General features: G+C 44.9%; 1 protein-coding gene across 1 annotated transcript; it reads left to right on the top strand.

The window, feature by feature from the left end:
• Positions 1 to 1070: 1070 nt before the first annotated feature.
• LOC104466957 (neuronal growth regulator 1-like) lies at positions 1071 to 54768 on the top strand (the record flags this gene model as incomplete). The annotated part of the gene is made up of 4 exons (XM_010080543.1): positions 1071 to 1135; positions 2043 to 2275; positions 40186 to 40311; positions 54637 to 54768. Coding segments are annotated over exons 1-4 (556 nt in total), but the record flags the coding sequence as incomplete, so codon positions are not given.
• Positions 54769 to 61412: the final 6644 nt, after the last annotated feature.

The raw sequence follows: 61412 nt of genomic DNA, 5'->3' as shown, positions 1-61412 counted from the left end.
GATGGGGCATTGGAACAGGCTGCCAGGGCAGTGGTGGAGTCACCATCCCTGGAGGGGGTCAGGAAACGTGTCGATGTGGGGCTTTGGGACATGGGTTAGTGGGTTGGGTGGGGTTGGGTTGACAGTTGGACTTGATGATCCTTGAGATCTCTTCCAACCTTCATGATTCTATGATTCTATGGAATATTTCCTTGTCTATGCCAAGGTGGCACTCAAAGTATCTCCAGGGTTTGTATTCTCCATGTATTCTCCTATCTCACAGAGTCCTGGGCTCTGCTGGTGTTTCTGGTGCTCCTCCCATCATTATGGTCTCTTTCCTCTCTTTCCTGTGTTCTTCTGGCTGCTCACAAAAATCAACAGTTCTGGCTGAAGCTGAAGAGAGCGTCCCTGGGCTGCCTCGGGATCGCTGTCATGGTCAAACACTGCGAAGCAGGACATGGACCGCATTGTCCGAGCATCAGTTGACCACACAGTGCCCGTGGGGCTGAGGAGAGGTCCTTGCTGTCCCTTCTCTCCCTGCTCTCCCACCTGCCCCCAGCATCACTCCCCTCTGTCCCCAGAAAGGTTTGATGGCCACTCCAAAGCCATTGGTTGTCTTAAAAATTGGAGCATCTCCAGGGACCACTTCTATCCTGCCAGGCTGGGTCCCATCCCAACCAACACCTGCCTTTCCTTCTTATTTACTTCATGGTGCTAGGAAATGTTGTCAACATTATTCACCAGCTTCTTACTGGTTTTTCCACAAAGTTTTAGGAATTGTGCTGGATGCTGTGCTATCCTTAGGACCCACCAGTGACGTGTACCGGCATCCTTCCCGGGGCAGTTCTCCTCACCTCAGCATGCCAGCGAGCAACTGAGAATGGAAAGCTACTTTAGGGAGAAATTACCAATATTTCCTAACCCGCACACAAAGCGTTGACCGCAGCAGCGCACGGCCGTGCCTCATTACCTGCGGAGAAGGTTCTGCGGCTGGTACGCTTGGGTGACCTTTTTTTTGGTTGCGTCTCTACAGAAAAGATTTTCAATTAATATTGACCTTTCATATGGGTTTTGAATCTGCAGATGGCAAAATGGGCTACAAATTAGATTTTGCAGTACACCTTGTTCGTTACATTTCCCAGCTGATGAGTCCCAGGTGGTGTGCGGTACCTCCAGTACTGGGTGCAGCTCGGATTTCTGGTTGTGTTCAAACCCCCGAGATATTGTGTAGAAATGCTATCGTTTTTCTTCCGATAGATGTGTTTTCATTCTCCAGCTGTACTTTTTACTCTTTTTTAAAAAAAACAAAGTATTTACTTTATGGAGGAATATTCTTTAACTAATATTTAGAAGGAAGGGAGCTGCGTGGGGTATATCTAGTGCTGGTTGTAGGGTGGTGTTACTCACCAAGCTCTGAATACGGTGACGATTATAACTCGAAGAAAGCTATTTTGGTTATTATTCTAATAATAGCTGTTAAAAAAGCTAAAATATGGCATAATAAACAAATCGCATTTGTCTGAGTCACTACCAAACTAAAGATGTTTGGTAGAACTATGCTTTGTATTTCATTGTTGTTGTCAGCAGGGAAATCTGTGCAAATTGAACGTATGTTTGCTGTAAACGAGATGTCTTGAATAGGATTAGCAATGACAAATCTACTCACCTTTTGAAAAGAAAAAAATATTGGTTTGGATTCTAAGGTGTTGCTGTAGGTTTTGGTGGAAGAAGTCTCTTGGTTCCTTAGCTAAGCAAGCAGAGGTTGATTGTTGTCATTGAGTCCAGGTCAGAAATAAGTGGGATTGTCTACCTCCTGCTCCCCTGAACACGCACAGCAGGAGAATCAGAAAGGAAGGAAACAGCAGAAAAATGTATTTATATTTATTGTGTGTTTGCAAGATAGGCTTTTGCTTCTGTGATGATTTGTGAATTAACAAATGACTCGTGTTTTGAGGTTTGACTCCGATATGTTAGAGCTGTATTCAGTCTAGAAATCAATAGCGACCTAATGGTATTTAAAAGCTCCTACGTTTTCATACTTATGGTTTCATCTTTTCTCCCAGGTGTTTCTTGGAAGATGGAGCCTCAAAAGGTGCCTGGCTGAATCGGTCGAGTATTATTTTTGCGGGAGGTGACAAGTGGTCAGTAGATCCCCGCGTTTCAATCGCCACAGCGAACAGAAGAGAGTACAGCCTGCAGATCCAGGACGTGGACGTGACGGATGACGGTCCGTACACTTGTTCAGTGCAGACTCAGCACACTCCCAGAACGATGCAGGTGCACCTAACTGTACACGGTACGTGTTCAAACCAATTGCAAATTGTTACCGGAGATGTACTAGAAAAAAATAGTTTATAGATGGGAAACGTCAGCTAAGCACATCTTAAAGCTTTTTTTTCTTTCCTTCTTTCTTTGTCTTGGATGTATGTTGCCATAGACTGTATGTGCCATTGGCTCTGGGTCCCTGCAAACAGATAATTAGCCCAGAAGGGTCTCCAGCTTGCCCAAATTAGGTTTAAATCCTCTTTCCTGCTCTGATGACAATTTAACAAGGTATAAAAATACAAGAGGAAAATACCAGGACACAGGTTGGTGTATAGGTCCCTGAAGCAGTGTCTGTCGGTTGGGTTGAGGTCTCTTTGCCTGTCTCAGAACTTGTTTTTTCCCCCATGGTGTTCAGCCTGGTGGCGGTGTAAAGGTGCGTAGTCAGGTGCTGAGTTCACAGCAGGGTTATAGCTGCTGCATTTTAGCATTGATGTCAAATATTGCCGGAAACAACCTCGTTTCCTTTCCGATGTCACTCTGTGTTCAGAAGTAGCCAGTGTCGCTACTGCAGCAGGCGGCGGAAGGGTTGTTTCCTACAGACCAGCCTTCTCCCAGAAATACTGACATCCCAATATCGTTAGTGAGAACAGTCCATTTATTTCCCTGAGTCTCTTTTCTGTTATAAGCGCTGCAGAGCAACAGCCTCGGTTTTCCACGCGTGGAGGTCGTGTTTGTTGTGTTGTTCCAGGGTGAACAGCTCTTTTTGAGTTTTGATTGGCTTTATAATAGTTAACGCCCTTGTGCAAGGGGCCAAAAAAAAAAAAAGTTGAAAATTAATTGCGTATATGAAACGTATAAACGGGAGCTTAAAATTAATTAGGCTGACTAGAAGTATATAGAGAAATAATAACTCAATAGTTAAAAATACGCATAATTATTAAGCGATTGCATTTATATCTTCAGAAATGCAAAGTATAGCCTAAGGCTTTAACTTGTTAGTCTTTGGTGTAATCATCATTAACATTTTCTTTTGCATTTTTATGAGTAATAAGGCAATGAATATAAACCAGAAGAATTTAAATGGCAGTCTCTATTAATCCATATGGCACACCAAAATCCCTCACAAATAGTGTGTATGAGATGCTTCCCAAGCTAATTACCCTTAACCACCGGACCTTTAGTCCCCGAAGGTGTCTAAGAACGTTCGGCTGCAGCACTGCAAGAGCGAAGTGTGTTTGTTGCATAAAGAACATTATTTTACTAGCACAGCCCAAAAGCCATCACTTACTCGTTTTTGTAACCTTTGGGGGAGGCTATTGTTGCGTAAAGACCCGTAAACGTGCTGCTTATCCGAGGGTTTGTTCAGGGACTGCAGAAGTGCTTGTGTGTAATCAATTGGGAAGCTGGGATGAAGCAGCTGTGACAGCATCAATTATTATTTCAATTGTATATAGATATTCAATTCCTCCACTATTATTTCAGTTTATTTTATGTAGGAAGCAGGGACCAGCTCCATGCAGCATAGCTGGAATCAGTGAGCCATTTTCAAGACAAAAAAAAATCCCATCCCTGTATTTTTCCCTGGGTAGTTCTCTTAGCAAGAGGGGAAAGGTGCTGAGCTCCCGGCTTGCAGAGAGAGGTCCTGCCCCCATGGGCGATCCGCAGCTCCAGACATTGTCCTGTCCCATCGCGGTGATGGTTGTGGCCGTTTCCTTCCATTCCAGCTCATACCTTTACGTACATATTCCGGTAGATATCAATAACTATTGGTGATGCTTAGCAGGTGGGATGTGAGTTACACCAATTGCCCATCCTGCAGGGGTGGGATCTCACCTTGAATTGATGTTGGGTTTTTCGGGGCAGTTTGGAGCCCTGTATCCTGCGTACCGCTGCCGTTATCCTTCCAGGGGACCCGGGTGGTACTCGTCCCTGTAAGCACTTCTAATCAGGTCGCTTCGTACTTGCACTGCTAATAAAGCCACCGCGTCACCTTCCGTGTGCTGGGACCCAGGAGGTGAGGATGGGAGGTCTAGGCGTCCTTTGAGATGGAGATGGACCTATCTGAGAGCAATGAGACTGTAAGGGAAACATCAAACAGCTAATTGGTGCTATAAGCTCATAGATCCCGTCCTGCCAAGTAGGGTTTGTAGGGATGATATAATCACATTTTATGGAAGAGTTTTTATGTTTCCTTTTTATATTGTTCATGGCTCTGCATTTTCAAGATTCGAAACAACGTCTGCTGTTGGGGAGAAATAAAGGAAGGGAAAAGCAGGTCTTTCGTCAAAGTAAAATCATTCAGAGGGCTCGGGATCCTTTTACATTGTGAATAAATGATCAGCAGCAGACCTGGAGCAGCACAGCAAATAACAGGGGGAAAAGAACATTTAAAAGGAAAGTCTTAGCCCTTTAAAATCCCTCTGCCCTGCAGGCTGCATTGTGTCCTGTAAGGCTAAAAGAAGACAGCCTCCTGCTGCAAACGGCAGAGCTGGCAGAGCCAGGGGTGTATTGTGGCACAAATTAAACGAGTAAAGACTTAACGGCTGATCGTAAACTCCCAAATAGGCTCAAACTCCAGGCTGCAAAATGATTTGCTGTGAAACTCCACTTTAAAAGCCATGTAAATCCAACTCTTTTTTTCTTTTTTTGGGGGGGATTGTGTGTGTGAAGCCTTTCCATCCGCACAGACCCAGCCGCTCTCGTTTTGAACATCCTCTTCTCCCCTGGTTGGGCTGACAGTTTCTGAACGTATTCATGCAGGTGTTTCACAGCAGAAATACATTTTTAATGGGTTAAGGCTGCCCTAATTTCCCTGAGTAAAACATGGAAAGGTAACATGACCAGGCTGAATAATGATAATTAAGGTTATTATAATTATAATAATAACCAAAGCTGAAGGGAAGCTGTAGCCTCTCCATCACCATCCCGCGCGGATACAGGGAGCGGTGAGACCTGGTGGGGTTTGGCCACAGACCGTCAGGAATCTGTGGCAGAACTTGAAGTTGAGTTTCAGGCTCCCAAGTCCCTGCTCAATGCTGTAACGAGACTACCGAGTCAAGTCTAGATCACTGTTACTGTAGCTACACCTTTTTGTACCAAGAAAGTTAATCAAGATGGTTAACAAAAAAGAAAAAGGCTCCCGTGTCTTTAGCCCACTTTTACATCTGTGAAAGGGAAAATCCCAGGAAAAAGAGGGAGATAATCCAGTTCACTTCATTTCAGCCTGAGAATTATGAAGTAATTAATTAGAAGTTTAGAAGGCAGGAGTTTGTAATCAACTCAACCTACTTCAGTGCCAGATGCCAGGTCTGCAAAGTCATGAACTGCAGATGATTGAAACATCAGATGTTTGCCACGGTAAGGTAAAAAAATGAAATACTGTTTATGACACTCACCATTTCCCAGCAAAAGGTTGCAATTTCTGCTGCTTCTAATCTGACATTTATTCTATCAAAGCTCAAATTGCATCCTCCAAGCTGTGCTTCCCTTGCCATTTGCAAAGACATTAAGATGTGTTTACCAGCGTCCTTGGGAAGGAATTTTGCTGCAGGGCAGAGTGACAGGTCCCAGCCCTGCGTCACTGGACCCTGTGACAATGCCACCGCCCCACGCAGGGACATGCATGACTCCCGAGAGATGGGGGCCAGAACGGGGTGTCCAAAGGGACCCCAGCTGCGAGGGAGGGCTGCAGGACGACGAGGGGAATAGAGAACAGGTCTGGAGGAGATTGCTTTGGTTAACCCTGCAAAATGGGGGCACGGGGAGGATTTTGTCATGCTTTATTAATGCCCTTGGTGCGGAGCCCAGGAAGGGAGAACGAGCGTTCTGGCTAACAGAGCACTTGGACAAGCCTGGGCACATAGAACTGCTGGGAGGGAATTTTAGTGAGAGGTGAGGGGAAGGTGGATCAAGGGGTGGGTTTTCAAGGCTGTGTTTTAGTCTGTCGTGGATGCACAGCTTGCATAGGTCCATGGTTTAGGCTTTGAGGTGTTGCTAACAGGTCTCATCCCCTTTGCCACCCTGTCTCCAGCTCCTCACGGGCTCCATATTATTGTAGTTTAGTTATTGGATTGTTCTTATCCCAACCCATGAGTCTCTTTTCCCTTCACCCCTTTAATTGTCTCCCCATCCCTGGGAGGGTGAGTGAGCGGCTGTTGGGGGTTTTGCTCCCAGCCAGGGTCAAACTGTAACAATCCCGCAGGACCCCAGTTCCTAGGTACATCAGTGCTTCCATCAGTACCAAAGTGCAAACACCAGGGACCTGGTGACATAAAAACTTTCTGACATTAGCTACATGGCATCTTTATTTTGATTTTAAGCTCACGTGTGCTGGGCACATTCGGGACTCCTCGCAGGCAGCCCCTGTGCCTATGGGACACGGCACAGGCTCCTCTCCTGCCCTCTCTGCATCCTCTCATTTCTGTACGTCATCTGCACTTAATGCAGTGTGCACATAAATAATTCAGTTACCTATGTAAATGTGATTTATAGATTCAGTTAGAAGCCTTAACCTATATTTTTTATTTAAACATGGGTAATATTTCCAAAGTAATACTCAAGGCCCTTTTTCTGTTTAATAAACCTCCTTGATGTCCCCTAAATATTAATGTATTGATTCAGTCTTTGCAATGTTTGCAAAGTCTAATTTGTTTCCTCAATCAGGCCAAAAGGGACTTGCATTTGGAGCTAACGAGATAAATCTCACCCAAATTTATTTAAAGTGGGACAAAACAAATATGCAAAAGACTTCAAAAATCATATAACAACCCCTTTCCAGCTGAAATTGACAATCCACTGCTCTTTTAAATTGCCAGCACTCAAGCAGGATATCAGTTTTTGTTATAAAATTAACTTGCTCGTGCCAGCCACTGTTATCATCTTGTCCCTGCTCAGCACAAGAGGAAAAAAACTTGGAAAAATTATTCCGGAGGTGGCGGCAGCTGTGTGAGATTCGTCCAGTGACAGAGACCCCCCAGGGGAGCAAACCACCCGCTCCAGCAACCAGCACGCCTGGACTGGCCATTGCCAGGGCTGCATCCGCAGTCGTTAATGCATCATTAATGACCCATCAGGATGTTTTCCAGGATTTGTATTTTTTATCCATTCATTAAATTCCTCCCACATTTGTACTTCTCGTGGCATTCAAACGAGCTGCAGGGGATCTCTTTCTCTAAAATATCTCTGAATGGCTTTCCCCTTCTTTAACAGACTGAAATCACAGCAAATGTTTGCGTTGGCAGGTGATCTCATTTACAAAGATGTAAATCAGGGATATTTTATTGGAAGGAGAACAGGGCGGTACGAGTCTGAAACTCATAATTCTGCAATGTTGGAGATGCTTTACAGTCACGACTGCAACTGAATTTCCATTATGAGCCTGAAATTTCCATCTTCTGAAGTCTGCAGGCAAAGGATAATCTGCACAAAATAATCATTTGCTCTCTGGTCCGAGGTATATTAGTTCTGTTACATTTGAATTAAGTTGAATGAGTTGTTCTGTGGCCCATGAGAGTCTTGCAAAAGATGTGTTCAGCAGAGTCCAAAGTGTCTTTCAGCAACTTTATGGCAACACTAAAGCAGAAGTAAGGAGGAAAAAAATACGGGCTAAAGCAGGGAAAACATCCCTCAAACAAAACAGAGCAACCAGGTGGAGGTGTTGCGTGAAACCCACGTTGTAAAGAGAATTATGAACCTTTTTGAAAGACAGATTTTTTAAAAAAATTTTTGGGAAAGAAAGCAAGCTCAGAATAAGAATTTATCGAGGAGTGAGCTGGTGGCTGTGTCTGCTGTGCACAGTGGGTCTCTTCTGGTTCCTCCTGGCATTGAGGGCAATTCAGGTCAAATCTGTCACTTTGCGTTAGAATGATCTGAGGTGGATGGTGTGGACAGAAACGGTGGGGCCAGCTTTTATTTTTTATTTTTAATCCCTTCTAATTAAAGTGCAGATAAGCATAGCTTCCCCCATCTCAATGAAAAGTTTTTCATTAAGGAGTTGACCATCAGAAGTGTTTGACTTGGAAAACCTGATGATAATTTCCTGGTTGGTGCCCCTTCCTCAGGACTGTGGGCACCTCATGGAGTGTTTCCAGAGCTCCCACAGCATCTCCCCCTGCCCGAAACTTTAGCATTGCACTGACACCAGCAGGGGGAAGATGCTGACTGCACAAATCCACGTGTCTGGGCACAGTTAGGGAGCTCTGGGAGTCACAGAATCCCAGAAGGGTTTGGGTTGGAAGGGACCTTAAAGCCCATCCAGTGCCACCCCCTGCCACGGGCAGGGACACCTCCCACCAGCCCAGGCTGCCCAAAGCCCAGCAGCAGAAGTCACCCCCAGCAGATCGGGGTGTGCGATTCTGTCATACAGTGCGGGAATTACCAAGGCTGCCAAGCCCACTGCGTTTTTCATAGTTCCTATTTATTGACCAGACCTTTTTGTAAGATTTCCTATCTGTTGAATGTGCTGCTCCACCTGAACTCAGTGGCAAAAATCTGATAGTTTCACTCAAGAAAGAGCCAGCCCCCATTACAAGGCTTGTTTGGAAGACTAAAATTCAAATGCTGTTTTTTTTTCCATTGCACCACCTCAGAAACTCAATTGTCATCTGAATACAGAGTGTAGCAATGCAGAGACTTTAATTGCAATGACTTGATCCAAACACAATTTCATTTGAACAGATCCTCCAAAACTTTAGTTCGTAACTGTACAGAACCACAGGAGCATTATTGTAAAGCCATGAAATTTGGCTGATAACCCACTAAAGGGTTTGGTTATGTCTCAGTACACGTTCTCCCGACTGCCTGTGCTCCGGGCGCTATTATTCCCGCTCTGAATGCCTCATCGCTGTCGTGTTGATTCAATTAAAGGCAATTGGGCCGGCATGGAAAAACTGAGACAGTAATTATTTTGTAATTTGTTGCCATCATTGCCACGTTGCAAATGTTTTTGGAACTCCGTACCCTGCACCAGCAGTGTAATATTTTATTGAGCGTCCTGCTGCCTGTCACGGCGAACACTGTGATTACTGTGATTTATCTGACTTTTTTCTTTTTTCATTGGATTTCTTGTTATTTCAGTTTCTGTGATATTAGACTGTCAGGAGAAAAAAAGGTGTCCCATGTTTAAATGTTTCATTTTTGCTTGGAGTGTTGTTAACAAAGGAAGTTAAATTGCTTTGGAGTGCATTGGAGAGCAGTCCCTCCAACTCTGACTCAGAGCATCGTCTTTTTCGTCACCTAGGTTTGGAAGAGGATGTAGAAATTATCCCACCTGATGGTCTAGAACGTGCTGGTTTTATCTTGCAGAAAGGGTTTAAATCTGAATATTTAGTGAAGTCTTGCTAAGGCAGTGCCAAGCCACTGATTTCCCCCGAATGAATTTCCAAAAATTTTTGAAAATCCTTGTCTTCTGTTTCTATAGCATTGAGGAGAAAACACTGTAAAAGTATTGTTAGAGTCCAGACTTTGTCACGGTAAGACTGTTAGTTAATTCTTCCTCACAAGATTCTACCTAAGGCAATTAAAACACACTGTGTCGGGAATTCTCTTTGTTGTGATCAATAAAAAAATAGATTCCTATATGGAAACTATTTCTATAAAAACAGAGTGAAAAGAAACGGGGGAATAAAACAAAAGGACACATCAAATGTTCTTAAGTGGCACGGCTGTGTCCCACCACCGCATGACCGAGAGCAGCCCATCTGCCATGTCCCCGCGCGAAAGCCCGAGGTCAGCGCCTTGCCTTTATCCTGATTAAAACTAACACCACCTGACGTGCTAAATGTCCTGGCTGAAATGCTCTAATCTGATAAAAACCTTTTGTCGAGCCCAGTTAATGTTTGAAAAGTGAGACAAATGGGATCTGCGCTGGATGTACAGGTTTCCCCAAGAGCAGAACTGCCCCCGCAGCATCCCTCGGCTGCTGATGCTGCTGAGAACCACAGGGATGCGCTTATAGCATCAACCATGTCTTTAATGTCATAAATACCTTATTGCAGGCCCCAGGGTGCCAACGATGAATATTTGTGCTGTCTGTGCAATGAAATGGCACCTCAGTAGCGTTACAAGTTCTCCTGTGGGAATTCTGCTTGTCCTCCCCTTCCCGTATCGTCAGCGAAAAGCCCGCAGCCGTCCCCTCCCCGCCATGGGACCGTTGCGCTCACCCTCCTGCTGGTGGTTTTCCCTTTGATTTGGTGTCGGATGTTGGTACCAAGCACGGGAACATCCCTGCGTGCCTGCAGGGGTGATGGGGATCCCTGGGCATCCCTGGGGCCGCGGGTCAGGGGAAAGGTGACTTTGCAGAGGGGGACGGAAGGAGCTGGGGATGTGTTAGAGATATTCATTGGTGCTGAGGTTCTTTTTTAAAGAGCTAATGGAATGACGAGGTGAGGAGGGAAGGATGAGCAAGTCCCGTGCGAGCTCCTTGGCAAAGCTGAGGATGGAACTTGTCCGGAGCCAGGCACCGCCGCTGCAGGCACTTGCTCAGCTGCCGGTGTTGGTTTCTGCCGTTAGTTACAGGAGTGAAGCTTTGAACATAACTCATCTGGTGGTTACAAAATTAACTTTTTAGGGCAACTCTTATAGACATTAGAATAATTTCTCAGGGGAAAAAAAAAAAAGGGGAGATACACCTTTAACAAACTTCTTAGAACGAGAGAGAAGAGCATCACGGGAACTTCAGGACGGAGCCAGATCTTGGTTTTGTTGCGTGACAATGACCTTGGTTGGGTAACAGCAGAGACTTGGAGAATTACACATTCCTTTGCCACAATAATGAAATTCAAAATTACTTCTAAACCGCTTCCCTGGCTATATTGCAGGTTAAGTAACTAATTATAAACCCTGGAAATATTGCTCCAAGTGTCAGCACAGGCAATTATAAGTATATGAATACAATAAAGATAACGCTAAAAGCAATAAATATAATACTTGACATTTTTAAATTTTTAAAAAGTAAGAGCAAATTTTCACAAACACATTATTTTATTGAGAGGGGAGGTGGAATTAGACTGATGTCCTGCAAACTGGGAGGAAGCTGCCCTGGCCCTTTTTCTGGGTCTGTTTCTGCATCTTTGTCTGGTTCCTGCGAGCTGGGTTCTCGGAGGGGTGGGGATTGTATTCAACCGCCTTGAAAGGATAATGCAGCCAGCCGAGATTGACCGATGTCTACAAAATGCTTACAAAAAAATGCTTCAGCTGGGAATGTTTTGGTTTTTTTGGTTTTTTTGTTTTGTTTTTTTTTTTCTTTTTACTACAACATGATGTGTTCTGAGAACGAATAGAAAAAGGAGACAGGGTTGATTATAAATCACGGCGACATTATGCTTTCTAAGAAAATCTGCAAGAACCATCATGCAATTTGTAGACATTTTGTTGTTAAAAGTTTTAACGATTTGGGAAACAGCTTCTGCCCGTTGACAATGGCTGTTGCTGTGCACCAGCTGCCTGTGCTGGAGCAGGAGGATGGGGCTGCGCTCATCCCTTCCTCCCCTGCATCTCCCAGCCCCGTTTCCCTTCCACCCCCAGCTTTGCTGCCCATTTTTGTGGAAATGGGGTAAAAATCAAGAAGCTGGCGGTAGTTTCTCCTATGGAAATTATTCAGCAATAATACTGGGTTTTTTGCTATTTCATCATCACAGAGAGGCCGGTTTGCTACCAGCTGTAGGTTCCTGCACTCCCAGCTCCTGGTGCTCCTTCTGGCCATTGGGACCTTTCTGCGTTTCCTTGCAATTCTTTCTAAACCTGGTCTCTTGCACTGTAGGGATCAGAGATGTTGGAAGCTTATTCGTACAAAAAGTAGTTCATTTATATTAGCTACAGACTAAATTCAGTGCAGTGACAATAAGTAACTAATGATTGTCCCTTTATAACTGTATTATTTTTAAACGTAATTTTGCAGAACTATTGCTAAGTAGACATAAGTATTAGCTTCCGTTTTATAAGTGGGGACGCTGACAGACTGGAGAGGTTAAAATCAGCCTTATTTCAGGGTCTGAAATGGCCATTCTGCTGTTCAGCAATAGGAAAATCCAGTAAGGTTTTAGTGGGGAGCAATAAAACCGGTGGATGGTTTCACTCCTATCTATTTTTAAGTGAAATGTCCATGATCACGTAGAAGATAACTGGCAGGGATAAAAGAGACCTCGGGGTTCCCGTCTGTTTGTCCTAGCTGTCAGTGGTGTATGTACAAGGGTGCACAAGCACGCACACGTGGATGTGCATATGCAAGGTCCTTGTGTGTATTCGTATTACGGGTCAAACTGCGGCACAGTTCGGTATGAATGTGCTGAGTGTGGAGGAGGTTTTGTAGGTCTGCCCAGCGTTCTGTAGTTGCAGAGCAGCACAGTGTCAGCAGGACAGAACAACCATTTGTAACCGACAAGAAAAAAGATTTGGATCTGATCACCACCGCCTGTGTTTTCTGGAGGTAATCCTGCACATATCTTGAACTTTATCTCACAGGTAACAACTCTGGGCCATAAATCCCACCAGTCGTAAATGTCAAGATGACATACTTAAAAACCCTAAAAAGCTTGAAATTAGCGTCTAGAATTTTGAAACCCCGTTAAGAGTTAGTCTTATTGGAATAATTAGAGAGGAGCATCTGGAAAAGTCTCAAATGTCATTTGGGCTCTTCAGAAACCTGTTGACAAACCTGTTGGAGTCTTTCCATTAAATTTAAACAATCGAGCCGTCTTCTTTGAGTAGCGGTGCTGTAATCACTCTCCAACATTTTGTTCTTCCACATACAGTCTTGAATACCTGTGTTATTAGTTTTGATTACACAAAAATTGTCCGATTTTCAGGTCACTTTGAGCGTTCTCTGGCTGGGGTAAGGACTGAATGGACCAATAAATGAAAACAAGACCAGCAGGATGGAAAGAGTAGGATTATTTGGCTTCTTTATGGTTCGTCTCTGGGAAATGATGTTTGTTTTCATAGATGGGAGAAACCAGGGGGGAAAGGTCAGTTCTCATCAGCGGAGGCTAAATCAAGTCCATAGTTTACTGAATGTCATTATGTGAAACAGGGTGGGTAAATCTAAGCTTAAAGTACAAAAAAAAAAAAAAAAAAAAAAAGAAGACGGAAATCTCTATCCAACAAAGTAAAATAGTATTGGGCAATATTTTGTGTTGCTTTTTAACCACTAAGGGAAAGGTTTGTACCCAAGTGGTGGATCTCCACTGCTGGCCCGCTGGTTCTGTATTTTTGGGACAATCATTCAGCATGAACATCCCCAAAATGAATGTCCCCAAAAATGAGTGTCCCATTCAAGCACCCCATCTGCCAGCAGTTTTTTATCCCGCAGAATAGAAGGAAGGGGAAAGAAGTCCTCTCCAGACTGAAGTGGCGACTTTATTGGTCTTGGGTTCTTGTGCTGGTGCTTGTGTTTAAAAGGAGAGAAATGCTGAGCCCGGGGACAGGGAGGGAGCGGCACAGAGTCTGGGGGGCAGGCTGGGGTGTGTGAAAACGGGTCTCAAAGAGGAGCTGAGAGTTACCAGAGAAACGAAGCAGTTCTGTTCCATGTCAGGTTTCGTTACAAATGTTTGGTGACAGCTCATGAAAAGGTTTTTCATACTTTTAGCAGGCGGTTGATGGACATCTTTTAATGAAACAAAAAGCATTTTAAGTGCCCAAGTGAGACAGAGGGGACGTGTTCCTGGGTACTGGCTGAGGGTGCATTGGCATTTCCAGTGTGACCCTTGTCCCTGCGCATGTTCCAGGATGAAGCATGATGAACCGGTGATGGACAAGCTAAGCACAAAAGGAAATGAAGGAAAATTAAATGAGAAGGAAAATGTAGGGAACATTCCCCATATGTCTTTTTACCAGTAGGAAACGGCTAAGTACAGTAATGAAATCTAAAGCAGCGTCAGTGCCAAGCGTGTCTTTTCTTCGGTTTTGTCTTAGATGCTTTGCTCTTCATTTCTCTGTGTCAGTCTCTTCCCACACTTTTGGTTTTTTTTTCCTTTGAAGAAGCATCAGCTGTAGGAGTGAAACTGGGGCGAGCACACGTAGGAATGAAATTGGAGCTGTAAGCAGAAAGAGTAGTAAACTTTGGAGGACTTTGTCAGAACAGTTGCAGTGAAAGCAGCTGCAGGCTTCGCGCTGCATTTCCACATTTAACGCTGCAGAAGCTGACAGCCCAGGGAACTTGTTTTGTCTTTTATTTCCTTATGTGATGCAGAATCTTCAGTCTGCAGTGCATGCTGCTGCTCCTGGCCATAGTCTGCTCAGGAGAGACTGTGGAGTGAGCGTGTGTACCAGCTTTTAAATGAATGGCATCCCTGGGAGATGGCATTACTACCCGGAGCAGCGCCACGGGCTGGGATTTATCTCCTTTGCAGCTCCAGCACAGGCTGGCGCGTGACCTCTGCGCGCGCTGGGCTCTCTCATAAAGAGGAGTGAATTGTACCTAGGCAGAAATAGGCTGCCTCAGTGACCAGCCCATTAATAAAAATCCATAAACAGGAAGGGGTAGGGAGATCTCGTTAGGAAAAGCAGATGAAAGAGGGAAATGCATGAACTTGAAGTATTTCAGCAAGTGGAGACGGTTCAGCTTCTCTGAAATTCAGTCTGAAAAGAGGAGTTGCCTTTGCCTCGGAAGCGGCCGTAGGTTGCACTGGAAAACACGCAGCAATTTTCTGGAAATAAACAGGATTGCCAGCCTCTTTGATAGTTTATCGACTAAGTGAATATACACACACAAAACACGAAATGAAGGTGGGGCCTTTTTTTTCCATTCATACCAGGGCGGTATCTGTAGATATTTATGGAAGAATGTATTTGCAAGAGAATCAGTCTTGAAATAAATACGTGTGCTCACTGTGTTCTTCCTTGTGAGGTGTTTATATTGAGACTGTCCCTTCTGTCACTGATGCACAGGGGTAATTCCCGTTGTGAAGCCCATTAGGATAAAAAAATATTGTCCATGCAACTGAACAACAGTCCCTTGACAAGGATTTTGCTGTATCTGGGCACTGTTTCACTTTGGTGTGCCTTCTGCTGAGCTATGGGAAACTTCCTCTGCATTGCGTGGGTGTTTAACGAAGTGAGAAACAAGAACTGGGTATTAGCTCTTTGCATCCCACCTCCAGTGGATGAAGATAGGATTCTTCCCTTTGGATTTATTAAATGGTGTATCTTGTCTTGTTTTTATGAGCTGTAACTTGCAGTGGAGAAGTGTTTTGTGCCATGACTTGCGTTGGATTCATGGTTATGGGAGAGTTACCAAGAATGAAAAAGCACGGGGATGGATTTATTAAAGAAATCCTTCTCCTATACTGTCTTCTTTTTGGAATCCTCTACAGCTTAATTTTGCATTTGTAGCTTAAGAGAGGGTAAAAGAGGATGATGACAATATCTGGTATTCGCAAGCGGCAAACTCCACCAGTTGGAAAGAGCAAAATCAAACGCGTATCTTTAAAAAGAGCTCACGGTGCTAATTTAGGAAACTTTCTGGAAAGGGCTGAAAGCAACTGAAGAGTGAAGTCGCAGATTCATACTGCAATATTGAATCGTAAGCCATTTGAAAGAAAGCTTTAAATGATATGGATGAGATGTTTCCTGCCTTGGAAATCTGCATTGGAAGACGTTCATCTTTGTACAGCTTTCATAAGGATGGAAAGAAAACTTTTTAAGTTGTTACATTTCAAAAGATTCTAGGACAGCAAATGCAGAGATTACCTAACCTGAGACACCTGGCAAGGATGCGGGGGTGCATTCTCTATAGGCAATATATCTATCTCTCTCTCTCTCTCTACATATATATATATATTTTTTTTTTTTTTCCTGCTCCCCCAGCCCCTTCTCTGCCTCTGCGTTGGGCACTCGGGTCTCTTCATCACCTTCACGCCCCTGAACGTGGGGCATTCTGTAGCAGCTTATATGAAAATATCTGAGCAGCAGCTATATGAAGAATTAATTGTTTCAGGGAAAGGTCTCGTGGTGTGGGCATGTCTCGGTGTTTAGGTGACACTGGAGCTGTTCGATGTAGAGCAGTGGCCGGTATGTCCCATTGCTGGCGGCTGAGTGGGTGCAATCAAACAGCCGCAAGTTTGAGCTGGAAATTGCCCACATGTGTCTGAAGCAATAATTACAGTATCGTTAACAACTTGTAAAGAACACTTCAGTGGTGACTGAAAGTGTGATTTAATTTGATATCTCTTAGCAGAAAGAAAAAAGGAAAGAAATCAATGTGTAACTCCATACTAACATCCGTTCATCCTTCGATTTCATTGTATCCCACCCAGTAGGCACGAGCAACCAAAACCAACCAAGGGGGTGTCGTGAGTCAGAAGTCGTTGGTCTTCAATAAACAGAATCACGATTTATTATCTAGTGGTTTTTTAATGTCGCTAAACTAGATTCAATTAGCCCTTGTTTTGTAAGTAAAACTGAAAAAAATAAATCGCCCAAGTATTTTTCATTGGGATGGCATGGCTTTGAGCAGCTCTTGGAGCCACCCTAGCACTGTGCTGCTCTCCTCAGTTTTAGAAAACTGAAGGGAGGGTAATCCAAATTATTCTTCTCTCTTCTATTTGACGTTTACAGCGATGATTCAGATTTTTAGGATACATTAGCTAAGAAAATAGTTGGGGCTTTCCTGCCTGGAGGTGTGCTGATGTCAAAGGCCAGTATGTCTAAATTTTCATCTCATGCAAGGGATTGAGTCCAATCTGCAAAGCCACAAACCGTCTCGCACAAGGAACGGAGGGAATGAATTCCAGAACAGCTCAGTGAGCCCCAGAGCTCACCACGCTCCAGCACAGCTGCAGACTCACGGGACAAACTGCACTAGAATACCATTTGTACCAAGCAGTAAGAGGAAGCCCTCGTTGGGGCAGCTGGCAAACTCAGAGAATCCTTTAAAGCAAGCGGGCGTGAAAATGCCGTTCTTGCGCTGATTTTTCAAATGCTCAATTTTAGAGCTTTCTCCAGTGCCCCACAGTGTGTTCAAAGGCAGGAGAACTGAGCGCCTCACCCAATGAGGAGTTTCACGAGTCAGTGGTGGGCTGGGTTTGTCCATGAACTACCCATCCAGCTGGACAGGTCTGTTTTCAGTAACAGCAGGGATGAGTGAGAAGTTTTTTTAATTTTGACAGGGTTCATCTTCACATCAAGCAATGCTCAGGATCTGAATATACCCGAGGACTTTATCTTCCTGTATCCCATGTGACTAGGAGATATGCTGTTTCCTTTAGAGAACAAGTCATAGAACACTAACTGTTCATTTATAAGAACAAATCTTTCAGAGGAATGTTCTGAAGAGTTTCCTTAAAGGAACCTTATAATGAGAACTGCATGACTTAAATTACTGGGGCTGGATTTTTTGCATATTATAATTTATGAGCCAGTAACAAGGATAATAAATGGTACAAGATCTTTTGCACCATGCAAGAAAGCTCTATAGCAAAATGAAAACCATATAGCATTGATTTTTAATGCAATCCTATAATATGCCTCCAACTTCTATTATGCCTACTTATCCCAGATCTTTTATCCTCGCTATTCAGATAAAAGCTTAGGAACTTGAGCAAACAGAGTAGCCTGGCCCCGTGGGTACATTTTGAAAGCTGTGCCCAAGGAGATGCACATACGAAATCTGTTCATTTACTGCATTTTTTGGCATTCTTCTTTTCCATGTGATGTTTTGAACATTCATCCCTCCGGGTTAATATGTTCATTTAAAAGGAAAAAATTAAACAAAAATCTCACAAGAGAGATGTGAGCTTGAATTTGAATGCCCAGATTTGAATGGATAAAAAGGCACTTCAGGAGCTGGATAAAAACAGGCTCATTCCTTGGGCTGTGATTTTTCAAACCTGCCTCAAGGCCAGCAGTGCTGAAGAGGTTAGAGTGAGACAAAGTAAATTGTTTATTTTTTGCTTGCTTGTAAGGCTTTAGAATACTAAGGGCTAAAGCACAGAATTGTAAGGTAGCTGTTATATTGTCTCCAGCAGATTACTCATTTTGTAGTCTTTAGGATTTAGAAATGTTCTTATTTTATTTAGACTGAAATTTTAATCATCCCTACTTTGCATTCAAAATATGATATTATTTCCCCTTCTATCATCTGTAAGAGAAAACTGGGAAATTGCCTTAATAGTTGGCAGATTTGCTTTGTTATGTAAAATAAATCCCTGGCAAAAAAAAAATTATAATTAACAACAGCTCCATTACTCAATAAAAGGGTTGTTTTATAAAAAAATCTTTCTGTTTGAAATACTTCAAAGCAAAGACACGGCTTTGTGCTTGATACAGACTGAATGTAGTTGGCACACTAAAGCATTTTGCCCATAAATATTCCCAGCTCTCTGGAGATGCTGGCAGCAGTCACCAGGTGTGGCGTGCCTCTCTGCAAATTCACAGGTAATGGCCCAGGTTTTTGCAGTCTAAAAGTTATCTGTCGTAAGTCTCTTTTCAGATGATAACCTCTCTTGAAGTTCAGCCTTATATTTTAGATATGACCCCTGTAGTATTGTCCTCAACAGCTCATTGTCTCTATTGTGAAAAAGACAGAATAGAATTGAGAAATAGGATCAGTATGTAAATATGACAATTAATATTTAATATAGTAAAATCGGTATTATTGTACTAAATATAATTAATACAGAAATTCAGTGCAAGTCAGGTGAAGAATGCCTGCAATTACAGCTTTCCAATAATTGCTTGTGGTCATACAGAGAATCTTTAAGTGCTGCTGTCGCTTACCTCCTGACATGGTGTTTAACCCAAGCTTTGGAAGGTGCTGGTTTTCTCCTAATTCACTGCAGGCAGTGCAGTTTCCTTGATTTACCATGATTCAAAACCCAGGACTATTGGAGACTGCAAATTCCCGTTATTTCTACTAGCAGACTTCCTCAGCTTATAGAATCTGGGTTTAAAATGAAGAGGAATATATGTGGGATGTATTTAACAAGCTTTCCTACCAAAATAAAGTTTGTAGATTAGATGATTTTAAAAGATTAAGTGTCTGTTCATGGTACACTGCTGGGAATATTTTAATAATGTTGGTGAAAAGATACAGGTGTGTGTTTTAGCCCAAATGAGGGAGATGGAAAGAGAAGAACAAAGTTTGGGGTTGCCACAAGTATGACAAAGCCAGGAAGGTTTCACCCATAGACATTCGGTCCTTTTTGGCAAGAATAATGCAGTTCTAAAGCAGTTTCTGAAATCCTGATCCCACTCAAGTCAGTGTCAAGATATAAAAGCCGTCACATGAAGAGGATCTTACTCATCATCTGCTTATCACACGCCAGAGCCCGGGGGGTGGATCAGGGATAACAGACTCCTGAATGATACACATGAGCTGATAATTAGGATAACTCTGTGTCTCCTGCCTTGGGCTTTTCCACTGACCTTTTCTGATCAGCCTTTGTTTGAGCAAGACAAGGTTCTGTATCCTGGAAAACAAACGCAGGGGTCGGGGTTAGATGGGAAAAAATATTCATATTTCCCCAAGGAAATTCTATCGGTTTTCATTTCAGTCCTCAAAACCAGAAGTTTCCTATCTCAGTTCTATGTGATTTTTTTTTTTTTTTTTGAAACTAAGAAGTTCAATTACTGATAAAAAAAATAAATCCATTATTCATCCGGATGTACCGTACGAGTTTGCAGATCTGTAATGCAATGTTCAGGTAGGGTTCAAGTGAGATGAAATGCCACCAAGGTGTAAATTCTCAGCCTTTGTATTCTGACATTGCGCATTTTAAATAAGTATGTGCAGAAGAGTTAAATTAAAGGAGTAAAATGCATCTGGTATAACAGTGTGGTTACGTTTTCAGCAGGGCTCCTTGACTACATCTGGAGTATTCGAATGCACGTTGAGCTTGTGAGCCCAAAATGAACACGCACACCCATAAACACCGGGTTTGCGCCTCCACGTTCACCCATGCGTGCATCCGTTTCATGAGTATAATTAAAAGCAACAGGGATGGTTATACCTATAGGTCTGATTCTAGGAAGCAGACACAAACCCATTTAACTTTGTAATGGAATTTCCGTGATCATTTTTTCCAAGGTGTTTCCACGTGTGCAGACTCTGCTTTACGCTTGGCGGTTGTGGTTTGTCGGGGGAGTTGCCCTGTTACTGATCATCCCTCCAAAACAACATCCGTTTGGTTCCTCTCGCCTGACTCTCCCTTCTCAATTTCCGTTTCCAATAGCGGCTGCGGCGCTCCGAGAGGTGTGTGCCCGGCAGATTGCTGCACCTCCCGGGTGCGTGACAGCTCTCCAAGCCACCTCCAGAAACACGCTGCCTGGCATGTTTTACTGCTTAATTTCCCAGATTTCTGTAAATCCCATCCCAGGCAGCACACGAGCTATGGTGAATTATTCCCTTCATAACTCTACTTAGAGTAGGTACACAGGGTCTGTTATGAACAAGAATTTCTTGTTCAAAGTTCCATTAATTTATGCAAACAAGCCATTAACTGCCAGCTCTCTGTATGGAGATACTCTTCCCCATCACAAAGACGCCTTTTTTTTTTTTTTTTTTTTTTTTTCTCTCCACTCACTGGGGCTCACGGAAGGAGCTCTTTACACCCTGGTGGCAGCTCAGCAAGCAGAATTTGCATTTTACACTAAAAACGCATAATGTGAGAGGAAACTAACCCCCTCCATGAGGTGGTGTATGGCAAAGCCACATGAACCGATGGGGGGAACAACTGAACCACTGGGAAAATGATGAAGTTTCCTTCTTCAGACAGGCCAGGTGCTGTTTGGTTTGAAGTGGAAGGGTTGCCCGCTTCTCTTGTGGTCTGGTATGGTGGGAAACAATATCCAGTGTGTATCCTTGGCATCCATGAGATCTTGTGGAAATAATTATTTATGTGCTGGATGTTTTTAACTTCTCCATAAATGAGTTTTGCTTGTCTTTATTATTTGGGGGGATTTTTTTTTGATGAGATCTTGTGGAAATAATTATTTATGTACTGGATGTTTTTAACTTCTCCATAAATGTGTTTTGCTTGGCTTTATTATTTGGGGGGATTTTTTTTTTTATAATGTCATAATATTATGAGAAAAGAGAAAGAGTAAAATTATCTGCCTTTCTCTACATTATGGATTAGTTCAAATATTTCCTTTAAAATTTTTTTCTGCAATCCCAGAATGGTTTGGGTTGGGAGGGACCTTAAAGCCCACCCAGTGCCACCCCCTGCCATGGGCAGGGACACCTCCCACTAGCCCAGGTTGCCCAAAGCCTCATCCAGCCTGGCCTTGAACCCCTCCAGGGATGGGGCACCCACAGCTTCTCTGGGCAACCTGGGCCACTGCCACACATCTGTGGAGCTCAACCGCTTCTGCTGCTGCTTCTGCCATTCTGCCGCTCTGCCTTCTCCCAAAGGGAACCCGGCATCACCTTCATCATCAGCACCACCAACAGAATATGCTGAGTCTTTTCTAACTTTGAAGTACTAGAAATTAATCTAGATGCTTGTTCACACTGAGAAATGATTATTTATTTATGACTCTGGTATGTCACATAGCTACCCAGCACGGACAAGCTGCTGCTGTAATTTTAACCTGGGCTGGAAAGCGGTGCTCTGTATTATCAAAGCAGAGTCATTAGCAGGATGGTGAAATCCTAATTAAACAGGATTTTGAGTACTCAGCTCTGGAAGCCCGTGTTAACTGGGGTAAGCTGCCTGCTTTGAATGGTTCTGATCCTTGTGGAACTTTTGCATAGTGGGATGGATTTGATTTATTCATTGGTATTGGAGTCTTTAATAATCAGCGTAATTTACAGGGACAAGTGCATAGAACCCTTTTCCATTTTTCACTTTTATTGATTTCTGTAGGCTGAGATGTTCAGGGTGGTAATCATGTATATGTCCCTGTAACAGTGGAAACAGAAATTGAACCTATTGCTGTGATTCCACAGCTAAAATGATGGTAAAATTCTCACTTGGGCCTTTCTTAGTCAAATCAAACACCCTAACGAGGACCTGGCATTCATTTGGCACTCAAATGCTGGCCCAGGGAGTCTGCTCGAGGCAATAACGTAGGACTTTAAAACGTTATCAAATCCACTGTTAGGACAATGCTCTGCTGAACGTGCTGCTTCTGTTAATGAGGAGGCACGGGGTGATCCTGTTGTCATCTCAAGGCTGTGCCGGGCTGAGCACGTGGGTTAAAGCAGAAAAACTCACTGCGGGTTTCTCAGAAAAGATCTTCTCGTTTGTAGGTAATACAGCAAAGCGGGAGAGGCTCAGTACAGGAATTCTTGAGAACCACAGAGGTTGTAGAGCAGTTCTGTAGCTGTTTCAGACATAAAACCTCGCCTACCTCTGTTTAGGTTGGACAAATGCTGGGTTTGTTGGCTGAAGCTTTTAAGTTCCTTTGGCGTTGGAAGAGTTCTAGCTAGAGGGTCAGAACTTTTATTTGTTGTCGATAATGTTTTCAAAATAATGTTGAAGTGGCAAAGTTGGGAACCTGGAGCAAACTTATTTTTCCCTTTTTGTGCATAAATGAAATTCTGTCAGAAGACGCTGCACGTACGGCCTCTGGTGGGGTATCCAGAACTGTTGGGTAGGCGGCAGTTGGATTTTAATTCGGTGTTAACCGTCTGTAAAACGTGAATATTAATAATCCCATTAATCCCCATTAATAGTAATGCGTCCTGTGTCATTAGAACTTGGTGAAGATTAAATCATTCCGCTCGCAATGCGTTCACGTGCGATGAGGGCAGCTCTGCAGAAACTCGAGAGAATAAATTAATAATGTGGAAAGCAATTCCGAGTTTAAATGTTAGATAATCATCACTAATTTCTAGGCTACGTAGTGAGAACAAAAATAAATACTGAGTAAATACCTACCAACCGACTTAATTTGGGGAACAAGACTTTTATTTGAATTGAGACAATTCATACAAAACTTCCCGGTATGTATTTGCATTCAGTGTCACTAGAAAACCATTCTGCTGAGTAAAAATATTATGTGATCGAATAATGAGAGGCATCCCTCGGTATGTAGGGACATGCAAATGGGTCAGGATGGGACTCGTGTCCCACCACTGCAGGAGGAAAGGGCTGTGAGTTTAGCATGATGCTTGGACAGGGCACGGGGCACTTGGGGATTATCTCCCTGGTGGGTCCCTGTCCTTCCTCTGCTCCTCCTGTGGTGATGCACCTTCCTCCTCCTCCTCCATCCATGGAGCCGGGAGCCTAAGGAGAGGAGGTCTTTCCCCCGCTGGTCCGTGTGTGCAGAGACCTCCCTCTGCCCCAGTCCATCGGGGAACGGGAGAGCATCGCTCAGCAGGAGGGGCAGCCGAAGAGGAGAAGATCAAATGAAATGCTGAGATGCATCCCACCAGCCGGTATAATTGCAAACGGGTGGGATTCATCCTTGAACTTCTGAAATTAGTCTCTGAACCCTGACAATATCCCAGAAAATATAAAAAAGTGAGCTTAACTTTTGACCTGAAAGAAAGTCTGGAATTAGCTGGTTAAGAAAAGGGAGCCTCATAAACAGTCCCATGGTACTAGATGATAGACGAGCAACGTTAATTTTTAAAGCAGGCATTATGAAAGCCCCGTGTAATTTCCTTCTCCGAGAAGGTACCTCGCCTCCCGGGAAAGGTCAGGCAGCAGATGGGAATCGCATCTTGATGTTAGTGATGTTCACACAGTCAATCCTGGCTTCCTCTTCCAAAAATTAAGGAAAGACAGGAGAGATCTGATTGCTGTGAGGTGGGTACAGGGCTGGTTAAAAATAACACTGAAGGAATGACTGTCAATAATTCACTGTCTAGCTGGAGGGACATGTTGAATGGGGCTGTCATGGTTCCAGAAGGATTAATATGGATTTCAATAGATGAATTAGGTGATATGCCAGAGAATACATCTCTATAATTTGCAGGTGACATCAAAGTGCAAGTACTTGGGACAACAGGCTTGAAATTCAAACTGATGGATTTCAGAAATGGTCTGCAATCAATAAGATGAAACTCAATAAGGACAGTGCAAGACAGCAGTCTTGGGGAGAAATCAAATACACAAATGAGTGAAACCCACCTAGGTGGCAGTGCTTTGCAAGAGTTACAGAGGGCCGTGTGTTCAGCCTGAGCCAACATCATAAATACTGAGGGAAAGGGCAGGTGTCATCTGGAGGTACCTGCCTCGGAAACGGTTTGTACCTGTCCTGCTTTATCTGTCCCTCGTGAAGTCTCAGCTGGAATGGGATGCCCAGTTTGGGGAAGAAAAAAATAATTTAAAAAAAAAAGTTTTAGACAAGGTAAAGAAAGTTCAAAGGAGAATAAAAATGAAATGTATAAAAAAAGAGAATAGTAGGAAATATCCAACAGGACTTGGAGAATTTCATCCCTGTAGGCAGGGAATTCCCGCAGGTTAAAACAAATTTTCAAACACTTGCACAGTTGTTACAGAGAACACAGAGGGCAGGACAAGGGTTCAACAAAACCTCCCAGCAAGGAGGTTCAGAGAAGCAGGAAATTTCCCATTCAGGGGGCAGAGAGGAGCCAGAGCAGGTCTCCTGGGGAGATCTCGGCCACAGCCACCGAGCCCGGGTGAGGCTGACACATGGCAGTCTCTGATGCTCTCCATCTTCTCTTGGAGCAAAAGGTTGGAGTTGTTGATTGATCCCGCTCCTTTCTGCCCCATTTTTAAGCTGTCGTTTGACAAGGTACAGAAGTTTTCCGCAAGCACTGCTGGCCCGGTGGCTTTTCAAGTCCCCCGGCCTTTGAAAGCGTTTGAGTTCCAGCTTCCCCAGCGCTAGCACTGGCAGCGGCTTTGGAGGGGTGCGGCTGCGGCTGCTGGCGGTTGTTATCCCCGTTCAGCAGCTCTGCGAGCGGCGGGATCCCACTGCTCTGATGTGGGATCACACCAGCGGCGCGTCCCCAGGGGTCCTGGGGTGGCACTGGGGATGCCATTGTCCCATGGACGGATTTCTCTGGTGGGGAGGGAGGTGCAGGTGAAGGGAAGATGATGCTGTCCTAGCGGGTGGCCATGGGTGCAGTCAAACTGCACGTTCATGTCGTAACAGGCGAGAGCGGACCCGTCGTGAGGAGTGAAGGACAATGAGGCGCTTTTTGGGTGAGAACAAGATAGTTAAAATGCGAAGTTAGCGGAGACATATGGCTAGGATTCAGAGCAGGGGGAGTGATGCAGTCAGAGAACTGTCAAGGGAAATTATTTTAATAACTATAGTGGGAATACGATGTAAATCTGTCATCCAGCCTTACTGGAGGAAAATCGAACCCGTAAAATTCTCCAGAAAGGAAAAAATGCAGAGTTACAAGAAAGCACCTTGACTCATTATGGATCTGTTGTAGAGTTCATGTGATAGCAAGAGTTGCAGCGAGGATGTCATTGTTTATCTGCCAAAAACTTCACCTATTCTCATTTGGCCACTTAGGGTTACTGATGGTGTTTACCTCTGTTTTTCTATTCTAGAATTTTTTTTCCTTAATATGTTGCATAAAACATTTCAGTGAAAGCTCCATCCCCAGTCATGTTTTAATTCATCTTTAAAATCTATGCCCACCAAATTTCAGCATTTTACCTATTTCTCGCTTCTCTGTGTCCCCAGTTTCCATTTGTACGTAGATAGATAAACATGCACAGCAACACTGGCAGTGGGCAGCCCCCGCGCCCCCCATCCGCAGCCTCCCCGTTTCCCCAAGGCTGAACACAGCTGATGCTTTGTCCGCACTGGTACGGACTGGGAAATAGAAGTTTGCTCAGAATTGTGACATCACTCTGCTTTTCTGACTTGGCCAAACTATGATTTTCTCACTGTTGGTTTTAAATTGAACCTTGTCGTATTTAGTGTATTGTCTGAAAAGCGGGGTTGGAAGGGAACGGTGTGTGCGTGTTCTCCCGCAATAACCAGCAACTTATTGACACCTTCTGGAGAAACGAGGACAGTGTCGCTTGCATCTAATGGCGTAGGAAGAAATAAAGAGTTTAGAATATTTTTGCAGATTCTGCCTAGTAAAGCAGTCACACGTTAGTGCCGAGACCTGACTGCGCCGGCTGTGGGTTGGGAGGGGACCGGCTCCTTTGGGAAGCCTGGGACAGTGTCTAACGGCACTTCACAGAGGGATGGGATCAATGTGCAGATCTCTCTAAACATTTTTCCTTGTATATTATTTTCCTCTTCCAGCCTAAGTCTGCTTTATCACAGAGAGATCCTCAGAAATTTCCTACGGACGCGAGATTTTTGAAGTGTTCTGTTTTATGCAGATTTATTCCGTCTGACAAATGTTTATCCTGTTCCACCCTGTTGATCCTTTCTTGCCCTGTTTAAACAATTTTCTTCTTGTCTTTTCTTACCGATCATTCCCCTAAAATGCTGGCATATAAAATTAATACAGGCAAGCCAATTTTTTTGATAGACAGAACATTGTATTATTTTTACTTTTGACCATTTTCAAATTTTTAATCATTCTTCTTTGTTGGGGTCACTTATTTCCTGCAACAATATACCATTCAAATCACATTATATTCCAGTTGTGGATATACTAGATGTGTGAATTCATGAAATTGGAACAGATTTTCAAGAATAACCTTTGTGTATAATTTTTATTTACATTTTTAATGTATTGGAATAACCTCATTAATCAAACACCGTCACTGCTCTGCATACAAGACTTTTGCATTGATTACTGGAGATGATGCTCCCCAGAATCCCTCCTAGGATTACGTTTATCTCTCACACAGCCACAGTCGCGCAGGCATGACTGACACGAGCCACTAGTGCTGGACGGAGGGTTAGGGGCGTTGGGATGTGGAGGAGAATCCGAAGCAGAGAAGAATCCCTCTTAGAATCAAAAAGAAAAGTAAATTTCCCATAATTTGCCTAGGAGATAACTACAATCACAAATTGAGTGGTCTGAAGACACACAGAAAGAATCCCTGATTTTTTGAAGTACTTTCATCTCCCTGTGTGCTAAATTAGTTTAAACAATGCGACTGAAATAGGATCTCATCTGCAGCTCAGACCTTTTGCTTAGACAGCAATCAGGCACCAACTGGGGAAACTTCAGTTTCAGCCAGTAGGTTATTGCTTTTCACTGGGCTTTTTTTTTTTTTTTTTTGCTTTCTTTTATTTTTTTTTTTTTCCATTTACATGATTAAATCCTTAGCAGTGGTTTGATCGAAGAGCGTTGCTTATGGGAAGGAGCTTGTGATACATCTGAGAGCTTTTCCAGGCAGTGGGATGGAAGGTGGGAGCCCTGCTCTCCATCCTCGGGATGCCCCATGGACATTCCACCGTCACAGCTCGCCTTCTTTTCCAGAAGAAGAGACCATCAAGGCATAAGCCCACAGACACAAATCTCATCCCTATTTTCACGGAAAAAAATTCCAATTAAAAATAAAAATAAAATAATTATTTTTCTATGCATACTCTGACAGTCTCTATTTTGGATGAGGGATTCTCTCAGAAGCTGGGAAGCACCCCGTTTGCACCGGCGCGAGGCACACGTGGATGCTGGTTGATAGGACATGATTGCTTTGAGGACTTTATGGCTTGCAGCAACATGTTTTTCTCATTTCCTTTTATCCCAGTTTTTATACCAGAAAGATGTAACACCGCATCATCCCATTACGGTGCTATTAGTAGCAGGAATCAGTAAGGGGTTTTTTTTGTAAATCAAGTAATTTGCTCTTCATTTTAACCAATTTCAGTTGTGCTTTAAAAAAGTTAAAAAGAATAATTAGACAGTCAACAAAAAAAAAAAAAGTACCTAATTAGCCCCAGCTTGCTAAGTGCTGCTGAAATGGTGGTTAAAAAGGCAAATGTGCTGGTGTTCCAGGAAAATATATTCACCCACAATCAGCATCCCTTGCACAGGCTGTGCCACCGAGTGAGCATTTGAAAAATCTGTGGAAGAGTATGGGTGAGGCAGGGAGCTGCACGTCTGGGATCGTTCCTCAGGGTTTATTTAGCCAGCAAGATGAGGGTGGGATTGCTCCTCCGAGTTGTTCCTTTCGCTGGAAACCAAAGACCTGTCGAAGGGGGAACATGCCGTGTGGGGACCCAGCGATCTGGTGGTAGCAATGCTCCTGGGAATGGCTTTCCACCTCAGAGATGGAAGGCTTTGAAAGAAAAATAAGATACTGCTAGATTTTTGGTTCAGTAAGGTTTTTTGGATTTAAAACTAGATTTTTGCAAATCAATTAACAGAAATGGCGATTTTATTTTCTACATTTCTTGTGCTTTACAGAGCATCAAACTCCTGATAACAAATCCATCTCGAGGCAAAGAATATAGCTTTTCTATTTCTGTATTTTCTCAGTGATAAATTGAGTACAGTAATGAAAAAATGTAGGAGAATGATGAAAAGGCTGCAGAGAGTACAAGTGCTCGTCCTTTCCCTTCTCTCTGCATTTACCAAGCGAACAATATGAGTCACAGAAAATAGGGAAAATCTATGGCATCAGAAATTGAAGAATGATTATCTGCAGAGAGCCTGCTTCTTCATTGATGGAGAAATGGTTGCATGACAAAATAACTGTGGGTAAGAGATGAAGATCCTTCGATTTGCTCAGAAAAAAGAAGAAAGCTGTCATGTTCGTCTTTCAAAGGACTTTCAGCATCGTAACAAATGTCGCCCATCAGGTTCCATTCAGAGCGCGTCCCCCCCGCCTCGCAGGGCAGGCTCTGGCTGCGGGACCAGACCTGGGGGCTGCCGTCTGTGCCCCCTCCCACAGGAACTCTGGGGTTGAGGCCAGGGGGCTTGTTCCAGAGGCACCCTGCGTGGGGACATGTCTCCATCCCTCCTCGGAGAAGCGGTGGTTTGTGTCCAGGTCGGGGCCAAGCTCTCTCATACATGATCATCATTGTGCTGAGCTCGTTTACTTTCAGTCTTTGGAGAACACGGGGGGACCGTGAGCATCAGAGGTGTTAGCGTAACAGTGTAAAAACAGTCCCTGAAAATCACTGTTAGTATTTCAAAATCCCCCTGATATTTTAGCCTAATTTTTGTTAAACTTTTGAAATTTTACTAAAGTATTTATGAAAAAAGTTTTCAGCGTAGGAGATTCTTAGTTAAATATTTGGCTCTTCTAAGTGAAAATCAATCACAATGATTGATACACAGTTGGTAAGAGTTTCTGAATCCTTTATGCTCATTAATGTTAGTAATAAATTTAGCCCTTCTGTCGTGGCACCCATCCCTTGAAGTTCCGTGCAGTGGTACTCTCTGGGTGCCTTCCCAAACTTTTCCTGGGGTTAAAACTGATCATTACCTTTGGGAAGTGATGCTGCAGGTAAAGGCCAGTATTTCTGTGCTGAAAGGAATGATTTAGGAAAAATCTTGTGGATGGGAATCCAGCCGTGTCAGTCCCCAGGAACCCTTCCTGCCCCGCCGACTCCAGGATGCTGCTGGCAGCAGCGCGATAGATACAACGGATAGAATCCTTGCCTACGCATCTTTATTTGATTTTCCTTCCCATTCTGTGGCAATGTGGGTCTTTGGTCTATAATTTAAGACTGATATTCAAGTTGGTCTAAAATAAATTGTTCACTGGTAACAGATAATACGTGATAATAAATTTCTAGTTAATACATAAAGGATATTACATTTGTTTATACAAATTATGGTAATACTGCTAATGATAGGTAAGAGGAAAAGAGATTAATCAAAAACTTGCAGAAGTGCTATTATGGGGTTCTCCTCACACTTCAGCGTTGACATGAATTGGAAATAAATGATGAATCAAGATATAGCCATTTTTCTTCCCAGCCCACCCATAATCTATTTTATCAGGACCAGTGTGCCAATGCTGCTCCTGCGTACAAGACAGAGTGTGGTTAATAAGCAAGAGGTGGGGACCTTTAGACAATGCTCGTCAATCAAACCGCCGTTAAGGAACTAATCATGTAAATGCAAAAAAAAAAAAAAAAATCTGAGTTTTCCCAGTTGGTGACTGATTGCCACACAAACGAAGATTTGTGCCACGGTAGCACAGGCTGTTGGCTGCTTCTTCATATTATTTACTGATTTAAAAACTGTAATAGCTCAACTCTAAAAATCATATACGTTCTGGGGGTATATTGCAACTCACTAAATACTGAGCTCATCTTATTATTTTATTTTGCCAAACATGAAAAAAAATCTGTGTGTTGTCTTTGTGCAATATTTGATTACAATGGGGGGGCTTCAGCTGGACAGAAAGTGATGCTGCCCGGGGAGTCATCTCACGGTTACCTGCATTTTATGCATTCAGAAGCAGTTAAATTGGCCATGGTGGGTGCAGGGAGGGAGGGAAGGAGGTGCTCCCAAGAAGGCAAACCCTGCCTCTTCCTTCCATTAGCTCTTTTCAGCAGATACCGTAGGTGAAGAGGGGCACAGCGATGCAGTTCTCAGGCATCCATCCAGATTTAGGAGCGGTAACGCGTTGCTGGGCACATGAGCAATGAACTGGTTCCATAGATGATATGGCTTGAAAAATTTTGATTTTTTTTGGTAACTTGTAATTTCCACTTGTACTGGCTTTCAAGGAATTTCCTTCCCAAAGAAAAAACCTTACTTGCCCTTGCATCAGACGGGGAATTTGGGATGGGATGTCATCCCTGAGGGGTTTCCTCTCTGAAACCCAGACCCTTTAAAACACAGCAGCTGAAATTTTGGTGTAAACTCCCCAAACCTCATACAAATACAACTGTTTGCTGTTGCTTTACTCTTGCTCGTCTCCTCCTGCTTGATGAGCGTATCAGCTGAACCTTGGGAAGACTCCCAGGACAACCTGAACCTTCAGACCCCCCAGGTCTCTCCATCCCCTGCTCTCCCAGTCTCTCCGGGGAGGAGAGATGCTCCCGACCTCCAATTGCCTCCCCAGCCCCTGCTCGGACTCACTCCCCTCTCTCTGTGCTTTTTTTTAAAAGTGTTGACAAATGATTTTACAACTCCAAAAAGCACAATTATCTTTTTTTATGATAGGTACTACGGTGCAATATGTTCAACTATAAAAACCATTTTTTGTTGCGGGGAAAAAAATAATGTTGTGTGTGCTGTTTACGGTTGGTTTCTGTTTTGAAAGAAGGTATTTTAGATGTGGCGTTTGGACCTGTGTAGGGGATCAGAAGAATTTCACAGGTGTGAGGATGACAATGGTGGCCGTGTTTGCCAGAGAGGCAGAGGATTTATGTAGATATAAATAGTTTTAAAATCTTGGCAAAACTAAGGGCGTTTAAACCTGTGAAATAATTTCTTGCTTCTTGGAGCATTCGAAGCACACTGATTTGTGTTCACTGATGACATTGGCATTGTAACCCTGTGATTTTTGTTCACCGACCACTTGACTGATGCTAACCTGGGCAAAGTCCAGCCTTTGATGGGATTCTTCACCATCCTCCCATTTGCAGTTTGCGGTCACCAGCATTTGGCATCTCCTACTTCTGAAGTGAAGCCACGGCTTCGAGGGTGTCCCTTCTCCCAGTGGAAGTGGGTTTGGATTTAGACTGGGCTGGGGGTCAAGAGCGAGTGCTGAAGCTTGGCCAGCGCAGACGGCCGCCTCGTTGGCTAATTAGCCCCCGCGCTGGATTAGCAGCGTTAGCCGCTGTGCGGGACCGCAGCCAGCGTAATCTCCTGGAAATAAACTACATCTGTTTCTGCTGGTTAGTGCACCTCTCCGTAGTCACCGCGGGCTGCGTTTGGCAACATTACTCCTTTTTTGTTGCTTGGTGCTGGCTGTTGATGAGCTCTGCAGATGGTTGGGGGGCTGCTGAAGCCCCTGCTAGCTGCTCGAGCAGCCTCCCCTCTTCATTCACATATGCTTCAAATGTATTACTTATTCCTAATAACCATATTCCAGTTTGGGATTATTTTTTTTTCATAAAAACTTTCCTTCAATTAACTGTCTTTTTTTTTTATTTTCTTCCCCCACCCCCCCATATTGGAGTGTTATAGTCAGGTCTGGTTATTCAGCCCCATGTTGCTTCGTCCTTCTGACTACAGTGGGAAGAGTAAGACAAGGAAAGAAGAGGAAATTAGGGTTTTTTTACAAGAAATCTTCATGCAAGTGCATGCGCTAAAATTCATGAAAACTTTTGGAAAACAGAATCATTTGTGAAGTGGAAGGTTTTACAGATGCTGGGGGATCTGATGATTGCCAACTGCGAAGTCGTATAGATTTTCAATTAGTGGCAAATGGAGTTCATCACTGGTTTTAATAACCCTCATAAGCACATTTTAATTTTTCTATGTATTTGTCATAAAAACTAATTATTATGTCCAAGCCATAAAAAGAAGAACAATAATCTATTTCTTGCATCATGTTAGTGATTTCTAGATATTATACAAGTTAATGAAATCAATATGCATATTAGGAAAGCAAAGCAATAAATTATTCTCTCTGTAGAGAGGAATCAATGTTTCACCTTATTTTTTTTCAGTGTCTGCAGCAGACAGCTCAGGTCTCGCAGGTCCCTAACCTGTCAGTCCTGCAATGTGGGGTTCAGAGATGCAGCTGGTGGGAACCCCCTGGTGAAATCACAGAGTCACAGGATGGTTTGGGTGGGAAGGGACCTTAAAGCCCATCCAGTGCCACCCCCTGCCATGGGCAGGGACACCTCCCACTTGCCCAGGTTGCCCAAAGCCTCATCCAGCCTGGCCTTGAACCCCTCCAGGGATGGGGCATCCACAGCGTCCATGCAGCATCCTTGTCCTCCGTGGGCAAGCTGTCCCATTGCCAGAGGGGTGAGAAGCGCTGGGCGGGTGTACCGCTGGCCCTGCCTGCGTCGGACACCTCAGAGGAAACATTTCATATCACTGCCAGGTCTGTCCCAACTCCCGTCACTGCCATGCCTGGGAGGGAGCTGAGAACCCAGCTGGGAACCCACTGCTGTGTGTTTGTAAAATTAATTGCTAGAGATTATGAGCCCAAGTCAAGACCTGATGAGTTTTTATCTCTGATAAACTTCTAAAAAAAATGCAAAACACCACATATTTTGCATTTTCACAGATAAATTTAGATTTTTTTTTAATTTTAAAAGGCAGATGAACAGAAAATATTACAAAATCTGGGAATACGTGGAAAAAAATCATCTATTCAAAGACGGGCTCTAGGGAGCTGGTAGTGCCCTTCCCCAAGGGGCGGTGAGTGGTGGTGGGAGGAGGAGGGGGTGTCTCCACCACCTCCTGCTGAGGATGCATTGCCAACGCTGCCGCCATGCTCAGAGCCCACCGTGCCCCACGCTGGGTGGGTCCCACGTAGCTGGAGCGATGGGAAGGGGCTCACGGGGTCCAGCAGCCTGGGGGGACCAGAGGGGCACCTGCTCCCAAACGCCAGTGAGAAACACCTGAGCAGGAAACAGCACCTGGGCAGGGCTCTGCAGCTCACGGCAGCTTGGCGAAGGTGGTTGGGGGAGTCCTTCGTCACAGCAAATGCCGAGAGCCTCCATTTGACTTGTCCTCAAGGTCTCGAGATCTGGACGGCAGGTCGTTATCCCTTATGAGCTGGTTTGGGGCTGATGGACTGCTTCCAATGAGTTGTGCTTGAGTGGCACCAGGGTGGAATAAAATTGCGGTTGTTGTTATTAACGTTATCGTTGTTATTGCACCTTTGGTGTTATAGTTCCTCGCTATTGAGGCTTGTCTGAACTTCGTTCTCCTGCCGTTTGTTTTAATTGCTTTTGGAAACAGAAACAAATTTATTTCTCCCTGTTAGAAACAGCCCAAGGGAAAACAATCACATCGCTGTGTCGCTCACGCCACACTGTTGGTGTGCACCTAATAAAGGTGATTAATTCACTTAACGCTGTAGTGGATATAAGCTTTGGTAAATATTTCAACAAAACTTTGTGCAAACCAACTAGGTAAACAACTTTTTTGAGGTTTTTTGCCTTTTTTTTTTTTTTTCTCTCCTATAATGTTGACAAATTACTTATTAAAGCCGAGTACGATAACTGTTCTCAGCAAGGAGCTGGAGAAAGGAAATAATGGGAAATGCTGAAATTTTCCTATTATTGGTCATTTACAGAAACCTTTTAGAGAATGTGTTCATCCAGACACGTGAAGGAAGGGGCTGGTGGAGGTTTAAAACTGCCTGAGGATGGGTTTGCACATGAGGACCATGCTGTAGCTCTGGAAATGTCGCATTGCCCGCACGGCTACCTGTGAGCCTGAATTAGCATTTGCTCCTCCGTGTTCCTCTTCTGCTCCGTGTTTTTCTCAGTTAATTAAATTTAAGCAGAGCAATGTAATAGACTGCTTTCTGAACCGGAAACGAAGCTTCACTGAAATGTCAATATTTTTCCAGAATGTTTAGCATCACTTTAAATTTCATCAGCAAAACAAAAAATAAGCATTTAACTATTCTCATTTCTTTCAGAAAACAAAACTCTTTGGCATTGATTTTGATTTATTTTGGCTCCCAGTACATGATCAAAGGCCGAAGTGCATTTAATATTTCATGTTGCACGGGCAACTCTTTAATTTGAAGTTTGCAAATGGGGAATTGGTCCCAAATCGCTTTCTGTCTGAGTCTATATACCTTGCCCTAAATGGGAAGGTAGGGATTTAAAAGCATTTTAAGAAAAAATGTCAGATCTCCATAAAGGGCTTTTCATTTTGGAGCCCTGAAGAAAATTTAGATGGGAGTCTCATTCGCCTTTCATCCTTGCTTGTTATCTTGTTTCTTATGCGTTTCTTTAATCCATACACTGCATAAATGTTTAGTCACTGCTCTATTTAATTTTTTTCCTGACCTTCACGGTTGCCATGTGGGATGGGTGAAAGACTGTAGCTGTTGAAAGGGAGAGTAGCTCTGCAGCGGATTTAATGTGCGCTGGAAGCTCAGCACGGCAGATATTATTAAAAGCTAAATCTGCTCGTAGATCAGAGTCTTTAGAGGTATTGTAAGAAGTATGTGCACAAAATAATTATTTAAAAATTTTTATTGAATATTAACTTTTAGTTGTGATTGTGCATATATATTCTAGTCATAATTAATAAATCCCACAGATTTTAGTGATCTGGATGTAGTGACTCCTAACAGTCAGTAAATAGCAGAAAAATCAGCAGCATACCACTTCGCCAGAAATCACTATGTGTCTCAAACTGTGAGGTTCCAGAAATACTTACTCTAGAAGACAATTTCTATCATGGGAAAGAAGATCTTCCTAGGAGATTATTGATGAAAATATAATCTGCAGTTTTTCCTGAGTACCAGACCATATCGTATCATTTCTGTAATTTTACAGGACTGCATTATAGAACAGGACTGCGCCGCTGTGTTTACTGGTGTGTTACTTGAGCTAACGTATTGCTTGCATTCATTTATTTTTTTAATTCTATTTTGTAAGTGCATAAATGATGCAGTTGGCTCAGTTTCATTGTAATAAGACTTAGAGATATCTTCTACTAGATTTTATTTAATTTCCCCCCTATAAAATCTAGATTAAAGCAGAACTCGGTCAATTAGAAAATGAACAAAGCACGTACTTAAGAGAAAATCACTTCATCTGCACTGTGTACATCTGGAAAATTCTCCATCTTCTACCATGTCCCAGTTCAAATCTTCTCTTAGAAAGACTGCAAAATTCCTGAGGATAAAGAGGATTAGGAATTAGATATTAGGAAGAAATGTTTTCCTGTGCGGGGGGTGAAGCAGTGGCCCAGGTTGCCCAGGGAAGCTGTGGGTGCCCCATCCCTGGAGGGGTTCAAGGCCAGGCTGGATGAGGCTTTGGGCAACCTGGGCTGGTGGGAGGTGTCCCTGCCCATGGCAGGGGGTGGCACTGGATGGGCTTTAAGGTCCCTTACAGCCATTCTGGGATTCTATGGTAAGCCTCAAAAAGAAACAACGATGTGCACGCTGAGTCTGGATGACACCTTCCAGTCTTCAGCAAGATCTGGAGAGGGTTTGTGCGCTGGGATCTTGTGTCCCTCAAGGCAAGGACGATGGGGTCTGTGTGCGGTACAACGTTGAGTACAGAAAATCATGGGGTATAAAAACAGGGCTCCAGCACCATGTTGCAGTCAGAGAGCTTCCCACCTGCAATTTCTTCTTTTTTTCTTTTTTTTTTTTATTTAAAGCTCAGTTGTAGGTCTGTGATAGACCATCTAACAGGACACGAGGAAAAAGAGTTCTCTGAGATACAGGCACAGCTACTGAAGGCAGAGAGGCAGGTGCTGTAGCAGGCAGTTGGTGCAGTGGTCTCTGTGGTGTTACAGGGAAAGGCAATGCCCTTCCGAGCCCTGGGTGCACCCGCCGGCCACCAGAAAGACCATCGTGGAGCGTGACATTGGGGAGGAATCCGTGCACCAGAGAGCTCCCCTGTCCCTGATAAAAATGCAAGAGACCTTACATATTTATAACTGTAGCCTCATAGGTAGTATAAGCACTATTATAAATTACTGCATGTTTAAAAATTGTATGCAGCCGTTGCATATTTTGGAAATAATGGAAGGGAGCGTGGAGTACCACCAACCAGGGCTGTGTGTGCTCATACCCCATAGGCTCCAAACAGCTGCAGAAGGAGGATTGATGGTGTTGATTTGCCCTTCGGGTGAAAATGTCCAACTCTGGGATCCATGGGAAGGAGGAGGGAATGTTATCTGAAGGAGCAAATTCCTTCTGTGCGCACGGGAATGCCAAAAGCTGCTGCATCCCATCTGCACCCATCGCTGCAGGCAGCGGTATCAGAAAATCTGTAAAAGAGAGAAAACCTGCCAGGGCTGTGCCATGAGGACGTTGCATTGCCCCCCGCCCCTGCGGATCCCCGGGGTGGGGAGGGCTCTGGAAGGTGGGGAATAGCGGTTTGCAAACCCCTGTGCACGGTGCTGTTTGCCCATTCACGGTTAGAAACGCATAAGCATTTGCACAGATGGATTGGTCAGGAAATTGATTCCAGTCCAAAAAGAAATGGTCAGTTAACATGCTGAGAGCAACTTCTCTTCCCCTCTCTGTGTTTATTGCTTCATTATGAAATTGTAGTTAGGAAAAAAATCAAATTATTTTTGCAGACAGAGAGGTGGGGAGTGCAGCCCAGCATTTGGATGAAGAATTTATGGGTACTGGGGATTCTCAAAAAGAGGCTATATCATACTTTCACAAAAATGGTCACCCTTTATTGAAAAGCAAGCGAAGGAAGATGCAGCTAAGGAACATGAGCACAAAAGCCATGCTTGCAATACCTGGGAGGGCTGAAGCAGGTGATTCCGGAGGTTGGGGTGGTAAAACTTCTCCTGCCAAACTCCCAGACACAGAGTCACAGAATGGTTTGGGTTGGGAGGGACCTTAGGGATCATCTAGCTCCAACCCCCTGCCTTGGGGTACTCATAATCTGTCCTCATAGTACAGTTCCTCCCATAGTTTTCAGATGTTCCGTCGGGAGTGGCTGTATCCTCTATATAAAATGGGATTGGTTACATTATCATCTGAAAAAGGACTTGGCTACCAGATGGTTTAGTAAATGTTACTGTACACAGTGTAGTTCATAATTCATCATCACCTTCATCTGGGGAAACCTGCTGAAGAAACAAAGCTGTATGTCCAGCCACAGACGTTGTAATCTCGACACCACATAGACTTTGGTTGGACATTTCGACAGGGGGAGTATACTTTAAGAAACAAGAGGGGAGCACTTATGCTGAGGCCCCAGGTTATTCACCTGATAATTTTAAATTGTGCTGGAAACAAGATGTTCTTTCCCATGTTCAAAAAGCAGCGGCAGCTAAAAAAAGCAGCTCTACCCTACGGCCATTTCCACAACACTAGTGAGCTTTATTGTGCAGCATCACTTCTGTCCACACGAACGTCACCGAGAACACAATTCCAGCCCTTGAGAATGAGAAATGAGACCCTGCGATGAACTATAGACTCAGTGTCAATCCCCTGCAAAATAATGGCACTTGTAATTCTGGGCTCCAGGAAGAAGTAGGAGCTGAAAAATGTTGTCAGCCAGAGACTCAATTCTTATTAGCATCCATCAGTCAGGTTTCAGGGGCAGCAGATCTGGTCGGAAAAAGCAGCTCCTCCAAAGAAGGGGTGGAAAAGCAGCTCTGTGTCAGCCACGGTGGGGAGGTTTGGGTTGGGAAAGTCTTGACAGAGCTGCTGTAACATCAGCCAGGGGATGCCATTAGACTGAGCGGTCAGGGTTATAATAACTGCCCAGGGAGAGAGGAAATAAAGTGGAGGTGGAGTCGTGGGTTTGCCTCTGTACCCAGCACTGGCAAGGCTCTTGCTGGGCAAGTACACCTTGTTCCACTGCTCACATTTTGGATAATTCTGAGAGTCCTCGAAGGAGAGAAACAAATATTATCCAGAAAGCCTTACAAAAATGAAGCTGGTGGTGCTCAAATCTTTTGCAGAGAAAGATGAAGAGTTGATTTATCGAGTTGCACAGGTCCTTAGCCACAGAAAAGATACTTCATAGCAAGGGGGATTTTCAGTCTTGCGGACAAAAACATAATAAGATCTGATTTCAGAAAGCTGGATCTAGCTGAATGCAATTTTGAACTAAGATGCTATTTCCTGGCAGCGAGGGGGTATTTAATCGCTGGAAGTGCTTACCAGGCATGGCAGTGTGAGCATCACCTGGAGTGGTGGGGATAAGACTGGACAGCTTTGTAAAACATATACTTTTGTCAGGCTTCTGGGAAAATCTCTAGAGCCTGTGATTATCTGAGTTCAGACTAAATGATCCTGGTGGCCCCTCTGGCCATATGTTCCATAGACCTGTTAATACAGTTGAATTTTGTCCGTATCAAATTCTGGGCTCCATAACTGTGGCTTACATGTAGAATCGTTTTCAAATTGTTTTCCAAGTGTTGCCAAGAGGGGGGTCACCCCTCTCTTGGGGTTGTCTCACTCTCTCGGTCAGCTCTTGGTCTGTTCTGGGATTGTGGTTTTGGGACTCTCTGCTCTGGGATCGTTAGCCAGGAAAGGGCTGAGCCTTGGCCATGGGGTGGTGAGCAGTGTCACTGTGTGTCACTCATTTGTATATTTGTATATATTACTGTTATTATTATTATTATTATTCTCAGTTTTATTGTAGTTTAGTTCTTAAATTGTTCTTATCTCAACCCACAAGTCTCTTTTCCCTTCACCCTTTAATTCTGCCCCCCATCACCGGAGGAGGGTGAGCGAGCAGCTGCGTGGGGTTTGCTGCCAGCCGAGTGGGTTAAACCACAGCAATGCCGCTCTGCTCACAGACCTGCCGTGGTCGTGCTGAAGGTCCAGCAGCAGAGCATGCCAAAACCTCCTCATTCCCACTGAAGTGTTTAGTGACATGTTTAAGGCAAATAAAAATCACCCGGATAAACAGCATTAGGTGGCAGGCGTGAAAAATCCCTCTGTGGTGCTGCTTCAGTAGCACCAGCACATGAGCAAATCTCTCTCTTTTTCTACCTTCAAAGGTGCAGAACCTCGAATAAGAAGTTTAATGCTGTTGGAACTCATACACTGTAACATTTAGTTAATCTGGCAGATATTTCCACAGTTCCAAACAGATATTGCATCAGTCAATTGTATCTATTTGCTTGTGAGAAGAACTGCTTTGCGTTATTTGATTGCTTCACTTGACTTTCTGGAAGTATGTTCATTCCTGAAGGATAAAGAAATAAGCAGCTCAGATTTAGGAAGATATTTTTTAAATATTGTAGACTGACTAAAGCCCCTGTCTTTGCCACGTTACCCATTGCCACATACTTCAAACTGTCATGAGCAAGCCCAGCCTTCTCTTGAACAGGAGCATCCATCAGTAGCGGTTGGCTGGGGACTGGGTAGCAACACCTGCTTTGCACAGGATAGGGGAAATTGCCGCTCTCCTGTTGGTGGCATTTCAAATCCATGGCTGAGCTTCTGTGGCCTCACCTAGACAAGGTTTTTGCATAATTATATTTCAACAACAGCTTCATGTTTTTATCTGTAGTGGCAGTACGGGTGTCCCAGCTCTCCCCAGCCATCCGTGCTCCAGCAGGATTGTGCCCATTCCCCAGCTTTCCCTTACGACTTTCTCCTTCTTTCATTCCAGTTTCTCCGAAGATATTTCGTATCTCGAGTGACCTCGTTGTGAACGAAGGAAGCAACGTCACGCTGGTGTGCCTGGCCACGGGGAAGCCAGAGCCTTCCATTTCCTGGAGACACATCTCTCCGTCCGGTAAGCACAGCTACCCTTCACCTGCAGCTTTCTGCAGCTGCTCTCCAGCACCGGGCTTCGCATTTGCAGTTTGGGAAGGGTGACACCACCACTTTTGGGTGCCTTAAAAAGGGTGTGCCTGACTTGAATTTCAGAAAATAAAAATTTCAGATTTCAGCTAAAATCAGTGAAAACTATGATACTATCGTAACAATGTAGAAATAAAGGCACTCTAACTATATTTATCTGAATTTACATGAACACATTTTTAAGCCTGGTTTTACAGGCTGCAGACATTTATCCAACAATTCCAATTAAAACCAAAACAAGGAAATAATCAAGAACACACAGGTCTCTCTAGAAGTAGGCGTGAAAGTTAAAAACTTTGGCACATCATACAAGAGATTTAATTTCATGTAACCGCCGTTGCACCATTATTCCATGATACAGCATAGTTTATTAGAACGGCTTCATTGAATAAATTAAATTATAGATATGAAAAACTGCCAACGAAATGGCAGCTAAAAGCTTAGTTTCTATTTACTATTTCCGTTTATACTTTTAAGAACTAGTAACATGCCTAAAGGGAAACTCTTAGCTGACATCCCAGGCATCTCTGGCTGACTCGGTGCAGAGCCCTGGAGCTGCATCCCTGTGAGCGGAGCAGGATCCGTCTCTCTCCGAGGTGGGGAGATCCCTGCTCCAGAATCCTGGTGGGTTTTGTGTGTCTGAGAGGAGCCACTCCCCACTTCCAGCTGGTTCTTGCATGCAGGACTGGTGCTGCTCTGGGTCTTTCATAGGGACTCTACGGCGATAATTGATTTTGCAGTGAAACTCTTTCTGTTTGCTCACACAACTCTCTGAAACCCATGTAATTGCTGGGAAGAATGGCCTCGTGGACCGTCACAGCTTGCTGCACTCTCTCATAATCCTCAGTAAGAGTTTGCTTTACAAAGCAAGATCTGAAAATAAAACCAGACTTTTGACCTTTAAGACAATGACAATGAATTCTGCTCGAAGTGTCCATCAAGGGACTAAGGAAAAAAAATCAGTTGTAGCAGAAAATGGATTTTAACTAAATGTCAAATAAAATTTTATTGGAAACTGTGGTGCTACTTTAGAGTAATGGCTTAAAGCATCAGATTGCCTACAGAAAGGAGCTGCTACAATTTTCCTGGAGAGGAAAAAAGCAGCAAAGGAGAATTAGTGCTCTCAGGCTGGAGAAGGGGTCGGAGGAGGAATCGGATCCTCCTCATCTTGAATTCAAACAAAATGAGTGCACGCAATCACAAGGGCTTTCCACCAACCCACTGATTTTGTGTCTTGACCAAAGGGCTGAGAATGAGGACTGAGAGGAAAAATGTGAGCTTTCAGCTGCAGACCCATTACATTCACCGCAACGAGAACAGAAAATGAAATTTGGCCGCAGTCCTGCAGAGCCCAGACACCTTCTCCTTTTGGGATCTGCCTTGGGGACAGTGGCTGGTTGGGTTGGTCTTGCGCCGTCCTCCCTCCCCAGGAAGCAGGAGGTTAGATGGAACACAAACGTGGGCTTAACAAATCTGATACTAAAAAAAAAAAAAAAAAAGGAAAATGGCAGAATTGAACAGCAGAGTGGTGGAGTTGGGCAGAGAGCTCTGGAGACCAGCTGATCCCGCTCCTGCCCATGTCCATCCTGCCTCCCTGCTCCATGTCCCGTGTCCCACACCCACCCGAGTTCCTCTGCATTGCATCATTGTGCAATGGACACAAAAACCTGGTTACGCATAGGATAACTGCTTGCTCCTGCTGGCTGGGTAAAACCACGGTCAGACCATGGGAAAGCCAAGGTAAAACGGGGGAACCAGGGATCCCAGGGACAAGGACAAGTCCAGGCAGAGATGCTCTGACAAGCCTCAGTGCCGAGGCCTTGCAAACTCATTGCAAAAGCAGTGTTACACGGCTGCATCGTTACAAAACCCGTTTCTAACGAGAGGTGGGCACGGATGCGGCTGCTGCAGAGCGCTGGGACGTGCCTCGGGTGTCCCCTCGCTGATGAATGGACACAACTCTGTCTGCACTGGGAGAACAAGGGATCTAAATAACTTTTTGCTCAAAAAATCCTGTAAAATGTGATGGAAGCAAAGATATAATTTACAGAATATGTTCTGTCTGCCAGGCTGCCAAACAAAGAAGAATTTTTCTATTTGGGGAACAGGGCAGCACTTTGGTGCTCAGGTGTATGTTCGGGTGCACAGACAGTTATAAATGGGGCTCCCACCGAATCGCACACCAGCCTGGCAAACAAGAAGCCTGGATTTATTAGAAAACAAAATGCGAGAGAGTGGAAACCACCAGATTTCTGTAACAGTTTCTATTCTGTCTGCAGCAAATTACCTTTATCTAAACATAAGCTTCAGCTGCACTTTGTAATTTCTACCAGTTTTCTCCTGTAACTCCCAGCAGCTCTAATGAGGCTTACAGGCAAGCATCACAGCTGGAATACAACACTAAATGCTATTAACAAATCATATTTAGGATATTCTGAAATTGTTTGTCAAAGCTGCAACTAAAAGATAAGAAACTGAAATCTCTGAATACAAATCATCCAATGTAGACTAATTCCAAAATATTATCATAATTTGCATCAATGCAGCCTTTACCTGGGGAAGGTTGGATTCAATTTTTTTGAACAAGGGATAAAATGAACCTTCCGTAGGAATAAAAATAAAATGTATTTAGAGGTGATTTTTACCTTGGTACATAAATTATTGGCCTGGAATCTTTATTGTGCATGTTGAACTTGCAGTCATTATGTAAATGCATTCATTATATAAATATTCATTATACAAAGCCATTATGTAAATCCACAAAATCTACACACTCAGTGTAACACTGTAAGGAACACAGGGCTGTAGTCTGTAATCTGAAAATCTCGCATTGTTGAAATGTCATCTGAATAAATTGCAGGTATTACTTATTTTGTTCTGACATTTAAGAGCAAAGTGCAGCATCAATAGTTTAAGAATGAAACCAGAATGTTAAAGAATCAAGGTCTGCCTGAAACAGAGCTCCAGCTTTCGCCCCTTGCACGCTCAGTGTGTGTGTGTTGCGTTGCTGCCTTTGAAAAGCGAGCTCTGCCAGCGGTGGCAGGAGCAGGAACAACAAAAGCCCTTCAGAAATCCCTGATGAAGTGTGACTGCTTCGCGAAGTTTGGGTGCTGCGTGTTGAAACTCTTTTCCACTTTGGTTTTGACAAACTTTCCAAAGGAGAGTTTTCCCCATTGCCGGCCAGAGGGACCGATGGCTGGGATGCTCGGGTGATGCTCAGGCAATGTTCAGATGATACTTGGGTGATGCATGGGAGATGCTCAGGCGATGCTCGAACGATGCTCAGGTGATGCTCAGGAGATGCTCAGGAGATGCACGGGAGATGCTCAGGCAATTCTCAGGCAATGCTCGAATGATGCTCAGGTGATGGTCAGGCAATGCTCAGGCGATGCGCGGGAGATGCTCAGGCAATGCTCAGGTGATGCTCAGGCAATGCTCAGACGATGCTCGAACGATGCTCAGGTGATGCTCAGGCGATGCTTGAGCGATGCCCAGCAGAGCAGCCATGGCTGGACTGCAGAGGCAAGCCTGGGCCAGCAGCAAAGCATACGGCACCTGAGCCCTTCCCTGCTTAGAACAGGCTTCTTAGGAAAGGCTGAAATTTCCTGGGTTTAGCTAAATACAAAATAAGTTCCATCCACAGTCTCAAAAAGTCTGATGGAAAAAGCAGAACTTTTGCTACCTTAAAACAAAATGACACTTTTTGAATGTTCTCCCCATAGCCTGATGTTCAGGGTACGGAGGTTTTTCATTTTTTAATATTTGAATTAACCTTAAATTATTTGATGGAGAGATGTGGGGAATCCTCGAAGTGGCCGCCTCTCATGGGATGGAGGCGGTGGGTGCGGGCAGAGCTGATGGGGTGACTGGGTGTGTACAGTTGTGTTTTGCCAAACTAGATAAATAGCTGGGAGAAACAAGGTGCTTCAAATGAATCCCAGCTGCATTTAGATGTTTCAGTCGCCACACCCACTACCCACTGGCGGAGAGACTGAACATCCCTGGCTGGGCAGGGAGACAGATGTGCTGATGCACCTTCTGCCAGCGGGTTACACAGCCACTGCCTGCGGACAGAAAAAAATAAGAAGGGGAAAAAAAAATAGGCTGAAGCATAGGAATCTCCTGCTTTATTTGTAGCTCTGTGTGGTGTGCAGGAGCGTCACTGTCCTGACTTTGTGACAGCTCAGCGTGGACCCTCACCATCACCCCTGGTGACTTCAAGTTTCACGCTTTCCTGTTCTGCCCTGTGCTCTTGCCCTTTTCGCACAGTTTTATCCCATCACTTCCAGTCTGGTTTCCAGTTATTTTCCTAAAACTTGCGGATAAACAGGAAGTATGTATACGCATGGGTTTGGGAGAGCAGGCTTCCAGAAACGATGAATTGAGCTGAATGAAGGCAGAATTTCCCCTGTTGGGTGAAAGGCAAATCCCCAGCACCAGGACACTCTTGTTGTTCATTCCATTCTGGTTCCAGTGATGCTGAAGCATTTGAGGGGGGGGGGGCGGAATCCAAACCCCTGTGAAAATGGTTCAGCACATGCAAATTAACAGATTTTTCACTAACACTGGGGAAAGCTACACTTTTCCAGAAATTAGCCTGAATTTAGACGTGAACATATTCCCATGGTGACTCCTCTCCTCCAGCACATTCCCTGTGCCGTCAGGGCGTGTGTGTGTGCGATACGACCGAAGCGAACGCCCGTCCTGTTGTTTCTGGACAGCCCTGCGGCTGTGAAGATATATTATTGCACTAACGGATCCTCACAGCAATGCTGTCCTGCCCATATATTGGTGTCATACGTCTTCGGAGCGCTCCGGTGACGGGGCTGGGGGGGAAGGAGGGGGCTGAGAGCCGCTTCCATTCCATCAGAGGACACAAGGCGATGCTGGTGGCAAACCTTTCCTGGAGCCGGCTGCTACAGAGGGCTGACACTGGGGGAAGAGAAGCAAAGAGGCTTTTAAAAAACTTCTAGTTGAATCCTAAGAAACAAACAAAGCTTGATACGAGCGCAGCTAATGTGAAATATTTTGTTCCACTTGCATTTCTACTGGAGAACCACCGTTTGTCAGGTGTCACCCACACGGGACAGAAATAAGAAGTATTTTGTTGAGGTGCAAGTACTCTGAGCCTGGATTTTCAAGCTGAAGATACTTAACTGACGTTAATTATTGTCAGATTTCCAGGGCTTTGTGTGTGTACAAAGTGTGAGCTTGCCATTTAAAATGCTCCATCTCTTGCTTCAAAATAGTTTTAAAACTAAAAGTTTTACAAACAAAAGATTCTGACTTTCATCTTTTGGACTTCTAAGTTCTGAAAATCTAACAGATGTCGTTGCTGGGGAGGGTTATTCACACCACTTTTTTTTGCATAGTTGCAATTGGTCACGATATGATTTTTGACCCTGAGCAGCTGCCCTCCCCCACGCTCCGCTCAGCTGCTGCCTTGGCACGGGGAAGATGCTCCCAGCACTGATTGAGTCATGATGGATTTTGCCTTCAAACCACATTTCCCCAACTTGGGAATTCAAAGTCCAATTAGCCGCTACTTTAAAGAGCCTGGCAAGGCTGCTGTCCGAAAAGACCTCTTTCACTCCAGCTGCTTTGTCCTGGATAGTTGAAAACTGGTGTTGACTGTTTCCTGGTCCGTGGGTTTGGGTTTGCAGCACCTGGAGCCGCTGTTCATTGTCCCTGTCTCCAAGAAATCCCATCTCACTTCCCCAGTCAGAGCCCCCTGGGTGGGGAAGGGGTTTCTCATATGGAGCTATCACTTCACCAAGATGACATCCCACAGGAGGTGGACCTTTGAGGTTCCTCATGGGCTGCCCGCTCCAGACAAGGCATTCCTAGGGGCAAGGGCATGCAGCCGCCCTTCCCAACTGGAGGTGGATTTATTGCCACGTCACACCAAACGTGAAGCTCGTTCCCTTTGGGTGTCTACAAAGCAGAATGTAAAGTAATTCCATGGTTTAACCTGATCAGCAATGACCGCACTACGCCTCCCTGATGCCATCATTACTCATCTCACCAGCAACAGCTTCATTACGGCTCCTCGTGCAGGTGGAGCATTACCGGCCTGAGCCGAAACATCTGTTCTTGCAACCGAGCTGGAAGCGTTTGGAGACGAGCCAGGAAACCTTCAGAGATAGACCCAGGCAGGGACGAGCAGCAGTGACGGGCTAAGATTGACGGTGATTGGGGAGGTTTTACCTGCGCGCTGGAGGGGAGGAGATCAGCAGGGGAGTTCTGCACATTGCTGGCAGCTCCTTTTCCACTCCGCTTAGCCTCTGGCATCTGCCGATGATGTCCATCCCAGCTTGGGGAGGAGGGAAGGGCAGGGATGTGTTCTCGCCTGTCCTGAGCCACCGGAGAAACCTGCAGATTGCCTCTTGGGCTGGGTTGTGCTTGTTGGCACCAGCTGGTTTCAGAAGCGATGCCTTGGGAGCCAGCACATCACACGGACAAAGATAACGTTCATTTAAGGCTCAGATGCCTTTGGGTTTTGCAAAGATTTCATGTCCTGCTCCTAGAGGGGGTTTCTGGGGAACACCCCTTCTCGTTCTGCCCCAACATCAGCTCCTCGTTCCATGCCATTTGAGGAAGCCACCCAGCTCAGAGTGAACAGCTCTACAACACAGTACTTTACACAAGCCTGGTGCTTTGCCTTTTTTATTGAACCGCAATACCTGCTTCTTCGAATTGACCGCTCTGGCTGGAACCTCCAGGAGTCAGGAAATCTTCTGGGGTAGTGGCCTGAGACATGTCCCTGTCCCCACCCAAGGCACAGCACCGGGGTGTTGGGCTGCTGCTTGCACCGGCTGGGGCCGGGCACCCGAGCAATTAGTTGGGTTGCAGAAGTTCCTGCTCTTCATCTTGTACAGGCTGAGCTCCTGCAACGCACCTCCCTTGACGTGTGAAGCCAGTTGGGTGGTTGGACATCCTCAACACAACCGCTTGCTGTGCTGCCTCCTACCTGAGCGCTTCCTCGGCTGCAAACGTGCTGCAAGGAGCTGCTCCTGTGCATGGACCTCCCCAGAACACACACAAAGTGCATCCCCTGGGACATGGGACAGCCGGGTGGGGGGCTTGGTGGCTTTCATCTGCCCTTACATGAGAAAAACAACGTGCATGGGACAGATGACTAAAATACCGCACCCATGGGCGCGTGGTGATCACGTGGTGATTGCGTGGATGGGTTGGTCTGTCTCACAACCATTTGTGGACTTAAAGTTTTGTGATTAATATTTTATATGAATTTAATGGGTTGGCTCGTGGTCCCGAAGGGAAGTTTTTCAGTTGGTAAGGGCATCGCACACCATGAAATCGATGGTTCCCTGCTATCAAACACACAGCTGGCAGCATCCCAGGAGCTCAAGGGGAAGTGGTGTGGAGCTCGAGGTGGAGTAAATGAGGGGATTAATTAACAGCTTAAAGGCAGCAGTGCAAACACTGGCACTCAATAGAAACTGCTTGTTGAGATTCTTTCCTTTGCCTTTGGATAAACAAAAAAAAATAAGGAGCTTCCAAAACCACACCCCTCCCATTCAAAAGGCAGTGCCATTTGGTTTCAGCTTATGGGACTTTTGGCCCTTTTTTTTTAACGATACTTGTAAGTACCATTCTTGGGAGATACAGGGAGCATTAGGATCCAATTAAGTGACATTCAGTATCACAACCCATTGCTCTGGGGCCAAGTGACATTATACCGTCTGTGATCAGGGGGTTTCTGGGGAAGACTTCTCAGAAAAATGTCATTTTTATCAGGACCATTCCAGAAGTCTGAGCATCCCTTCAGGAACCATTAAAGGTATTCCTAGAAATCCTCGTGTCTTCTTAAAATATTTAAACAGGCTGAAAAAAAATACTCTTATTAAAATACAGTTGTCAAGAGAAGAATATTCAAACGAAGATGGTCAAATAATTGGGTCTTTGTGAAGGAACTGAGAAATGAGACTACGATTACAGTCTTAGGGAAATGCGGAGGTTGAGGTTCAAACTGAAACCATACAAAAGCATCGCACAGAAATAAGTATGAATTTTTCGACATTTTTGTAACAAATGGAAAGCATTTCTCACTTTTCAATGGAAGTAGATGAACTCATTAATAACTCATAAAATGCAATGAAAAGTAGAATTTTCATACGCGCTTAGTTTATTCCCTCAGATACTAGTTCCTTTTTATTTGAGAAATACCGCACTTCTGAATGAGCAACTTATGAATCATAGAAGATATTTCAGTGAAACAAAACCTTTAATGATGAAAACCAAACCAAGCACCTGCAGATCCCACCCTCTCCCCCCTTCCTTTGGCACAGTGTCCCTCCTGGCTACCTGGGGAGATTTTAAACAGAGCATGGCAACTTTGGGGCTTGCACAAATATTTTAGAGAAAAGTAACAGATAATCTCTAAAATGCAAATAAATGCTCCTATTTTCTACTTGTACTCCGGGGACACCCCCTCTGGGAGGGCAGCAGGCGGGCAGAAGCCCCAGGCTGGGCGTGATGGGGAACACAGATGCTCCAGGGAGGTGACAGCGCGGGGACAGCAGATGCCACATTCATCCCGACCATACCTGCAGCACCCTCTCTTATTTCCTAGAATCATTTCCTCTGGGCATTTTTATGAATAAATCATATGTTAAACATATTAAGAACTCTTTTTAAAATGCATATTTAAAAAAAAAAACGGTGTAGCTTTTGAGGGGTATGAAGAAATATGAAAAAAATCATCATTAGTGATTCATTTAGCTCTAGCACTGCCTCCAGTTCCAACAAACTGCAGGCAGCAGAGTCATGCAAAACGGGAGGGATCAACAAATGCACTGGAGCCAAAGAGATAATCGGTGGATGAATAACAGGCCATCATTTACAGTGCACCATTTTGATACAGCAACAGGAGGAAGGAATGCTATAAAGCCCTTGGACATCAGGAAAGCTGTGACCACAGCCCTTCACCCCAGGGCGAACACCGGGGGAGCACCGTCCAGCACCCACTTTGTGTGTCGTGGAGCAGAGAGATGATCTCCCTGCTATGGGCTGTGGCTGTATTCAGAGCAACGATGCCAGCAAAAAAAAAAAAACCTGGCATTTGTAGCAGAGTGCACGTATACCTCTGCCTTCTGCAGGTGACACGGAGCTTTGAGCAGATCCACCAAAATCAGAGTGTGGTCTGATACACGGGAAATGAAATATCCAGAAGACATAACATGCAGACATCTAAAAAACCTACTATTCCAGGTGGGGTTTTTTCTTCCCAGGTAACGTCTGGTTGACCATTATCTTTTCCACAAGTATTAAAATGGAGCTGGCTCTCCTTTATATTAGTACTCAGCGGCTCATGCAGACAAGTCAGTCCATATACTGGAGTATGCACTGACCATGTGTTCCCTGGCATGAAGTTTGCAAACAGAAAATTCGTAATTACTCCAAAACATCATAATTCCATAAATTTCAGACACATAGGGCAGCCTGGCAGCTGTTCTGTGCAGAGACAGAAACTGATGGAACTTTGGAGAATGAGGAAAACTAACTGTGAGAACTCCTCTTGTAGGACCAACCTCCACCCTCTACTCACAGCATCTCTTGATAACTGAGATTTACATCACCCGCACTATGAGCGTGCCCACAGCCAGCTCCCCAAACGCCTCTCTCCATAAATTTCACAGGCAGATGTACCCCCGTTTGTCTCCACCTCTGAAACGTTCAACTTTGCCGATCTATGTTCACATCTCTTTTATCAGCATGCCTTTCTGACAAAATTGCTCCACTTGCTGTTCTTGTTGCGTCTCGTCAGCTGGGCGATCTCCTCCAGCCTTTGATTTATCTGTCAGTTTTGGATGTTTTTTTCTTTACATTTTATCTGATTTTTCTCTTCAAACGTGGAGCGCGGCTCCTCTAAAGCTAAATTGCCTTCAGCGATCAATGGTTAAATGGTCCCTAACGTCACAGGGCCATTCTCCTAAGAGGTGGTGAGCTGTTCGGATTGCCCACAGTTCCTTGGAGAGGACTATCCAATTACAGCATCTGGTGGAACTTTAAGCCCAGAACCCATCATGAGTAGCAGAAATGGCTTCAGATCATTTTTTCTGGGTGAATCCAATTATTTAAACTTGAGATTGTTCTCAGCATCCCATGGCAGGCAACTCATCTCCAGGACAGAAAGGTGCCTCCTTGCGCCCTTGATCCTCTATCTCCACCCAGCCTCTGGGATCCAGAAGGACCTCGCGGATTGCTGAAAGCATCTGGTGATCGTTGGATGGCACCATGATGGCATCGTCACTGGAGACCACCTCCTGTTCTTTCGTGCTGAGCCCAGTTCTCATCACCGAGGCAGTGTGCATCAGGACGAGCTGGGATCTCCGTGTTTCCTGTCTTTTGGGAGACGATTCACTCAACTCTGCAGTCTCGTGTGTGCCATCAACATGCCCCAAGTCCATGATAAATGAGGACTGGCGTCCTCTCAGCCTTGTGCTCCCCACACTCCCAGCCCCATGAGGGTCTTCAGTCTCTGCTGGAGGAGGAGGTGCCTCAAAGGTTGGGTCATAAAGCCAGGCCTGAGCACGGAGGAGGTTTTGCAGTTCTTAAACTGGGGCTATATACTAGTTATGTAATATCCTAGCAAATAAGGGAAAAAAACCAAACTCTTGGCTCAGACGAAGTCCTCAGAGTTCTTCGGAGCTAGCCTGGACTGGCACCAGATTTTTCTTCTTCCTGACTTATGTTTAACACCAGGGGAGGAAAATGCTGCCCTTGCAGAACTCCTCCGTCCGAGCCTTTGAGAGCCAGTCCATATGGCGATGTGTCCGTGCGCTACACCTGGTGCCAGATACCATCTGCATGGTAAGAAAACACAGTTCTAGTTGTGTACCCTCCTGAGGAATACAAGTGTGATGGTTTATCAGGCATCAGAGCACACGCAGTAGCAGGAAATGGGCGTTCAGGCTGAGATTGCACAAGCATTTCCCTTCCTGGCTAGAGAACCTGCTCTTATAACCTAAAATACCCAGAGCAGGTTATTTATGCGTCATTATATGTATCAGTAAGTCTCCTTAAGAGATGCCCTGAAAACCCATCAGGAGTGGCCTTGGACACAAGGCACTCTCATGTTTGTGTTTCTTTCACTGCAACAGTTTTTTCCCGTCTTTGATCAAAGATCTTGGCTGACATGACCTCAGGCTGATGGACTTGTGTTAATGAACCTCACGGACTTTTTTTCCTCACGTACCAAGTCTGATAAGCCTTTTGGCTCTATGGCCAGAAGAGGCAGACAGAGGTGGTCCTCACATCTGGAGAGGTCCCCAAAGCGCACGTGTTTGCAGAAGGGCAGAGCACGGTGTGGTCACCCCGGGCTTAAGACATCATGGAGAAAAAAAACAGAGAGAAAATGGAGTTGGCTCCTGAAATTCATCTACATTCACCAATATCTTCATATGCAGTTTTGTTTTCTCCCTACTGCTTTTGAATATCCTTTTCTGAGCTGGATGTGCGTGCCATGTAACATAAATACGCTTACACATACTCATGCATCTATCTTTCACATAACAGGATTTCAGCTCTCCCACACCGCCATGGGAAATCTCGAGAACTAAAAACAAGCTGAAGGAGATGAAACACTGTGCAGACGAGTGGGGAAGATGAAATGTGGTATCTATGTATTCCCTGAGAAAAATATTTATCTCTAATATTTACTAAAAGCTTTCTTAAGTGATCTGGATGCAAAGTTTCTGGGGATGCGAGGGTTTAAAAATGTCTTGATTTTAATATTTTCAAAGTCTGTGTGCGTTGCAGGGGGTTTATACAAATGCACTCAGTGTTTGCAGCATGAATTAGGCTGACAGCTCAGCCTCAGATCCCGATAAATACCAGCGCTATGAACAGCGCTGATGGGCGTTGTTGCAAATCGTTGTAACGGGAATTACTGTGGGAACTCCCACCGCGTTCCCGGCCGGCGGATCTCGCTGCTGTGGAGATTTTTCAGACGGATGGAAGGCTGCTGCCAGACCTGAGGACCGATGGTGCTTGTGCCGTGGCAGAATTGTGCTGAACACAGAAAGCCATCGGTGCGGAGCGGGGCTGTACCGACCCCGGCCGAGGCCAGGCATTGTCCCGTTCCCGTGGCAAAGCGAGTGCCAGAGGCTCAGCTACAACCCAGGAATTGTTGAGAGAGCAAAAGCCAGGAGGCAAGAAACTAGTGTTATGTTGACATTAAAAAAAAAGTTTAAAGCAGAGAATGTTTGGTTTTATCTTAACTCCAAACCACAAATAACTATTTTTATGAAATTCCAGGTACTTTGAGATATATTTTTTTTCTTTTTTCCAAATTGATGTTGGGAATTGGGATAGGATACCTCATAATTTATGGATTCAGTGGATGGTATTTTGGTGCATACCATATATCCAGGGAAGTACTGACATTGGAGAGCATCACAATCTCACAATTTAATAGTAATTTTTAACCTGCCAGGCAGGAGAATTTTGCGTTTCATATAATTTTCTTGGTATTGGGAACAAAGCAGAAGTCTTGCTGGAAGGTCTCTCCTCTGTCTGGACAGACACTCCCGTGCAGGCAGGGGCTTTGCATCCTTCACTGCCATTCAAAGCCATAGCAAATAAAATTTTCCTAGAAATCGATTCAACCTGGTCAAAGCGGAGCAGAATGATGGCCATGATGGGAACAGTTTGTAATTTATTCCTGCGAACAACCTGGAAGAGAAAAAAATTCATTCTCATGCAATTCCTCATACTCCATAAATAATTTAATTGCGTTTTATGAACGTTCACTTCAATTCACAATAATTTTCCAATTTCAGTCTTATCTCTCTCCCTACACACCCAGTGCCTCCTCGGCTCCTTCCCGTGCCAGGCACGGTACATTGTGCTTGTTAATGAGTGTCGTCATGCTCAGCGACGCACTGGGATAATTGATGGTTTGAACCTTGCACACTTTAAACATTAATCAGGGAATAGATGAGGAAACAAAATTCACTGGTGTGATGGACATGGGCGTCATACTTCTACCTAGATCTCAGCGCCCCGTTCAGATTTTTGTCATTGCTCCCCAAGTTGCAAAGTCCATTAAAAGCTCATCTCTCTGGGAAAACACTTCCAGCAAATTTCTTTAACCTTTGGATCTATAATTTCCTGTGTCTGTAGTCGTAACTGCTACAATATATGGGTTTATGATAAAAATGATGTGTAATGGTTTTTGTTTTCTTGCGTGGTGAATGCCCTGTGAGCAATCTAAACCAGTTCATTTGCTGCCCACCTACAATGCTGCTCGGAAGACAGGGAGACGAGCTTTGAGCCAGGTGTGGGGATTTGGAGAACCACGAAAATGTCTCTGTGTGCTATGGCTCTGTCAGGTGGACATAAACTAGCTTTGAATCATGTAGCTGTTCTTGCTCTCTGAAACAATTAATGATCGTGGATATGACATGCCAAGGAGTTATGTATTTCAGCTTGGTTGATTCACACCAGACAGACCTCAGCCTATGGCTCACGCCGACCGTCCTTATTCCTCGTATCGAGGCAAACACTGAGGATCCTATTTATTGGGTTTGGGTCCTCTGGGAGAGGAGATCTATTATTTATTTTTTAATTAACACGATGAAAAGTTTATTAGGGCAGGGAGCGCCCGTTAGGGATGGTTTCCTCCAGGACACGCTTTGGCAGCCCTCAGGGTGTCAGGGGGCCGAGCCCCCCAGCTGATGAGGTTTATCACCATTATGTACATCCAGCTGGTTGATGTACAAACGGCCATGAGAAGGTCCCCGGGATAGAAGGGGATGCCAGGGCCACCGGCAGCAGGGCTGGATCCGCTCCTTCAGGGCTCCTTGTCCCTTTAACTCACCCAATTTCTGGCTTTACTACTCCTTGCTGGGGGGGGGCAGGTCTCTGCCCAGGTGCAAACCATGAGCCCTGATGGATGCTGGAACTCTTAAAGCCAGGCTTTGGCCGAGGATCATGCCCTATGGTTTATGGAGCCCAGCAGGTGTGGGGCTGTGTTAGTGAATTGCTCTCGTGGCTCTGGGGCTGCTGAGCTTGGTGACGGGGCTCGGTCAGGAGAGGACCCTGGGCCAACCCCAGGGGCTGGGGGGGGTTTGTGAGCAAAAGCTGCAGCGGCTGCCCAGCTCCCCTGGATGTGCGTTATCTCAGCACCAAGCAAAGCTCTCCAGGTGCTGGAAAAGTTTCAGGTGGTTTGTGCTTAGAATTCTTTGGGAATGCTTCTAGTAATTTCTTTTCTCTGCTTATTTCATTTCAGCAAAACCCTTTGAGAGCGGGCAGTACCTGGACATCTATGGAATTACAAGAGACCAGGCTGGGGAGTACGAGTGCAGCGCAGAAAATGACGTCTCAGTCCCAGATGTGAGGAAAGTAAAAGTCACAGTAAACTGTAAGTCATGTTATTTTTTAATCGCTAAACCCAGTGGAGGAGAGGGACGTGGCTGAGAAGAGAAGGCTAATGCAGAGACGTGCTGCTTGTGGTGGAGCTGTGGTTTGCTGGGTTTTGGATGACGGTGGCAGAAGGAGCCATGCGGTGATGTACGAGTCAGCCTCCCCAAAGGAGGGGAAACAAGCCTCAGGCTCAAATCTTCCTTTTGTCTGCGGGGACGGCAGTGCTGGCGGAGGCTTTACAGCAGCTGCTCTCGCTGGGCTGCGGCGCTGAGACTCAGGTTTTGGAGTAGTTTTCTGAGCAATTATCTGAGTAACTTTTAAGGACTGCAGTGCTTGTTGGGCTGAAGAGTTGCTGATTAGATTTGCCGTGGTTGTGCAATAATATCAGGAGATGAGAAACTTCCTGAAATTCTGTTGGGTGATGAGATGGCAATCGGTCTCCGTGGAAATTTGAAGTACTCCCAGTAGAGGCAGCAAGCTATTTTGCGTGGTTGCGCTGATGTGGAGGCAAGGAGAAGCTTGCTGCCGTGCAGTTCTGCTGTAGCGATCGTGGTGGGTGGTGGGTAACACCAGGAACCCCCGAGTTACCCATCCTGCAGCCTGCTGGGTCTGACCTGCCAGGATTTCCACACCGGGATGGTGTTTCCAGCTTGGGACTGAATTTGGTGTAGCACTCAATATGACATGAAACGTTCAGAATGGCATTTTTTTTTTTAATGTTGGAGGGGAGAAAAAAAGAAAAAATGGGAATGATTACTCTCAATCACTCTGAATTTTCTCAGGTTAAGTGCAATTACCCAGCTTGTAATTTGTAACAGTTTCTGGTTTGATAATGGCTGCAGCATCCTTACTGGCCACAGATTTTTACGATGTCAGCTTTGGGTCTTCCTGGACACCTCCTGTCCCTGTTGATGGGTCCCTTGTCCCCAGGTTGCTCTGTAGCTGGAGGTGGGTGGTTGCTGATGGGGCTGACCATGCTACTGGGCGTTTGTGGGACATTCCCATGTTAAGAAGCTGACCCAATGCTCCTTGTTTGTGTGACAGCAGGAGAGTCATAGTTCACGATGCCCTGGAACACGATGGGTCAATGCACTAACGCTTATAGAACAGCCCGATCATGCTCTGGGTGTCCCAGGGTCACGCAGGCTGGTGACCCTGGCTGCAGACCCTGCAGAGCTGCTGAGGCTCTGGCGTAATGTGACCATCAGTCCTGGCTTTACTGGTCACAAGAGCAGATATCAACCGCAGGGCGGCTCGAGGAGACTCGTGAAGAGCCCAGGGCTGTTCTCACCCTGCTTTGCCCTCATCAACGTGTTTCCACCTACAGCAGCTTTGCTGAATTCCCCAAAGCAGGGAGTGCTCTAAAAGCTCCGGGCTATGCGGGAGGAGACCCACCACGGATGGTGTCCTGGGGAACAAGTGCCCATCGCTTTCTGTGCAGGAGGTTGTTACTGGAAGATTGTCAGTGAGAGAAGTTGGGCAGGTATCCCTATGGGCATGCCATGGGGTTTTGGGGGTGATGCCTTCCACACCAGCTGTACTCCAGAATGCTTTGTGTTGTCAGATAATGAACTTGCAACAGGGACCAGAAGGAATGGTGAGCTCGGTCTACTTTTAGTAAAACAAATATTCTCTCTATGTTATTTCATATCATGGGGATTTTAATAAGGGTGACACTAGCTGTTGTGGAAGCTAAGTGCTTGTAGAAAGGGAAAAGTTGGTGAGTTTGCTTAGTGGTTGTTTTGGTGTTTGGCTTTTTTTAAATAATAAAAAAAAAACAAAACACAGTGAATGTGGTAAACTCATGGAACCTCTCTTGCCTTCTGAGCCAGGATCCAGAAGTGCCTGACTCCGGGTTTGGATAAAGCATCACCTTAGCTGGCCAAAACCGAAACTCAAGCTTAAGCACAAAGCCCAGCTGATGGGCTGGTTGGCGTGTGCCCTGCACCCTAGGGTGTGTGTCCAAGCGGGTCTTTGTGCGGATTCATCTACCGGGGCTGGGCTGGAAGTGTCCTTGGCCATAGCGTGGATGCACACCGTGTTATGTCAGATTCAGGCAAACTTCTACACTGGGGACGTGCAGAGGATTGTTCTTTAATATTTCCTACAACTAAAGAAGAAAATGGAGGAGGGAAAGAAATAAAATTGAAGCAATGTAAAACTAGGATCTGGCTACAGCATGAAGCACTCTGTATATGTGAATGGTTTGCCATAGTCAGCTAATTGCTAACGCACTCCTGTTTGGGTTTGTGCGCTGTCCCCTCGCCGGTTCGGCGCAATGCAAAAGCACTCGGAACATCTGCTCCCTGCTGATGATGCTCATCTGTTCTGACCGGGCAGAAAAATGCCTTGTGGTGTTCAGGAGGGGCTTGAACTGCTAACGAGCAAGGCTTTCTCCCACCACCACCTCCCCCCCCAAAAAAATCCTCCCATTCCTTTATTTTCTTTGGGTTTATGAACTTGTTTAATCCTCCTGCTGACACGTGCAGGCTCAGCGCCATCTCCGCAGCCTCAGCAGCCCCTCGCCCGCCCCGGTGTAACTCCGTCCCTGTGCGGGGATGCTGTCCCCATCCGCAGGTACCCCCACCCCGTGTGCCATTCCCCGCAGTGGGTGTTGCAGGAGCCGTGCCCAGCACACCAAACCCCCTCCTCTGGTCTTACAGGGATCCCGTACCTTCACAAAATGTCTGTGAGGTCTACGGTCGCTTCACAGCTGCCTCTGACCATTTTTAACACCGTTTCCCTGTTACTAAAAGGGATGTTCTTTACTGCAGACCTGGTAACTGCAGAATAAATCAGGGGTTTATTATGCCCAGTTAATAGCATGTATCAATGTGCCCTGAGCAGCATCAGCGTAGTTCTGAATATGGATATTCATCGCGGAGAGCGGGTGTTCACCCATCCAAGCATGGACGAGAAAATTACCGGGTTTAAATTACTTTCTGAATTTCAAGTTTCTTGGCTGGGCAACTCCCAACCGTACCTAAACAACCAGTTCGCTCTCTGCCTTACAGCATGTACGTTAGGACTCTCATGACTTTACAGGGTTTTTTTTTTCTTTATACTGCTTCATCCTGCATAATCTACATTTTCTACTTCATTTATGCCTGTCCCCCGTAATTTCCCTTATAAAAATGGTGGCCTGAGAATCCCTGTGGCATTTGCCTGCCTGAATTCTGAGAGAGCAGGGGGGAAGAAAAAAAAAAAAGAAAAAAAATAGTCTGCTGGTTTATGAAGAAGGAATATCATACCAAATAATCTTAAAATAGATAAGACATGATCCAATTTCATTTCAGAAGTAATTCTTAATACCAATTTATAGGTGATAATACTGAACCCCCCTTTGAACGAGCCAGCATCTGGATTAGCAAGACTTTAATACATCATCTGAAAGCTGGTCTGAAACCACACATATGGTGCTGTAGCTTCGCAGACTCCCTTCTGGCTTATTAGTGTCATACTTAAAAATATTAAAGGCAGTCGCTAAATGCGAGAACCTCCACAAGTGCTGAGGCCATGCTGAGATGGTGAAGAGTGAGATGTGTGCATCATAAAACTGGCAATTTTTTTTATTTATGTAAAATTGTCAGATACCTAAATAGCAAATGTGGACGTTGAAAATGGAGCTGTATTGCAGTATTCCTTTTTTTTTTTTTTAGGTAATACAGACTAAGGGTTTGGTTTTCTGTAATTGTATCTCAAACAGCTCCGTTAGAGCTGGATCTTGCAGACTTTAATGGATTAAGATCTGGTGGCTTTTGAGAGGAAAAAAGCCATTTGGTTGTTATTAAAAGACAATAATTTAATTCCAGCCTTTATGAGCCCCATCATGCTGCAAATTGAAGGGCAGATTCACCGGTGCTTACTGGGGAGGTGAAAATTACAGTTCCTGTGCCGAGGAAGCCCAGCGGGCACTGGGCAGCACTGGTGTGGTCTGGTCCTGTTGGTGCTGGGTGTTTGGCCATCTCGGGCTCCTCCTGGCAGGGAGGACAGCTCTTCATTTCTGAGCCAGGACTCCCGAGCAGTTTTTCTGGCAGAAATTGTTTTGAAGAAAATAATGCCTCATGCAGCCTGGGCTCAACCTGCTGCACTTCTCCTACCTCCTGTGTGCCGCAGTCAATGGAAGGAAAGCTCGTCTGCCACATTTTGTAGGCAGTAACCACAAACAATATAAAGATAACTCAGAATATTCTAGATATTGAGCCATGTCTGCTTGCAGCAGCATCTCTTTGTACAGATATTTTCCATTAGATCCTGAAAATATTGAAAAAGAAAATGGAAGTGAATAGATAACCTGTAGAAAGTGTACAAGCCATGCAAGGGGTGCCCCTGAACCAGTGCTGCCGGCAGAGTCGCTCTGTAAGGTGTCTCCAGTGATGGAGGCACCATGGGCAACATGCTCTACTCATCACAGTCCTTAACGGAACATTTTTCACAATGTCTAATGTGAACCTTCCTTGCAGAATTACAACCCCATTCCTCGCTGTCCTCTGAGGAACGCAGAACCCATCAATCTCACCTTTTGATCCCTTTGGAGACAATGGGCTTGTGTTCCCCACGTTCACCTTCCTGCGCTCTCCAGCCCTGATTCATCTCTTCTTGACTCATGGGTCATGTTTTCTAAGGGATCAACGGAATGTCTCTTTTCTGCAGATGAGTTGGTGCTAGGGATGGGCTCTCTCCAATGAAGTATTTAACCACCAGGTGAGGTGTTGGATTGCCCAGGAAGGATAGTTTTTGGTGCCTGTTGGTGTATCTGGTTGGGGCTCTTGCCATCCCTGTGACAGCAGGACACGTTGAGGGGGTTTTGCCCCCAGCAGCCCCGTCACTCTCTGCAGAACAGCTGTCTCGCCTCCTCACCATGTTTACCCAGCTGATGACTCCTGAGTGTTGAACTCCATCCTGTTTGGTTTCATACACTTTTCAGGCCACTTCTCCAATTTATCAGGGTTGTTTCAGGGTTCTCCTCCATCAATGACAACCCCCACCAGTATCCAGCCCAGGACTGATGTCCAGCTGGGCAGACAGGACAGCAGAGCCACAAGCTCAGCCTTCAAGACCACGTGCGCTTGTGTGAAGGGAGCTGTTGGCCAAGCCTGGCTTGCTTGTGCATGGGAGAGGTGGTCAAATGCTTTCTGCGTTTTCTGCGAACCATGGCACCCAAGGCCATTCCCTGCCGTGGGCAGGAGCTGATGACCTGACACAACCTATTCTTAACAAACCTGCTGGTGACTGCTCATCTTCTTGTCTTCCAGGTGCTTGCACATCTTTGATCTCTCGGAGAGTGTTTTGATGGGGATTGGAGATAAACGGATGGGCTTGTCACTCCCGGGCTCCTGTTCTCGCTCCTTGGCTGACAAGGGTTCACGAAGGCGGTGTCAGGCACTTGCTCCCCACTTCAGACATAATATTGTAGCTCTGCATTTGCTTAATCCAGCTCTTGAATATGTTTTGGAAGTTCATCAGGCCAATGGGTTTTGTGTCAGTTTGGTTTATTCCAGCACTTGCTGCATTATTCTTTCCTTGTCTGAACCTGCAAGGCTGTGGAGTTTCTACAGAAGGAATGTGTGAGTTTCTTGTATGAATTTTAAGTCATGTGTTTGGTTTTCGCTTGGACAGGTTAGGGTTTTTGCAGAACAGCTTATCTCATTAGCATTTCTTAGAAGTCTGCCTTACTGTTGCTATGGTGCTTTGCATAATGTTATGCACAATACGCTGATTTTACTTTGAAATCAGACATACTGTACGAGCCTCTCTAACCTAATTATATCTGTAACCTTAAACCTGCTGGGGAAACACATTATAGGACTTCAGTGTTTGCTGGGGCTCCTCATACCTGGACACGTTGCTGTGACTTTATTTTCTTGCTGTGAACTGTTGCTGACCTATGAAAAACATTTCCTCTGCAAGGTTTTTATTTTGGATTCAACAATGAAAATTCCCCTCGATCAAGGTGGATGGTTATTAAATAAAAAGGCAAGGCCCAAATGTTTTCTGAAGGTCTCAGTCCCCCTCTGCTTCGGTGCCAGGTATAAAATTACTCAGAGCAATTTGCAGTTTTCATTTCCACTTTCTTCTAATATAAGAGAGGGGGGTAGGAAGGGCTTTTGTTTAAGCAAGAGTACATAACTCTGATTCTTTCAGTTTTTAACAGCTACAGATGTGCAGCTTCATATTTATATCCCTGACTCGTTTTAGGACTTGGGGGTTACGGTTGCCGGTACTGGTGACCAGTAGTCACGTTGTTGGAGAAACCAGCGAGTCTACATAAATGTATCTTGATCCATAAGTGCAACTGTTTTTTTTTTCCTTAAAACAACATGGACAATGGATTGAACAGTTGTACCAGAATTTTACGATAGTGACTGCAGCCAAGGGTGCCGCGTCTCACAGCCTTAGAGGACCTGAAACATAATCCCAAATGTTTCCTCTTGGTGAGGACACTTCCATCCAATTACAAAGTTGGGTTTTTATTATTTTTATTTTAAACCAGCTAACCAGTTATCTGGAAGGACAAAACTGTGGAGGAGAAGTTGCTGCTTTTCTTTACGGTGTCATTTATATCCAGTAAATTCGGTCACGTCAACTCTTTCAACAGAGTGGCACCCACATGCGATGAAGTCATCTGTTTGTGTTTGACCG

This window comes from Pterocles gutturalis, unplaced genomic scaffold (genome assembly GCF_000699245.1).
Source record: "Pterocles gutturalis isolate BGI_N339 unplaced genomic scaffold, ASM69924v1 scaffold20484, whole genome shotgun sequence".
In the NCBI taxonomy this organism is placed as follows: domain Eukaryota; kingdom Metazoa; phylum Chordata; class Aves; order Pterocliformes; family Pteroclidae; genus Pterocles; species Pterocles gutturalis.
This window is presented reverse-complemented; position numbering and strand designations above follow the sequence as displayed.